Source organism: Pipra filicauda, unplaced genomic scaffold, assembly GCF_003945595.2.
Source record: "Pipra filicauda isolate LSUMZ 115617 unplaced genomic scaffold, ASM394559v2 scaffold906_size54733_pilon, whole genome shotgun sequence".
Lineage (NCBI taxonomy): Eukaryota > Metazoa > Chordata > Aves > Passeriformes > Pipridae > Pipra > Pipra filicauda.
In genome coordinates this window covers 1-54,733 of record NW_024105094.1, presented here as the reverse complement: position 1 = coordinate 54,733, position 54,733 = coordinate 1, and the positions used below count along the sequence as shown (strand labels likewise).

The window sequence follows — 54,733 nt, the reverse complement described above, 5'->3', positions numbered from 1 at the left end:
GCGCCCGCGTCCAAGTCCCGAGCCACAACGCGCAACACCAGCGCGCCCACCGCGTTGTTCTCCCGCACGTACGCGCTGTACGACGCCTCCTCGAACACCGGCGCGTTGTCGTTCACGTCCGACACCTCCAGCAACAGCTCCGCGCTGCTCCACATAGCCGGGCTGCCCCGGTCCCGGGCCACCACCGTCACGCGGTGCTCGGACGCCTGCTCGCGGTCCAGCGCGCTCGCCGTCACCACTTTGTAAGAGCCGCCCGACGACGCCACGATCGACAGCGGCGCCTCTCCCGACAGCTCGCACGACACCTCACCGTTCTCCCCGGAGTCCCGGTCCCGCACTTTCAGCAGGGCAACCACGGTGCCCACTGGCGCGTCCTCGGGCACTGGGCTCGACAGTGACAAAACGGTGATCTCTGGCGCATTGTCGTTCTCGTCTGTGATGTCTATCTGAACTTCGCAGTGATCAGTGAACCCTCCGCCGTCCGTCGCCTCCAGGCTGAAGCTGTACTTACTCTTCTCCTCGAAGTCGAGGGGACCCACTGTCCTGATCTCGCCGCTCTCGCTGTCGACAGAGAATAAAGCGCTGACGGAGTCCGGGACGTCGCCGAAGGAATAGAAGACCCGCCCATTGGACCCCGCGTCCGCATCCGTGGCCCGCACCTGCAGCACCAGTGACCCTGCCGGCAGATTCTCCGCCACTCGAGCCTCGTACACTGTTTTGCTGAACACGGGTGGGTTGTCGTTGGCATCAGACACGTTGACACGAATCTGGACAGTCCCAGACCTTGCTGGGTCCCCGCCATCCACTGCGGTCAGCACCAACTCAAAGGAGCTCTGCTTCTCCCGGTCCAACGCTCGCTCCAGCACTAATTCCGGCTGCTTCTTTCCGGCTTGCCTCTCCTTCATGGCCAGACTGAAGGACGGGTTGCTGGTGAGCTCGTAAGTCAGCAGCGAATTGCTGCCCACATCTGCATCTCGTGCCATCTCCAGGGGAAAACGAGTCCCGGGAGCAATCCATTCACCGATCTCGAGTTCCAAAACAGCCTTTCTGAAGGACGGGGAGTTGTCGTTCACGTCCTGGATGTCCACCTGGACGTGGAAAACATTAAGTGGGTTGTGCAGCAGCGCCTCGAAGCTGACCGAGCAGGACGCCGACTCGCCGCACAGCTCCTCCCGGTCCAGCCTCTCGCTCACGTACAGGTTCCCGTTCCCCTCGCTCACCGTGAAGTATTGCTTGTCCGCGCTGAGCCGCAGCTTGCGCGCCGGCAGCTCGTCGGCGCTGAGCCCCAGGTCCCGGGCCAGCGGCCCCACCAGCGAGCCTCTGGGCAGCTCCTCGGCCATGGAGTAGCGGAGCCGCTCCGCCGCCGCCCGCCAGCACAGCCACAGCAGCACAGCGCCCAGCACCGCCGCTCGCCCGCCGCCCGGCCCGCCGCTCGGCCTCCGCCCGCCCGACATCGCCCACAGCGCTCGCTCGCCGAGCTCGCCAGGCTCCTGCCGCCGCCCCGCCCCCCTCGCAGCCGCTCGGCGCAGCCACAGCAGCGCCCGACAAAGCAAACCCGGACCGCCGCCGCCTCCCACTCGCACGCCTCTGCTGCCCGCGCCGCCTCTCGCCTCTGCTGCCCGTGCCGCTGCCGCTCTGGCCCGCACTGCCCGCCCGAGCCAGCAGCCTGCGGGGACAGCACGCACAGGCGGCGGCGGCGGCGGCTCCAGCAACGCTCGCCGGCGGCCCAACAGCGGCACCCGGAGGCGCCGACACAACACTGCAGCCGCCTCACGCCCGCGCTCGGCGGGGAACAACTTTGGCCCGGGATGGGGCTGCAACGGCCCTGGGGTCTCCAAAAGAATTTGCAACTGAGATTCTCTGTTGAATGCTTTTAGGTCACCTCCTTGAGTTATACTGAATAGTCACAAGCAAAGATTCGTGGCACAGCAATACTTAAGGGAATTCAACTGCTCTTAATGAAATCATTGTACAACTATAAGATCAAGAAACTATATTAGGTATTGTAGATTTTAAGAGGCTTTTTGCACTCCGTCAGTTATCTGGAATTCTTGCATTCCTTCCACGGGGCAAATGAACGTGAAAAATAGATCAGCAATTGTTATATCTCTGTGCTAAAATAGCAGAATAACACCCATTGTTTTGTTTCCTATTCATGAAAGGTCCTTTTGGGCCTCCATGTTTGAGAACACAAGAATAGGAAAGTGCAAAGCCATTTCTGAGTCTTTCATAGAATCAAAGAAAAGATGTTTCACACAGGAATTACAACCCATTCTACCCATCTAACATGGCTCGTTATTGCTGCATGAGTGTCACTGAATTTCAGGAAAATGAAAGCAGGATCGCAGGTTAAAGACCGCACAGGCCTTGACACCAGACCTGTAATCCAACCACTGCCGAAATAAAACCACTTGGACACGCTTTTTTTCTTGGTTCAAATCCAGTCTCTCACCTTCCTCACCATTCTGTGTCTTTGGTGGCAACAAAGGAAACTGTTTTGCAACAGGTACACAGGAGGGTCACAGAGCACCTCAAACCAGAGACACCAGCCACAGCCATTTATCTGAACAGTGAAGAAACCAAATTGCTTGGAACCACTGGTGAGGGCCTCATCTAACTGCTAGGACAAATGGAGCTTGACACATTTCTTCTATCCATTTCAAACTATTCCACTGTGAACTCCTCCCCTGGCTCTGTCTCTGGATAGACAGATGTCTTCCCTCTGTCATCACATAACAGGAAAGCAAATTTGGCAGACAGACACCGCTAAAAGAAAAGTTGCAGTGCCACCTTTCAGATCCCAAGGATCACAACACAGATTTTTCTGCTCAATGCACTAATTGGAACTATTGTGAAATGTTATAAAGGCTATAAAACTTTGGCAGCTTATTCAGTGATCCAGTCATCAAAGTACCACTCAAAGGCAACATCCTCCTTCTCCAGCACAGGAATTTCTTGGAAGGTGTGTGACTCTTGATGCAAAGTTTCCATCTGTGCTGACAACTGCCATTCACAGCAAACATCGTGAAATGGAAAACCAAACTGGTGAACCCACAGCCTGCTCATTGGAGGGTAAATGATGGAACACCAAAACACAAAGACACCTTCACACAATTTTCAGAAGGCCATGAAGAAACCCTGGCAATAAGCAAAGTGCTTCTCACACACAGCACCCCCAAGTCTCTCCTCAAACCCTTCACAAGTCACAGAATTATTACATATCTTCAAAATTGGCAGAGAAACTCCACAAAAAGAAACGTTCCTCAGACAGCTTCCCATTATCGTGGGTAATATTTGACTTCTGCACCTGTATATGTGACGAGCAAGAGAATTTCTTCCAGTAACATTTTAACAAAACACTTCTATTAAGAGGAAAAAAGTAAGAATTTTACATCTGCAAAAATGAAAGGAATCAACATACCCTCTTCCAGATGATGCACTAACTGTAGGCACATAATTCAGGTACTTAGTAGGCAATGAATACAGAGTTGGCTCCTCCCAAAACTCCCTTTATTATGGCACTTGCCACAGGTACCTAATTGAACCATTCCTTAAAAATAACACAATAACCTGCAAACACACAGGAGGAACTTCCCAGGGCTCTCCATACAGCTGGAGTAAGATCTGTTAGGCCAAACTTACTCGAGAAAAAGAAAATCACATCCCATGATACCACAGCTGGGCACCGAACAGGGCAAAGAGCAAACCACAACTCTTGTGACCTTCAACAGACCTTCCCACACAGGTCACAGGACTCTTCTCTCCAGCCCTGCACAACTTGCACGCTGTTCTCTGACCCGCATCATTTGTAAGAATGTCTAATCAAAACTGCAGTTGCCCAGGCCAAATATCTTTAATATCCACCGTGAGCAGGCCACCCACAGTTACCAGAAAGGGGAGTTGCATTTCTCTGCAAGGGTCAATAGCTTGTCATTTCAGATTAGCTCAACGGTAGTAGGTACACGAGAAGGGCATCTAGGTGGTAAAATGCCCACAGAACACTCACCCAGGAGCTCACACCACAGCCCACAGCCACAGCTCCTCAATGTAATTTCTTTGTAAAGTAAAAATAGGGAAAATGCCCAGAACCACGATTGTGAGGATCAATGTAATTACTAGGATAACCTGAACTACTAGGCTATCATTACATCTTTTGGACTTTTGAAATAAAACCACAGCAAACTTTTTCGTCTGCCCTGTCTCTGCACAGACAGAATTTTTCACCCTGCCCAAAAGTTATGCCACAGGAAAGCAACCTTTGCAGTCAGACACTGCAAAGGGTCTGAAAGAAAAACAGCACACACAACTTCTCCTTATCTGAGAACGATCACAGCACAGCTGCCTGTAAGAAATGTATGATTCCAAGAAAAGTAAACTACTCTCAAGTGCATAAGCCATGTACAGCTGTGATAAGGGACCACTCATCACAATATCAGCTCAAATATCATTCTACTTCAGCACATGGGGAATTTGGAAGAAACTTGGGTCTCAAAATTTAAACTGACATTTACCTGAATGCTCAATAACTGCCATTCACAGCAAATACCTTGCAACAGGAAAGCAGACTGATGAACCCACAAATTAGTTGGATCCTGAGCAGTGGGATGTCAAAGATAAGACATCCGTAGGTGCATTTTCAGAAGGTCATTAATAAAAGCTGTGCATCAACAAAACACATGACTTGTCTCTACCAGTATCTCCTCACACACAGCACCCCCAAGACCCTCCTCAAACTCTTCACAGCTCACATAATTCTCACTCATCCCCACCATTTGCACCCAGACCCCACCCATGGGAAAGTTGCAGAGACAACTTCTCTTTAACGTGGACAGTATTTGCTTTCACACCACATGCATGTGACACATAAGAGCATTTCTGCCAGTGACATCTTAAGGAAACACCTCTCTGAAAGTCCTTCTCTTTACAGCTGTAAAAACGAAAGGCGTGTGCGGGACAGTCAGACAAGGGTGACAGATCTGATCTGCCACGCATTATCTGATACAAAGGCCCACCTTCAGCCATGACAGCGAGCAAGGCAAGAAGGTAACACCTGCAGAAAGGAAGGGATCACAACGTCCTCTTCTGGATTATGGCACTTATGGAAGGCACCTAATTCCAGTCTTAAGTAAGGAAAGAATAGACAGGAAGGGGATCTCAAAGGTTACATTGTGGCACTTGTGATAAGTCTGTAATTAAGCTATTGGTGAAATTCATCACAACCTGCACATACACAAGGAAGAACCTCCCCATGCTCCCAAATCAGACTGATTACTATGTTGCCTACACAAAAGTCTTTGAGAAGAATAAAGTCACATTCTTGCCGTTTTTCTTCACTGGGGACCACCATCGGACCATGGACTTCAGACAACTCTGCCATTTCCTCCACCATCCCTTTACATTACATGCTTTCCCAAACAGCCACAACATTCACGAGTTTCATTCCTCTTCATAGCAAGCAGACAAACATCACCAAGGGACTGCTAATTAACCAGCCTATTCCTCCACCAGGAGCACAAAGATAATGGCAAGGACGAGTTAAGAAACATTTCGTTGGTCTCTGCATTACCGTGGAGACACAGGAAGGCTGAGAAGAATAAAACAGATGTCGAGTGATGTTGCACACGGGGCCACTAAGTTCGATTTCAAGAGAATCCCAACCTGTTCATTCACATGTGCTGTTAGAAAGACACCTGACCCTGCGAGCATCGTAAATTCAATTTCCCTGTAATGCAACACATCGGTGGAGAATACTTAAGGCTGACAGGAATTCCACTTGTCAGGGTACAAAAGGAGAAAAGAAATGATGCTTTCGGAAAACACAAAGCCTGGCAAAAAAAGAACCTCCAGCCAAGAGCAGCCTCCCTTCTACTACCTCGCCCACCAACTCTGAGGCTGAGCACCGATCCCACGTCCCTCTCACCGCAGCGAGAGGCACCAGCCCACAGTGTAGCAAAGAACGGTGCCTCTCCTTACTTGTTAGCAAATTTCCCTGTGCAGGACACAGGCCACGGGGGAAAAAGGACAGAGGAACAACAGAGGGAAGACTCGCAGACAGAGTTCGGCATGAGGAACTCACCGGGGGAGGGGCGGGGTCAGCAGGTTGGGACCCGGCAGGTTCCTCGTCGGCGAGCAGCGGCGCGGGCTCGTCGGGCGGCGGCCGGGCCGGCAGGGTGTCGCAGCAGCTGTCGGCCGAGAAGCGGAGGTGGCTCTTGCGCGAGTCGGCCGTGAGAGACACGTCGTGCGAGTAGGAGTGCAGGAAGGCGCGCACGCCGTCGATGCCCACGAAGTGCGTGGCCGGCACGCCGCGCAAGGCGCCGCTGCCCGCCGCCAGCAGCTGCTGCTGCGAGCGCCGCCAGCGCCGCAGGCGCAGCGCCAGCAGCAGCAGCAGGAAGGCGAGGAACAGGCACGACACGGCGGCCACGGCCAGCACCAGCCAGCGCGTCAGGCTGCCGCCCGCCTCGCCCGCCCCCGCCTCCGCCTCCGCCCGCGCCGCGCTGCCCAGCTCGGCCAGCAGCTCGGCCACGCTCTCGGCCAGCACCACGCTCAGCGTGGCCGTGGCCGACAGCGCCGGCCGCCCGTGGTCCTTCACCAGCACCACCAGGCTCTGCCGCGCCGCGTCGCGGGCCAGTGGCGAGCGCGCCGTGCGCACCTCGCCGCTGTGCAGCCCCACGCGGAACAGCCCCGGATCCGTCGCCTTGGCCAGCTCGTACGACAGCCACGCGTTCTGACCCGCGTCCGCGTCCACCGCCACCACCTTGGCCACCAGCGCGCCGGCCTCGCTCGACCGCGCCGCCAGCTCCACGCCCGACCACACCGAGCCCGACACAGCCGCCCCCGACGCCGGCGGGTACAGCACCTGCGGCGCGTTGTCGTTCTCGTCCACGATCACCAGCCGCACCGACACGTTGCTGCTCAGCGCCGGCGAGCCGCCGTCCTCCGCCCAAACCCACAGCCCCACCTCGCGCACCTCCTCGTAATCGAACGAGCGCAGCGCGTACAGCGCGCCCGTCTCCGCCTGCACCGACACGTACGACGACAGCGGCCAGCCCCGCACACCACCCTCCCCCAGACGGTACCGCACGCGCGCGTTCTCCCCCCAGTCCGAGTCCGTCGCCCGCACCCGCAGCACCAGCGCGCCCGCCACGTTGTTCTCCGACAGCCGAGCGCTGTAGCGCTCCTGCGAGAACACCGGCGCGTTGTCGTTCACGTCCAGCACCCGCAGACACAGCACCTTGCTGCTCTGCAGAGATGGACGACCGCCGTCGGCCGCCCGCACCGTCACGTTGTACTCCGACTCCTGCTCCCGGTCCAGCTCTTTCGCTGTCACCACTCGGTAGTAGCTGTCCTGAGAGCTCTCCAGGCGGAACGGGACGCCCTCATCGAGCGAGCAGCGCACTTCGCCGTTGGCCCCCGAGTCCTGGTCCTGTACGTGCAGCAGGGCTACAACAGTCCCCGAAGGGGCGTCCTCAGAGACCTCACTAAGCTGAGAAGTCACTGTTAGTTCAGGCGCATTGTCATTGACGTCGGTTACGGTGATCCCGACCTTTGCCGTATCGTAAAGTTGTCCTCCGTCCCGTGCTTGCACCTCCAGCTCGTAGGCTTTGCCTTCCTCAAAGTCCAGGCTTCGCAATAGCGTGATCTCTCCGGTTTCAGCATCCACATTGACAATATCCAATGCCATGTCCGCCTCTTTCTGCAATGAGTATCTGACGTTCCCGTTCAAGCCTTCATCTGCATCTGTGGCCGTGACGGTGACGAGGACGGAGCCCACGGGCACGTCCTCCGGCACACGCACCGTGTACTCCGCCTGGCTGAACACGGGCGCGTTGTCGTTCGCGTCCAGCACCGTCACGCGGATCCGCGCCGTGCCCGTCCGGGACGGCTCGCCGCCGTCGCTCGCCCTCAGCACCAGCTCGTGGAACGCCGCCTCCTCCCGGTCCAGCGCCTTCGCCAGCACCAGCTCGGGACGCTGATCCCCGCCGGGGCCCGTCTGCACGGCCAGCGAGAAGTGCTCGTCGCCGCTCAGCTCGTAGCTCTGCAGGGAATTCTGTCCCGAGTCGGGGTCGTGAGCCCTGGGAAGTGCAAACCGCGACCCTGAGGCTGTCATCTCGCTTATTTTCTCTTCCACTTCAATGTCCTTGAAGGTGGGGGAGTTGTCGTTAATGTCCGTGATTTCCACATCAATTTTGTAAACCTTCATTTCCCCCTCCACTATCAGCTCACAGCGCAGCACGCATTGCTCCACCAGCCGGCACAGCTGCTCTCTGTCGATCCTCTCGGCCGTCACTAAATGTCCTGTCTTCCCGTGTAGAGCAAAGTACTGTGTCCTACCTCTGTCTATGATGCGGACGCCACGGTCTGAGAGCGCCGGCATCTGCAGCCCCAGGTCCTTGGCCACGTCGCCCACGAACGAGCCCTTGGGCATCTCCTCGGGCACCGAGTAGCGCAGCTGCCCCCACGCCGCCTCCCAGGCCGCCAGCAGGACGCCCCACAGCAGCACTCGCTGCCGCCGGCCCCAGCGCCTCCCCGCCGCGCACATCTCCCCCGCCGCACCGCCGGCACCGCAACACCGCCGGCAGATCCCCGCCGCCGATCGCCGATCCGGCTCCCGCTCCGGCTACGACTTGCCGTTCCCGGCCTTCGCCGCCCGCCCCTACGCCTCGCTGTATCTCGAATCCGCACCGCGGGGAAGATCGGAAAGCGACCTCTTTCCGAGCCAGCGATCCAGCGATCGAGCCGGGCCGCAGCGGGCGGGGCTGCAGCGCTCCGACCTTCCTCTCGCTCCTCTCGGTCAACAGCGGCGCCCGCAGCCTCCTCCCGGCACTGCACGCACCGAGCGCTGACGAGACGTGCCCGCCCTGCCTCGTCCACGGGAAGCTCAAAAAGACGGAACATTCACTGCGAAAATATCGGGTCCTGTACAGCGGAGACCTGGCGTTATGTTCTTTCTACCGCACATGAAAATACTGATGGGATTCTGATAATCTATAGATACAAAGTTCTCTTAACATGGCGTGCAAAGTATTCTGAATCTACTCTTCTGTGGTAGGAAAGCACAGCATCTTCCCTGCAACTGCACAGCTTTTTGTGTCAGTCGTTCTCTAGTGTTTTCTCACTGAGCATCCACACTCGAACACCTCCAGCCAGAGTAGATTCCCTGAGCAATTGCACACAGAAATGATGAAGATCCCTTCTCAAAAGCAGCCATTCTAGGGACTGCCTTTCCCTCTCTGCTTTTTTACTTTTCACTTGCACATCCGAGGCTGCTCTGAATCAACCTGCGTTGCTTCCCTTCTTCAACCACTGCGTCAGAATTTTTAATTACAGCCTTACACAACAGACCGTGCATATACCACTTACTGCTCCATTCTTGATCACAGCCTTAGCGAAAGACACTATCAATCAAAGAATACATAAATTTTGCGGGAAAAAAATATTAAAATGAAATACAAGTTAAAAACAAAATCAAACTAACCAACTAATGAACAAACAACAACAACAACAAACCAAAAAAACCGACATGAATTCATTTCTTAAAACTCATTCAATGACTCCGTAGAAAAGCCATTTCAGGACCGGTAAACTACCACACATGATGGAACTCTTAATGATAAATAACTGCAGAAAAAGAACAAAGAAAGCGCTGGTAAAGTCGGAGACGGGTCAGAGATCGATAAATTGATCTCATTACTGCTGTCATTTCTGCAGCTCCCTTACACTACAAGATGGGAAGGCACAGAGTGGAAGGTAGGCATATTCGTTACGGAAGAAAAATTTTTCTTTCATCTAGGCACGTTTCTTTAAAACACAGTAACAATAAAAAAAGAAAAAAAAATTTTTCTTCAGACAACAAATCAGTCGCAATGCATCTATTCGGCAAACCATGGTCAGGAAGGAAAAATCACATCACTGAAAGTCAATCATATTCCAAACTCTGCCATACAGAATTAGTAGATCTCCTTCTAAAAGTAAGGATCTGCCTTCACCGTTACTAACTCGTATTACTTTACACAACACAAGCGTTGCAGAAAACCGTGAACCTGAACATTTGAAAAACAGAGGGGTGGTGTCAATACGTTATCACTCTGACAGGAGAAAAGCAAAACTGAAAGCAGGCCTTTTCAAGTCCACTAAGGTTTTTTGCAGCATAAGCTGAAAGACAAGAACTTCCAACTGAGCCGACATCTGTGACACCTCATGAGGCAGAGTGCCCGCTCCCAAAGCCTGCTGCCTAAACGGGGCAGTTATGACAGGCGCTAATTGGAAAGGGAGACCGGCGCTAACTGCACCTGAAAAGAAACAAAGCCAAAGAGCCCACTGCCGCCACCCCGTCGTTACGAAAAGCTCAGAGAGAAGGAGTGAAAGTGCTTACAGACCTGCGGTGCGTCGGGATCGGCGGGCAGCTCTCCCGCGACGGCGCTGCTGCTCGGGCTCGGCTTCTCGCAGGGCTCCCCGGCCACAAGCTCCTCCGCGGGCACGATGGGCAGCGGCGGCGGCGGCCAAGCGGCCTCGAGGTTGGCGCGGGGCGGCGCCGCCACGCACAGGTTGTAGGAGTAGGGCAAGGTGCCCTCGCAGAAGTCGGCCGGGAAGGCGGCGCCGGCCAGCGACAAGCGCTGCGCGCCCAGGCAGCGCAGCACGCCGGGCGGCCCGGCCCGCCGCAGCCGCGCCAGCACGGCCAGCGCCACGCTCAGCACCAACAGCGCCGACAGCAGCGCCAGCGCCAGCACCAGATAGAACTGCAGCTCGCCCGCCGCCTCGGCGCCCGCCGCCCGCTCGCTCAGCTCCGGCAGCGCCTCCTGCAAGCTCTCGGCCAGCACCACGTGCAGCGTGGCCGTGGCCGACAGCGCCGGCTCGCCGTGGTCCTTCACCACGGCCACCACGCGCTGCTTGGCCGCGTCCCTCTCCGACACGGCCCGCGCCGTGCGCACCTCGCCGCTCTGCAGCCCCACGCGGAACAGCGCCGGCTCCGACGCCTGCACCAGCTCGTACGACAGCCACGCGTTGCGCCCCGCGTCCGCGTCCACCGCCACCACCTTGCCCACCAGGTACCCGGACGACGCCGAACGCGGCACCACCTCGAAAGCCGAACCCACCGAGCCCGACGCCGCCGGCGGGGGCGGGTAGAGCACCCGCGGCGCGTTGTCGTTCTGGTCGAGCACGAAGACGCGCACCGTGGCCGTCGAGCTGCGCGCCGGCGACCCGCCGTCCTGCGCTCGCACGGCCACCAAGAACTCGCGGCACTGCTCGTAGTCCAACGAGCGCTGCGCGTACACCGCGCCGCTCCGCGCCTCCACCGACACCAGCGGCGCCGCGCCCGCCGCGCCCGCGCTGCCGCCCGACAGCCAGTAGCTCACGCGCCCGTTCGCGCCCGCGTCCAAGTCCCGAGCCACAACGCGCAACACCAGCGCGCCCACCGCGTTGTTCTCCCGCACGTACGCGCTGTACGACGCCTCCTCGAACACCGGCGCGTTGTCGTTCACGTCCGACACCTCCAGCAACAGCTCCGCCACGCTCGATAGCGCCGGGCTGCCCCGGTCCCGGGCCACCACCGTCACGCGGTGCTCGGACGCCTGCTCGCGGTCCAGCGCGCTCGCCGTCACCACTTTGTAAGAGCCGCCCGACGACGCCACGATCGACAGCGGCGCCTCTCCCGACAGCTCGCACGACACCTCACCGTTCTCGCCGGAGTCGGGATCGTTCACGTTTAGCAGGGCAACCACGGTGCCGGCTGGAGCGTCCTCGGGCACGGGGGTCGACAGCGACAGAATGGTGATTTCGGGGGCGTTGTCGTTCTCGTCTGTGATGTCTATTCGCACTTCGCAGTGATCAGTGAACCCGCCGCCGTCCGTCGCCTCCAGGCTGAAGCTGTACTTACTCTTCTCCTCGAAGTCCAGAGGACCAGAAGTTCTGATCTCGCCACTCTCGCTGTCGACAGAGAATAAAGCGCTGATGGAGTCCGAGACGTCCCCGAAGGAGTAGGAGACCCGCCCATTGGACCCCGCGTCCGCATCAGTGGCCCTCACTCGCAGCACCAGCGACCCCGCCGGCAGATTCTCCGCCACTCGAGTCTCGTACACTGTTTTGCTGAATACAGGCGGGTTGTCATTGGCATCAGATACGTTGACACGAACCTGAACAGTCCCGGACCTCGCTGGGTCTCCGCCATCCACTGCCGTCAGCACCAGCTCAAAGGAGCTCTGCTTCTCTCTGTCCAACGCTTTCTCCAGCACTAATTCAGGCTGCTTCTTTCCACCTGGTCTCTCCTTCATGGACAGAGAGAAGGACGGGTTGCTGCTGAGCTCATAAGTCAGCAGTGAGTTGCTGCCCACGTCCGCATCTCGGGCCATCTCCAGAGGAAAACGAGTGCCGGGAGGGATCCATTCACCGATCTCGAGTTCCAAAACAGCCTTCCTGAAGACCGGGGAGTTGTCATTCACGTCCTCAATGGACACCTCGACATGGAAGACGTTTAGCGGGTTGTGCACCAGCGCCTCGAAGCTGATCGAGCAGGACAACGACTCGCCGCACAGCTCCTCCCGGTCCAGCCTCTCGCTCACGTACAGGTTCCCGTTCTCCTCGCTCACCGTTAAGTATTTCAGCTGCTTTTTGCCGGCAGACGCCACCCGCAGCTTGCGCGCCGGCAGCTCGTCGGCGCTGAGCCCCAGGTCCCGGGCCAGCGGCCCCACCAGCGAGCCTCTGGGCAGCTCCTCGGCCATGGAGTAGCGGAGCCGCTCCGCCGCCGCCCGCCAGCACAGCCACAGCAGCACAGCGCCCAGCACCGCCGCTCGCCCGCCGCCCGGCCCGCCGCTCGGCCTCCGCCCGCCCGACATCGCCCACAGCGCTCGCTCGCCGAGCTCGCCAGGCTCCTGCCGCCGCCCCGCCTCCCTCGCAGCCGCTCGGCGCAGCCACAGCAGCGCCCGACAAAGCAAACCCGGACCGCCGCCGCCTCCCACTCGCACGCCTCTGCTGCCCGCGCCGCCTCTCGCCTCTGCTGCCCGTGCCGCTGCCGCTCTGGCCCGCACTGCCCGCCCGAGCCAGCAGCCTGCGGGGACAGCACGCACAGGCGGCGGCGGCGGCGGCTCCAGCAACGCTCGCCGGCGGCCCAACAGCGGCACCCGGAGGCGCCGACACAACACTGCAGCCGCCTCACGCCCGCGCTCGGCGGGGAACAACTTTGGCCCGGGATGGGGCTGCAACGGCCCTGGGGTCTCTCCTCCATTCCAATCAGCAATCAAAGCAGGACCTGCTTAATGTGCTTCCTAAGGCCTTTGGAACCGAGATGCGCCCTCGGGTGCTTTTAGGTCATTATCGCAGTCAGAAGCAAATATTCATAAATATTCATAGCAGAGTGATAAAGGAAGGAACTCAGCTGCTCTTAATAAAACCAGGCTCAACTATAGGACCAATACACGATAATATAGGGAAGACTTCAAGAGCATTTTTGAACTGTGTTAGATCTTTTGAAATCTTCTGCATTTATTACCTGGGATAAATTAACCTGAGAAATGGATCAGCCTAAAGCAATGGAAGCAATATCTATGCTAAGGGAGCAGAGTTAAGTTACTCTTTTGTCTGTGATCCTTGAAACATCCTTCTTTTCCTCTCCATACTTGAGAGGCTGACAGTAGGAAACTGCAAAACCACACCAAGTCCTTCATAGATTCAAACAATGGTTTTAGTTGGAAGGGTTCTTTCAAGGTCATTGAAAGCATGCATTGCTCTAGCTGGTGTCTCACAAAAAGAGCTTAGAGGGAGTGAACCACCCCTATCACCCTGTTTGCCTTATTACCTCTTATACTGTGCAGGATACAACTTTCTAAGCAGCAAGTGCATTTTGCCAAATCATGTCCCATTTTACCACCCACCAGTAACCCCATGTACTTCTCTGCAAAGCTCTTCCCAATTCCCTACTGCCTACTGGAACTGCAGATTGCCCTGACCCAGGTGCAGAACCTTTCCCTTGGCCTTGTTGAACTTCAGGATGTTTTCACGGGTCCACTTCTCCAACCTATCAAGGTCCCTCTTCCCTCTCATGAATCAACTGAGCTTGGTGTCAGCTGCACATTTGCTGAGGGTGTGCTCAATCCCAGTGTCTATGAAGATACTAAACAGTACTGCTCCCAGGAAGGACTCTGCAAGGACAAGTTGCAGGTTTGCATTTGGACATTCAGCTGTTCTATGTAAGTCTTTGGAGGTGACTATCCAGCCAGTTCCTCATCCATGTAACAGTCTCCAGATGAGTGTCCAGCATGTTCTGGGCAACTGTGTGAGAGACACTCTGCACATATTCTCCCACCGGCCCCTGGTCAGTTCATAGAAGCCTTGGCTTCACTGGGTGACCACTGCATTTGGAGGATTGCAGTAGAGGTGGTTTGGCACTGTTACACTACAGATAAGTGTGCCTGGGTGAGCACATCGGCCTGTGAAAGCTTCCCCTTCACAGCTGTAAACATCACAGGTGTGTGCAGGAACTGCACCTGCACTGGGACAGCTGGAAGAGAAATGACCTTCCACATAAGAGAGACAGCCTGAGGTTGAGCTCATGACACCAAGAAAGGCAAGAGTTGGGAACACACAGAAAGGAACAGATCAGGTGTAACAATATTTCATAGGCCTCACTTACTGTGCCAAAGCAGCTCAGATTGCATGGTACCCCAGCAGGTACATGTAGGTGTTACCTGTGACATTTGATGAGCAAGGGAATGACCATGTCCTTCTACAACCTCACACACAGAGCTCTCCTGTCTTCTCTTTCCTGCTACACAACTGGCAGCTTTGCTTGTGACCCTCTCATTGCTGGCAAAATTTACCATGAGATGATAATGCACTACAAGAACACCAAGAAGGGAGGGACATTTGCCTGCTCACCACCATTCTGAGAAGAAATGGAAGGATTCTAAACACTGAAAATTATAAACCCCCAAAATAAAAGAGGAGTGGTCATCCAACAGAGAATGGCTCATCAAAGGAATGACTAAGAGTGAATTTTCTGCCTTCTTTTACCACACACACTGTTCCACAGACTTACAGCTTCTGCTAAGGTAATGTTTACATTTATTTGTCCTGACAGTAACAAAACTCAAGACTACCTTCATGTCTCTGGCCTTTCATAGCTGCTGTAGCATGAACAAGAGGCACTAACACACCGTGCATTGCTGAATGAAGCAATGCTGATAAATACAAGGAAACCTGCAGATATGTGAAACTAAGAAACAAAACCCAAAAATGTAAATCAGAGAAGCAAGGCCGAGAAGCATGAGGAGACAAGGGGTGATCAGAGAACCTCACTGGGAAATCTTCGGGCTCTTCACTGGAATTCATCTCTGAAAGCACTTGGAGGTCACTGAGCTCTCAAGTTGCAAGTGCAGCCCTAACATCTTACACTGGACTACCTAATTATGGGATTCATTTTAAGAAAGAGTCATCAGATCTCAGCAATTCTACTGGGTGGCCTGCTCACCTCCCACAGATATCAAGCAGTTTCACAAGCTCAACCTTCAAAGAAATTACAACAGATTCCCTTTTTGCTTTTTCTCCATATTCCTCACACACAAAATTCTGCTTGAGGTGGCTGAAGGAAGTCTTTGCTGCCAAACCACAGACACAGTTTCAAAGGCAGAAGCACTGACCAGAAATGCATAAAAACCCCACGACCTTACAAGAAAGCAAGTCCTGAAAGAAAGTCTGATTGCAACTAAGAAGAAACTCTACATCACTCTACTCTGCAGAGATACAAATGGATAATCAAAGTTTCACATAGGAAAGGTAATTTATTCTACACATCCATCATGGTTCTACAAGCACAGTTTTTCAGGAAATCCTTCATTGCTGGAGGACTGTCAATGTATTTCAGGACAGGGATACCAGGACAAAAGGAAACACAGCACAGACCTTGGCCTCAGACTTGAAATCAAACTATTGACCAGTCAAACCCACACTGACCCAACCATTTTCCTCATTCAAATTCAGCCTCTCCATTTCCTGGCTCTGCATTCACAGCCTTGGGTTGCACCATGGGCAATACCCAACTTCTGACTACATGGCAGCCTCAGCAAAAAGAGCATTTCATTCAGTCCCATGTTAGAGAAACAGATATTCATCAAAGTGTTTGTCTTAGTTGAGGTCCACCTTCAGGGTATGGAGAAGAACTTCTCTCCCACCCTGACAATCACAAGATGTCTTTTGGTGTTTCACACTGAATCATGGAATCAAAGGTTGGGAGAGACCCTCAAGATCATCTGGTCCAACCCTCAGCCCAGCACTACCATAATCACCCCTAAACCATATCCCCAAGTGCCACACCCAGAGGCCTCTCCAACACTTCCAGAGAGGGTGACTCCACCACCTCCCTGGTCAAGTTATTCCAATGTCTGATCACTCTTTCAGAGAAACAAACAAAAAAAGAAAATCAAATATGTAATCTGGATCTCCCATGGTACAGCTTAAGACCATTTTCTGTTCTTCTTTCCCTTAAGACACGGAAGGAGACCAACCTCCACCTCACTACAACTGCTTTTCAAGTAGTTTGGTTGGAAAGGTTCTTTCAAGGTCATTCAATCCCCAGCTCTACCATGGGCAGGAACCCTTTCCACTGGACTAAAACACTCAAAACCTCATCCAAACTCATCGAAACCTCACCCAACCAGAGAAATGAGGTGCCCCCTAAGCTTTCTCTTCTCCACAATAAGTAACCCCTCTTATCTCAAGAGAACTGAGATATCTGAGCTGCTCCTCAGAAGCTTCAACAGCTTTGGTTTGTTCACAGCATTGCCAGGCACAGGGAGGACCAGCTTTACTCCTTGACACAAAGCAAAAAAATAAACAAAACACAGCAAGAGTGAGAAACCATCAGAAGTGTTTGAATCACAGATTCACATTTCAGATTGTGTCAGCTCTGGTAGGAACACAAAGGAAACTGGTTGGTAGGAAGTACACAGGAGGCTCACACAGGAGATCACAGCATAGACCCCAGACACACTCATGTCTTTGGCAGTGAAAAAACAAACAAGTTTGGAATCACAGCTGTGGCCTCATCCAACAACTGGATCAAACTGGACCTTTACACCTCTCTTTTAGCCACCTCACACTGTGCCAGAGTGAACTCCTGCACCAGCCTTTTCTCTGGACAAACAGAACTCTTTTCCCCATCCAAAAACCACACCACAGGAAAGTTAAATCTGCAGATGGACAACATTACAAGAAAAGTTGCACACACAACTTCTTAGATCCCAAGCATCACTAAAAGATTATTCTGATCATTCCAATAATTTGAATAACTTTAAAATGTTATACAGAGCAAAAGCAATCAGCAGCTCAGTTAAAAACCCAATCATCAAATATCAGCTCAAAGGGAACATCACACATGGGCTCTCTGAAAGCTCTACCACTCATAATGTAAGATGTGCTGAACCCAAAACTTGGCCATTTGAGTCCAAACCACGCAATATTAAAAATTAAGACTCTTTCTGACTTATTTTCATAAGGTATAGTTTCAACCCTGGGAGTCAACAAAACACAGGCCATGTCTCCACCAGCACCTCCTCACACACAACACTCTCCTCAAACTCTTCACAGCTCTCATGGTTATCAGAGATCTTCAAGATTGACAGAAAGACCTCCCCAAAAAAGAAATATTTGTCAGACAACGTCTCCTTAGTGTGGATATTATTTGACTTTTCACCCTTGGCATGTCACAAGCAAGAGCATTTCTTACAGTGACAGTTGAAAGAAACATGTCTTGAAAGCCTTTCTCTTTCCAGCTGTAAACAGGAAAGGTAACAAATGTAACAGGCAGGCAAATAGGACAGATCTGATTTTACACACTGTATCGGAGGTAAAGGCCCATCTTGAGATCCTCAAAACAGAAAGGTGGATAGTTAACTCCTGCAGAAATTAAGACTAAAACACTCTTTTAGATCATGTAACTAAGAGTAGGAGACTAATTCAGTTGTTTATGAGGAAGTGAACACACAGCTTGCTCTTCCCAAAGCTCCCACATGACCTTTGTCATAATTACATAATTAAGTTTTGCAGTTACACAATTATGACAACATAAAAACACAAACAAAAAACCCCCCAGGGCTCTCCATGCATCAGGAATACGTCTTCCCGTCAAACACTTTGGGAAGGAAATCCTCACATTGCAAGGTACTACAGGTGGGTAATGAACCCAAAACCAAGAAAAGCATTCCCTTGTGTCCTTCAACAGACCCTCCTGCGCTTGCAGGACTCAAATCCCCGACCCATCACATTATCCAGGATGCTCTTTGAACCATCTAATTTACAAGTACTTGGCACATAAAGCCCAGTTTATCAGACCATTTCTCTTCAATCCACCCACTTCACAGAGATATCTTTACATTTCTGCATAAAGATACATTTGTCTGCTCACTCATTTTCTGTGAAGAAACCTCAAAGTTCTAAAAGGAAAAGAGGAGCAGTGCTCCAGTCAATGTATGCAGACATTCACAGTGGGTCAGTGAAGGTCTGTATAGGGGCAATCACCCTCTCCTTACATCTCCCTCTACACCTTGAGTCTCTCCCCTCACACTCACGCAAGGCTCTTGCCATGACATGTCTTTTATAGCCAAGGCACATCCAGTCTCATTGCACAAGGCTCAACCTCAAAAGACAAGAAATCAGCAAAACACCTCTGCAGTTTCCTCCTGCATTTCATTTTCCATAGGCAGCCACCCAAAACTGGTTTTGACCAGTCACTGCTTTCAACCCAATCCTTCATCTTCATAACAGACAGACAGACATCATCAAGGCACCAGTTGTTGTCCAGCCCATTTCTCTACTGGAAACACAAGGAGCAAAGTATGGATGAATGCAAAGACATTTCCTACTGACCTCCATTATGTATCATCAAGACACATGAAGACTACAAGAGTACAAATTCTGAGCAGCAGAGTTACATACAGCAAAGTCAATATTGCAGTCTAGAGAACCTCACCCAAATCAAGGGTATGTGCCGTTGGGAAGACACCTGAACCTGCAAAGAACACAAACTACAATTTGCTAGTGAGGCAACACACCTGTACAGAAGACCGAGGACTGAAAGGAACACAGGGCTGTTACATGTCAGGGCACAGAAAGCACTTGGTGCATGACGAAAACACAAAGCCTCACTCAAACTTCCAGCCACCATCAGCCTCACTACACCTGCCTCCCCAGCAACCTGGAGCACCGACTAAGGACCCAACGTCCACCTCCCACCAACCAACAGTGTCAATGCAGGAACCTCTGCCAGCTTTGTCAGCAAACTTCCGTACACAGAGAACGAAGTACGGCAGGGAAACAGCAGTAGAGCCGAAGGAGAAGCTTCGCAGAAACACTTTGGTCAGAGGAACTCACCGGGAGAGGGGCGGGGTCCGCCTGCTGGGCACCGGCAGGATCCTCCTCTCCGAGCAGCGGCGCGGGCTCGTCGGGCGGCGGCCGGGCCGGCAGGGTGTCGCAGCAGCTGTCGGCCGAGAAGCGGAGGTGGCTCTTGCGCGAGTCGGCCGTGAGAGACACGTCGTGCGAGTAGGAGTGCAGGAAGGCGCGCACGCCGTCGATGCCCACGAAGTGCGTGGCCGGCACGCCGCGCAAGGCGCCGCTGCCCGCCGCCAGCAGCTGCTGCTGCGAGCGCCGCCAGCGCCGCAGGCGCAGCGCCAGCAGCAGCAGCAGGAAGGCGACGAAGAGGCACGACACGGCGGCCACGGCCAGCACCAGCCAGCGCGTCAGGCTGCCGCCCGCCTCGCCCGCCCCCGCCTCCGCCTCCGCCCGCGCCGCGCTGCCCAGCTCGGCCAGCAGCTCGGCCACGCTCTCGGCCAGCACCACGCTCAGCGTGGCCGTGGCCGACAGCGCCGGCCGCCCGTGGTCCTTCACCCGCACCACCAGGCTCTGCCGCGCCGCGTCGCGGGCCAGTGGCGAGCGCGCCGTGCGCACCTCGCCGCTGTGCAGCCCCACGCGGAACAGCCCCGGCTCCGTCGCCTTGGCCAGCTCGTACGACAGCCACGCGTTCTGACCCGCGTCCGCGTCCACCGCCACCACCTTGGCCACCAGCGCGCCGGCCTCGCTCGACCGCGCCGCCAGCTCCACGCCCGACCACACCGAGCCCGACAAAGCCGCCCCCGCCGCCGGCGGGTACAGCACCTGCGGCGCGTTGTCGTTCTCGTCCACGATCACCAGCCGCACCGACACGTTGCTGCTCAGCGCCGGCGAGCCGCCGTCCTCCGCCCAAACCCACAGCCCCACCTCCTCGTAATCGAACGAGCGCAGCGCGTACAGCGCGCCCGTCTCCGCCTGCACCGACACGTACGACGACAGCGGCCAGCCCCGCACACCACCCTCCCCCAGACGGTACCGCACGCGCGCGTTCTCCCCCCAGTCCGAGTCCGTCGCCCGCACCCGCAGCACCAGCGCGCCCGCCACGTTGTTCTCCGACAGCCGAGCGCTGTAGCGCTCCTGCGAGAACACCGGCGCGTTGTCGTTCACGTCCAGCACCCGCAGACACAGCACCCTGCTGCTCTGCAGCGACGGACCACCGCCGTCGGCCGCCCGCACCGTCACGTTGTACTCCGACTCCTGCTCCCGGTCCAGCTCTCTCGCTGTCACCACACGGTAGTAGCTGCCCTGTGAGCTCTCCAGCCGGAACGGGAGGCTCCCATCCAGGGAGCAGCGCACCTCGCCGTTGGCCCCCGAGTCCTGGTCCTGCACGTGCAGAAGAGCTACAGCAGTCCCCGAAGGGGCGTCCTCAGAAATCTCACTCAGCGCCCACCGCACGGAAATCTCGGGCACGTTATCGTTTATGTCTGTCACGGTGATCGCGACTTTTGTTGTATCAAAAAGACCACCCCCATCACGTGCCTGTAGCTCCAGTTCGTAGTAGTCGCCGTCCTCAAAGTCCAGGCTCTGCACGAGCGTGATCACTCCTGTCTCGGAGTCCAGATGGAAAATATCCGATGCCATGTCCGTCGCTTTCTTCACCGAATATTTCACGTGACCGTTCAAGCCCTCGTCTGCATCTGTGGCCGTGACGGTGACGAGATCGGAGCCCACGGGCACGTCCTCCGGCACACGCACCGTGTACTCCGCCTGGCTGAACACGGGCGCGTTGTCGTTCGCGTCCAGCACCGTCACGCGGATCCGCGCCGTGCCCGTCCGGGACGGCTCGCCGCCGTCGCTCGCCCTCAGCACCAGCTCGTGAAACGCCGCCTCCTCCCGGTCCAGCGCCTTCGCCAGCACCAGCTCGGGACGCTGATCCCCGCCGGGGCCCGTCTGCACGGCCAGCGAGAAGTGCTCGTCGCCGCTCAGCTCGTAGCTCTGCAGGGAATTCTGTCCAGAGTCGGAGTCGTGAGCGTCTGGGAGGGGAAACCGCGATCCTGTGGCTGTCATCTCGCTTATCCTCTCCTGCAGTTCGATTTCTTTGAAGCTCGGGGCATTGTCGTTAATGTCCGTGATTTCTACTTCGATTTCATAAACTTTCGTTTCCCCCTCCACAATCAGCTCAGAGCGCAGCACGCATTGCTCCACCAGCCGGCACAGCTGCTCTCTGTCGACCCTCTCGGCCGTCACTAAATGTCCCGTCTTCCCATTCAAAGCAAAATACTGCGTCCTACCTCCGGTGACAACGCGGGCGCCACGATCTCGGAGCGCCGGCAGCTGCAGCCCCAGGTCCCTGGCCACGTCACCCACGAACGAGCCCTTGGGCATCTCCTCGGGCACCGAGTAGCGCAGCTGCCCCCACGCCGCCTCCCAGGCCGCCAGCAGGACGCCCCACAGCAGCACTCGCTGCCGCCGGCCCCAGCGCCTCCCCGCCGCGCACATCTCCGCCGCCGCACCGCCGGCACCGCAACACCGCCGGCAGATCCCGGCCACCGATCGCCGATCCGGCTGCCACTCCGGCTACGACTTGCCGTTCCTGGGAAGTGCCTCCCGCCCCTCCGCCTCGCTGTATCTAGGCTCCGCACCGCGGAGACGATCGGAAACAGTCCGCTTTCCGACCCAGGAATCCAGCGATCCAGCGATCGAGCCGGGCCGCAGCGGGCGGGGCTGCAGCGCTCCGACCTTCCTCTCGCTCCTCTCGGTCAACAGCGGCGCCCGCAGCCTCCTCCCGGCACTGCACGCACCGAGCGCCAACGAGACATGCCCGCCCTGCCTTGAGCACGGGAAGCTCAAAAAGACGGAACATTCCCTGCGGAAATGTCGGGTCAAGTCCAGCGGAGACCTGGCGTTATGTTCTTTCTACCGCACAGGAAAATATTGATGGGATTGTGATAATCTATAGATACAAAGTTCTCTTAATATGGCGTGCAGAGTATTCCGAATCTACTCTTTTATGGTAGGAATGCATAATATCTTCCCTGCAACTGCAGAACTTTTTGTGCCAGTCGTTCTCTTTGTGTTTTCTCACTGAGCGTCAACACTGGAACGCCTCCACTCACAGTAGATTCCCAGACCCTGAGCAATTGCACATGGCAGTGATGAAGATTCCTCCTTAGAGAAGACAATCTACGGGCTGCCCTTCTCTCTCTCTTTTTTCTTTTCACTTGCACATCCGAGGCTGCTCTGAATCAGCCTGCATTGCTCTCCTCCAATCAGTACTTCCCAATTTTTTCATTGCACCCTAAATGTAACGCTGTGCTTTTGTATACAGCTTAGTGCTCCATAACTGATCACAGCCTTAGCGAGAGATACTATCAAGCATTTCTTAGATCACATTTAATCTATCTGTAGAAAACCATCTGAGGAACGATAAATAAAGCACCAAACTCTGAATGATAAATAATCGCAGAAACAGAAAAAAAGAAATAAAGCTCTGATAAAATAAACTGATCTCACTACAGCTCCCCTTTTCGGTAGCCCACTTACACCAAAAAATGGGACGGCACAGGGTGGAAGGTAGGTATTTTCCTTAGGGAAGAACAACTCCCCACTCCTCTAGCAAGTTTCCTTAACATTCCCAAATAACAAACAAACAGGTCGCAGTGCATCTACAGGGTAAAGAAGGATCAGGAAGGCAAAATCTCATTACCGAGCGTCAATCGCATTGCCAACTCCACCATGGGGAATTAGCAGATCTCTTTCTAAGATATAAGTATCCACCTTCACCGTTAGTAACCTATATTATTTCACACAACACAAGGTTTGTAGATAAACGTGAGCAATTGAACAAAGAGGTGCTGTCGCTACGTTACTGCTCTGAGAGGAAAATTTAAAAAAGCAGAACGCAGAAGCAGATCTTTACAAGTCCTCTACAGTTTTAGGCAGCATAAGTTGAACGACAAAAACCTCCCAACTGAGCCGACATCTGTGACAGCTCATGAGGCAGGAAGTGCCGGTTGGCAACGCCTGCTGCATAAAACGGGACGGAGTTATTACTCGCGCCTGTGAAAACAGCGACACGCACTAACTGCACTAGAACTGAAACTAACCTCAAGAGCACACTGCCACCTGCACACCCTTAAGAAAAGCTCAGAAGGAGGGAGTAAGGGGCTTACAGACCTGTCGTGCGTCGGGGTCGGCGGGCGGCTCTCCCGGGACGGCGCTGCTGCTCAGACTCGGCTTCTCGCAGGGCTCCCCGGCCACAAGCTCCTCCGCGGGCACGATGGGCAGCGGCGGCGGCGGCCAAGAGGCCTCGGCGGCCAAGCGGGGCGGCGCCGCCACGCACAGGTTGTAGGAGTAGGGCAAGGTGCCCTCGCAGAAGTCGGCCGGGAAGGCGGCGCCGGCCAGCGACAAGCGCTGCGCGCCCAGGCAGCGCAGCACGCCGGGCGGCCCGGCCCGCCGCAGCCGCGCCAGCACGGCCAGCGCCACGCCCAGCACCAACAGCGCCGACAGCAGCGCCAGCGCCAGCACCAGATAGAACTGCAGCTCGCCCGCCGCCTCGGCGCCCGCCGCCCGCTCGCTCAGCTCCGGCAGCGCCTCCTGCAAGCTCTCGGCCAGCACCACGTGCAGCGTGGCCGTGGCCGACAGCGCCGGCTCGCCGTGGTCCTTCACCACGGCCACCACGCGCTGCTTGGCCGCGTCCCTCTCCGACACGGCCCGCGCCGTGCGCACCTCGCCGCTCTGCAGCCCCACGCGGAACAGCGCCGGCTCCGACGCCTGCACCAGCTCGTACGACAGCCACGCGTTGCGCCCCGCGTCCGCGTCCACCGCCACCACCTTGCCCACCAGGTACCCGGACGACGCCGAACGCGGCACCACCTCGAAAGCCGAACCCACCGAGCCCGGGGCCGACGCCGCTCCCGGGGCCGCCGGCGGGGGCGGGTAGAGCACCCGCGGCGCGTTGTCGTTCTGGTCGAGCACGAAGACGCGCACCGTGGCCGTCGAGCTGCGCGCCGGCGACCCGCCGTCCTGCGCCCGCACGGCCACCAAGAACTCGCGGCACTGCTCGTAGTCCAACGAGCGCTGCGCGTACACCGCGCCGCTCCGCGCCTCCACCGACACCAGCGGCGCCGCGCCCGCCGCGCCCGCGCTGCCGCCCGACAGCCAGTAGCTCACGCGCCCGTTCGCGCCCGCGTCCAAGTCCCGAGCCACAACGCGCAACACCAGCGCGCCCACCGCGTTGTTCTCCCGCACGTACGCGCTGTACGACGCCTCCTCGAACACCGGCGCGTTGTCGTTCACGTCCGACACCTCCAGCAACAGCTCCGCGCTGCTCCACAGCGCCGGGCTGCCCCGGTCCCGGGCCACCACCGTCACGCGGTGCTCGGACGCCTGCTCGCGGTCCAGCGCGCTCGCCGTCACCACTTTGTAAGAGCCGCCCGACGACGCCACGATCGACAGCGGCGCCTCTCCCGACAGCTCGCACGACACCTCACCGTTCTCGCCGGAGTCCGGGTCATGGACGTTCAGCAGGGCCACCACAGTGCCGACCGGTGCGTCTTCAGGTACGGGGCTCGACAGTGACAGAATGGTGATTTCGGGTGTGTTGTCGTTCTCGTCTGTGACGTCTATCTGAACTTCACAGTAACCAATGAGTCCGCCCCCGTCCCTCGCTTCTAGAGCGAACCTGTATATATTCGTCTCCTCGAAATCGAGGGGCCTCTCGGTGCTGATCTCACCGCTCTCTTTGTCGATAGAGAACAACTCGCGGATCCCGGCCGGGACGTTGACAAAGGAGTAGGAGACCCGCCCATTGGACCCCGCATCTGCATCTGTGGCCCGCACCTGCAGCACCAGCGAACCTGCCGGCAAATTCTCAGCCACTCGAGCCTCGTAGACGTTTTTGCTGAACACGGGCGGGTTGTCATTTAAGTCCGTCACGTTGACCCGAACCTGGACAGTCCCGGACCTCGCTGGGTCCCCCCCATCCACTGCCGTCAGCACCAGCTCAAAGGAGCTCTGCTTCTCTCTGTCCAACGCTCTCTCCAGCATTAATTCCGGCTGCATTTTTCCACTCGTGATCTCTTTCAAGGCCAGACTGAAGGACGGGTTGCTGGTGAGTTGATAAGTAATCAGGGAATTACTTCCCACGTCCGCATCTTGGGCCATCTCCAGAGGAAAACGAGCACCTGGAACCGTCCATTCACCGATCTCGAGGTCCAGGGCATCCTTGCTGAAGACCGGGGAGTTGTCATTCACGTCCTCAATGGCCACTTCGACACGGAAGACGTTGAGCGGGTTGTGCACCAGCGCCTCAAAGCTGACCGAGCAGGACGCCAACTTGCCGCACAGCTCCTCCCGGTCCAGCCTCTCGCTCACGTACAGGTTCCCGTTCTCCTCGCTCACCGAGAAGTATTTCAGCTGCTTTTTGCCGGCAGACGCCACCCGCAGCTTGCGCGCCGGCAGCTCGTCGGCGCTGAGCCCCAGGTCCCGGGCCAGCGGCCCCACCAGCGAGCCTCTGGGCAGCTCCTCGGCCATGGAGTAGCGGAGCCGCTCCGCCGCCGCCCGCCAGCACAGCCACAGCAGCACAGCGCCCAGCACCGCCGCTCGCCCGCCGCCCGGCCCGCCGCTCGGCCTCCGCCCGCCCGACATCGCCCACAGCGCTCGCTCGCCGCGCTCGCCAGGCTCCTGCCGCCGCCCCGCCTCCCTCGCAGCCGCTCGGCGCAGCCACAGCAGCGCCCGACAAAGCAAACCCGGACCGCCGCCGCCTCCCACTCGCACGCCTCTGCTGCCCGCGCCGCCTCTCGCCTCTGCTGCCCGTGCCGCTGCCGCTCTGGCCCGCACTGCCCGCCCGAGCCAGCAGCCTGCGGGGACAGCACGCACAGGCGGCGGCGGCGGCGGCTCCAGCAACGCTCGCCGGCGGCCCAACAGCGGCACCCGGAGGCGCCGACACAACACTGCAGCCGCCTCACGCCCGCGCTCGGCGGGGAACAACTTTGGCCCGGCCCTGGGGTCTCTCTTCTGGTATTATCAGCAAGCGCCAAAGTACTCGCTTAATGCTAAGTAGGAACCCTAATGATTACAGCAGCTACTGCAGTCTAATACCGATTTTTTTTCTGTTGGTTTCTTTTGTAGCTGTAATAGACATATCAACCACTATTGCACCTTACCAAAGACTTTGGCATCTTGTGGTGTGCATTGGCACGAAACTTAAGAAGGAAATATTTCTTGCAGGGCAATTATGTGTTTCCAGATTGTTTCCCTCATGCACAGCCAGAGAACTGAAGCCAAAAGTAGATTGCTCACATGCTTTAGAAATCATGTGTTTCACTGGTACCTGAGATACCATTTCTCTAGCTTCTCTGAGTAGAGGGTGTAAGGCAAAAGCAGATTTATACAATGCTAAGACTTGAAGAGAAATGTGAAGCCTAAAGCAGTGGAACTGCACCCATGACACTGTACATACCTGGCACAGGAAAAGAAAGTACAAAGCAGTGTAAGCTCTTTGCCCTCTGTCCATACTTACACTCTGAATCTTCTTCCACCCATAAAACCTCCTGTGCTTTTGATGGAAACTCAAAAATCAGGCTTGTTTTAAGAACAGATTTCCCATTTCCATTGTTTTGATTTTGTGAACCTCCAGGCAAAAGTCCCATCACCTGGCCAGTCCATTGTAGGACCACAAAATCAGCCAAAAGATTTTCAGTGAATTCTGATTGTTCATACACAGATCCCAAACCTCCATCTGACCTCATCGGGGCAGATACTACAGTCCTGTGTTTTTCAGTTGCTTTACCAGAACTCTGCCTTAGAAACTCATCCCCATAGCACCTGAAAACTCATGGAGGCCTCAAGATGTAAGCTAAGCAAGCTGCAGTGATTTCAAAGGGCTAGTAGGTCTCTCCTGACTGGATTGAATGACTTTACTAAGCGTCAGAATAACAGAAATCCCTGGCACTTGCTAAATCAAATACCCTCCACTGCCACACATGGCACTGTTCATTCCCTACTGTGACACATCCAGGCTTGTGCCCTGTAGGAAATCATATAGAGAGGCACCTAAATGTGTGCCCCTCAGAGACTTAAGGATCCCCAAGTAAGTGGGCTTGGCCAGCAGCACTTCACAGTTACCCTCTTGGATTAAACAATGGGAAGGGCTGTGTGCAGGTTCTTCACAAGGTCCTCTCGCTCAATTCTGAGCATTTCTAATAAACAAAACCAAAAGCTCCAACTGAATCAAACCAGGTAAATACTGGACACCTGCAATGTACAGGTGCTTTGCCACATCTCTGCCTTCTAGATTCACTTCACTGAAGTCTGAATGTACAAGTGAGGCCCTCAAATCTTACACTTGTACAGTAGTGGGTTTCCTTTCTGCAAATTTAGCTGTTCTTGTCAATTTTCTACTTCATGGTATGTTAATCTCCTGGGAATAAGAAGCTGCAAGGGCCTTATCAAAGGCCTTTGAGCTGAATAGAAGTACTTAGGAGAGACCCTGTAATAACTTCTGCTTCAGATTCCTCACACACAACACTGTCTTCATTTGGGTCTCAACCAAAGTCACTGTTTGCTGCAAAAGAGCCCTCACAAGTGGGAAACATGAACCATGATCTTCCAGGAAACAAAGCCTGAAGTAAGATCCAAGGTGGAAAATGCAAACACCACTTTTATGAACTTCTTATCAAAAAGTAACTTAGATATGTAGATGGAGAAAGGACTTCTCACAGAAGGAATTCCACCCCTCTGTTGTTTTTCTCCTCACTCTCCAACCCTACACAACTTGCAGCTTTGATTTTGACATTCAGAATTTCCCAAAACCTCTTCTAGAGGATAATGCATCACAACCATACAAAGAAGGGAAATACACTTCCATCATTCTGAGAAGAAACATCATTTTTCAAATGCAGAGGAATGACAAATGGACAAATTAAAAGAGGAATGGCCATTGGACAGAGACTGCTTCATCAAACTATGCACTTGGGGGGAATCTCTGCAACTCTTTGATCACATTCCCTGATCCACAAAGATGTGACTTCTTCTTAGGTCATCTTTGCATCTGCTAACCCATGACAAAATTAGAACACAGATGTACCCTCTCCTATCTCCTGCTTCCTCACTAGCTGTAACATGACAAGGAGAAAAAGTCAGACAAGCCATGAAAGGAAGCATAAACTCACTAGGCAGGCATGGAAAGTCATCCCTGAGAGCAGCAGGAACCCATTGAGGACTCAAGCTGTAAATGTCACCCCCTGAAGTCTTACTCCAGACAACAAAGATGATTTCATTTTATATAAATAAGTTAACTATTTAATATAGTCAACAGCTCTCATCAGTTTTCCTACCGTGTGGCCTGCTCACCTCTCACAAACATGAAGCCCTATATTTAAAGGTCTTATTGTGGGCCTCTTTCTCACCCTGTCTTCAGAGAAAGCATAACAGATTCTCTTTAAGATTCTATTTCTACTTCTTCACATATAAAAAATTAACTTGGGTGGTTGAAATAAGTATTTGCTGCTAAACAACACCCACAGTTTCAAATGAAAAAGTACTGATCAGAAATGGGGGAAAGGAACCACGACCTTCCAGGAAAGAAAGGTCTGAGCCAAAGTGTAGTTACAACTATGAAGAAACTCTACATCACAAAGTCACAAGGAAGATGTAATTTTGAATGAAGAGGTTTCACAGAGCAGCAGAGTGACATAGTGAGCATCAACTCAGGCCTTTCCCACTGTGTGTAAATTTGACTGTGAGCCAACCACTTCATCCCATAAATAATGAGCTGTCCTTGAGCTCTTCATGCGAGGCATCAAGACTGTATGGCAATGATCTCCCATTGAAGTGGGATGGCTCACAAGGTTGCTCCTCAAGGCTGAAAGCCCTTTTACCAATGACAGAGTCCAATTTCACCTCTCCCTGAAGTTTAGCTGGACTGCCTGCCAGGTGACTCTCTCCTTCAGCAGGCACATCTCTCGGGGTTAGAAAGTCCTTAGGTGAGACTAAGACATCTATCCTTACCCAAGGCACTGACAATCCTTACCCAAGGCACTGACAATCCTCACCTGCAACAGATCTTTACTAAGTGGATGGAAACTAAACACAAATTAAATGCATGCAGCTAATTCCATTAAATACAAACCATTGTCCAAGTCTAAAACTAAGATTGGACCTGACTGTACCCAAGTTACATCAGCAGGTTAGGTAGCAGGAATGTCCACTCTGAAACTTGTGACTCAGCATGAGGAACTCCCTCACTCGTTTCAATCTCCAGTCTCTGTGTAAATAATTCCAGGTTGATTCTGAGTCAATTCTCCTTAGTACTAAATAATAGATATTGCACCCACCCACACCTAAGATCCATCAGGAGTTAAGGAAACAAGGGGATCCATACGATAATAATCCTTTTTATATTTCAACACTGAAAGTAACAGATAGAACCTTGCTATCAAACTTTGCTATGATGCATTTCTACAACATATTAAAGCCACTTTTGTTAATACCCCTGACAGGGAAGCATTAAGGAATCTAGCCATACATCTAGCCATACATCAGGCCTCTAAATGCAGAGTTCTTGGACAAATGCTTGATTATCAGAGGACTACAGTTGCCTTTCAGGACAGGGAAACTCAAATCACAGACAAAAATGACACAGACCTTGACACCAGGCAAGAAATCAAAACATTGATCAGCCAAAACCACATTGACTCACATGTTTTCCTGGTACAAAGTCAGCCTCTCACCCTCCTTGCTCTGCATTCACAGCCTCTTTCACACCATGGACAAATCCAACTTCTGACCACAGGTCAACCACAAGTGACAGAGCAGATGGTTCATTCAGCAAGATTTTAGGGAAAGAGAAATCTTTGTCTTGGCAGCTGAACACCTTCAAGGTATGGAAGAGAACTCCTCCTGCAGCCTGAGAGTTTGAACAGATCTCTCTGGTTTTAAGAACTATCAGCCAAACTGAGGCCCACTTTTAGAACATGAGAAGAAACAAGAACAAAAAAAGTAAAAACGGGAAACTCGCAATAATGTAGGAATCTTACCTTAACATTTCCAAATATAACTGTAGCAAGAAGAGGACTGATTATCGAGAGGTACAGTTCTCCAACTCATTTCTTTGGAAAGCAGGGAAAACACACAGAAGCACAATTATTGGATCCATACAACAGCCAGGGGAAATGGAACACTCTACCAACCTTTTAGACATTCCGAAATACACCACAGCAAACGCTTCCACCTGCCCTGTGTCTGTGCAGACAGAATGTTTCAGCATGTCCAAACATCATGCAACAAGGCAAGCTGCCCTTTATTGACAGACATCATTGGAAGAAAATTTTCCCTTTTTCTCCTTCTGGAGAACAAGGATCACAACACAGATCCATGCATAAGCCATTCTCTGCTCATCACACTCATTTCAAGAAACCTGAAATGTTCTAAGGGGCATAACCAAGATGCAGCTCAGTTAAAGACTGAGTCACCAGAATCGACTCAAACACACCATCATTCTTCCCCAGCACACGGACCTTTTGGAAGAATCTGCCACCTTTAATGCAAAGATGGAGTGTTCTTATCCCAGAACTTACACCACTCACGTGAACCGTGCCTTGTCCATTGCAGCGGCTTTTAAAATAAGTGGCTTCCTGGCACATACTTCAAATAACAAGCCCCAGACTCAGAAACTCCTGACAAACAAACCCTCCCATCCATATGTTCCCACCAATTTTAATACCAACAAAACATCACTAGTGACTTCCTATAAGCAAGAGCCACTTAATAACATCTGAAAGGTTGGTCAAGACTGCAGAAAGATTAGTCCAACCACAATGAAACTCTACACCACAACCTTACAAGGGTCTAGAGCTAGAAAAAGTCACATTTCACACAGCAGTTTAACACACAGAACCCCTGAAGCATGGTTGCCCTTCCATGGTTATTGCTTGCAGCCAAATTCATCAGAGGATTGTCACCCCCTTTCTGGACACAGGAAAGGGGCACTTCATGTCAGTGACACAAGGCCTTGGCACTAGGCATGACATGAAAGAATCCCCAGGGTGGCTTTGGGGTCAGTCTCTCTCTCCTTGATCTTGCACTGACTTCTCACCATGAGTAGGTGAAAAACAAGATCAGTGATTCTATGGACATTTTCAGATAAAGTTTTGAACACACACAGGCCCACCTTTACCTCATCAAGACAAACAAGGCCACAGTTTAATTACTCTTTACAGGGAGTAGCAAGAGCAGTAGGAAAGGAAACTGATGAACTCACAACTTGTCACTGTTTGGAATCTGAGCCTATTCATTTTATGTAGTCCAGCAATGGACCCTGGGAATTGAAAACCCACAAGCTTCCGCTCCATCAGTATCTCCTCACACACAGCACCTACAGGAATCTCCTTAAACTCATTACAGCTGGCATGGTTCTCACTTATCTTCATTATTTGCAGATATACTGTTCTGAAAAAAAAAATTGCACAGACAAAACTTCTCCTGCCCATGGCTGATATTTGACTTTCCACCATGTGTGTGTGAGAACTAAGACAATTTCTCCCATTAACATTTTAAGGAAACATATCTATGAAAGTCTTTTCCTTTAGAGATGTAGCAATGAAAAGCATGTATGGGACAGTCAAGGAGATATAACAATGTGATCAGATATTAGCGAATATCTGAGGCCCAGCTTGACATCAGTACAAAGAAGAAGACAAGAAAATAACATCTGCAGACATGAAGTGACCACATCATGCTCTTCTAAGTTATGGCACTTAGAGAAGATACAAAATTCAACTATTAATCAGGTATGGAATCAGCTTCCTTCTCTCAAAGCTCCTACTTTGGCATTTATCATTAGTATGTATTAAGCAATTAGTTAAATACAAAGCATTAACTTGTAAACAGGGAGCAGGAACATCCCACAGCTCTCAACACAGCTGGAGTAATGTCTGTTAGGCCTCATTTACTTGGGAAGGAGAAAACCACATTATATTATAGTACAGAGAGGTACCGAAATCTTGTTTCCTTTGACAGTCCCTCACCCACAGGTACCAGGATCCTCCTACCACTCTAAACTTGCATGTTGTTTTTTGACCATTATATTTTGCAGGCACTTTGAATCAAATGGCCAGTTATTCAGACCATTTCTCGTCAACATGCACCAGGAAAACCCATGGGCTTCACATAGGTATTTTTACAGCTCTGTACTATGGGGGAAGAAATATTTGTTTGCCAGCTACATCTCAGTGAAGAAATATCAACACTCTAAATGTAAAAGAGGAACTGACCTTCAGGAGATTCTGGGTCACTGGTGACTATGTGATACAGTAACAATGTCAAAAACCACAATCCTCTAGCCAAGAGCAGTTTCCCTTCTCCTGCCTCCCCTACAAACTGAAAGGCTAAGACACGACCCCACGTCCACCACTGCAACGCAAGAAGCACCCCCGACCAGCACGTCGTTGAATGAAGTTTTGCCTTCCTTGTCAGCAAAGCCCGCTACAGAAAAGACAAATCACGGGGGATAAAGTTCAAAAGAAGCGGAAGAAACCGTCATGAACACGGTCTAGTACGAGAAACTCACCGGGAGAGGGGCGGAGTCGGCGGGGCGGGCACCGGCAGGTTCCTCGTCTCCGAGCAGCGGCGCGGGCTCGTCGGGCGGCGGCCGGGCCGGCAGGGTGTCGCAGCAGCTGTCGGCCGAGAAGCGGAGGTGGCTCTTGCGCGAGTCGGCCGTGAGAGACACGTCGTGCGAGTAGGAGTGCAGGAAGGCGCGCACGCCGTCGATGCCCACGAAGTGCGTGGCCGGCACGCCGCGCAAGGCGCCGCTGCCCGCCGCCAGCAGCTGCTGCTGCGAGCGCCGCCAGCGCCGCAGGCGCAGCGCCAGCAGCAGCAGCAGGAAGGCGACGAAGAGGCACGACACGGCGGCCACGGCCAGCACCAGCCAGCGCGTCAGGCTGCCGCCCGCCTCGCCCGCCCCCGCCTCCGCCTCCGCCCGCGCCGCGCTGCCCAGCTCGGCCAGCAGCTCGGCCACGCTCTCGGCCAGCACCACGCTCAGCGTGGCCGTGGCCGACAGCGCCGGCCGCCCGTGGTCCTTCACCAGCACCACCAGGCTCTGCCGCGACGCGTCGCGGGCCAGTGGCGAGCGCGCCGTGCGCACCTCGCCGCTGTGCAGCCCCACGCGGAACAGCCCCGGCTCCGTCGCCTTCGCCAGCTCGTACGACAGCCACGCGTTCTGACCCGCGTCCGCGTCCACCGCCACCACCTTGGCCACCAGCGCGCCGGCCTCGCTCGACCGCGCCGCCAGCTCCACGCCCGACCACACCGAGCCCGACAAAGCCGCCCCCGCCGCCGGCGGGTACAGCACCTGCGGCGCGTTGTCGTTCTCGTCCACGATCACCAGCCGCACCGACACGTTGCTGCTCAGCGCCGGCGAGCCGCCGTCCTCCGCCCAAACCCACAGCCCCACCTCGCGCACCTCCTCGTAGTCCAACGAGCGCAGCGCGTACAGCGCGCCCGTCTCCGCCTGCACCGACACGTACGACGACAGCGGCCAGCCCCGCACACCACCCTCCCCCAGACGGTACCGCACGCGCGCGTTCTCCCCCCAGTCCGAGTCCGTCGCCCGCACCCGCAGCACCAGCGCGCCCGCCACGTTGTTCTCCGACAGCCGAGCGCTGTAGCGCTCCTGCGAGAACACCGGCGCGTTGTCGTTCACGTCCAGCACCCGCAGACACAGCACCCTGCTGCTCTGCAGCGACGGACCACCGCCGTCGGCCGCCCGCACCGTCACGTTGTACTCCGACTCCTGCTCCCGGTCCAGCTCTCTCGCTGTCACCATGCGGTAGTAGTCCTCAAAGGATTTCTCCAGTCGGAACGGGTGGCTCCCGTCGAGCGAGCAACGCACCTCGCCATTGGCCCCCGAGTCTCGGTCGTGCACGTGCAGCAGGGCCACCACCGTCCCCGTCGGGGCATCCTCCGAGATCTCACTCAGCGCCGACGAAACTATAAGTTCAGGAGCGTTGTCGTTCACATCTGTCACGGTGACTACGACTTTAGCTGTGTCGAAGAGAGCTCCACCATCATGTGCCTGCACCTCCAGTTCGTAGTAATCGCCTTCCTCGAAGTCCAGGCTTCGCAACAGTGTGATCGCTCCTGTCTCAGCATCTAGCTGGAAAATCTGCGACTCTTTTTCTTTTATTTTCTTAAACGAATATTTCACGTGCCCGTTCAGACCCTCGTCGGCATCGGTGGCCGTCACGGTGACGAGGGTGGAGCCCACGGGCACGTCCTCCGGCACACGCACCGTGTACTCCGCCTGGCTGAACACGGGCGCGTTGTCGTTCGCGTCCAGCACCGTCACGCGGATCCGCGCCGTGCCCGTCCGGGACGGCTCGCCGCCGTCGCTCGCCCTCAGCACCAGCTCGTGGAACGCCGCCTCCTCCCGGTCCAGCGCCTTCGCCAGCACCAGCTCGGGACGCTGATCCCCGCCGGGGCCCGTCTGCACGGCCAGCGAGAAGTGCTCGTCGCCGCTCAGCTCGTAGCTCTGCAGGGAATTCCGCCCCGAATCCGGGTCGTGAGCGTCTGGGAGGGGAAAACGCGACGCCGGGGCTGTCGTCTCGCTCATTCTCAGCTCCATTTCTGTCTCTCGGAAGCTGGGGGTGTTGTCGTTAATGTCCGTGATTTCCACTTGGATTCCGTAAACCTTCATTTCCCCCTCCACTATCAGCTCACAGCGCAGCACGCATTGCTCCACACTCTCGCACAGCTGCTCTCTGTCGATCCTCTCGGCCGTCACTAAATGTCCCGTCTTGCTGTGCACAGCAAAATACTGCGTCCTGCCTTTGTCCAAGAGGCGCACACCGCCATCTCGCAGAGTCGGCATCTGCAGCCCCAGGTCCTCGGCCACGTCGCCCACGAACGAGCCCTTGGGCATCTCCTCGGGCACCGAGTAGCGCAGCTGCCCCCACGCCGCCTCCCAGGCCGCCAGCAGGACGCCCCACAGCAGCACTCGCTGCCGCCGGCCCCAGCGCCTCCCCGCCGCGCACATCTCCGCCGCCGCACCGCCGGCACCGCAACACCGCCGGCAGATCCCCGCCGCCGTCACCCGATCCGGCTTTCTCTCTGGCTCCGACTTGCCGCTCCCGGCCTCCGCCGCCCGCCCCTCCGCCTCGCTGGAGCTCGGATCCTCACCGCGGAGAATATCGAAAACGAACCGCTTTCCGATCCAGGAATCCAGCGATCCAGCGATCGAGCCGGGCCGCAGCGGGCGGGGCTGCAGCGCTCCGACCTTCCTCTCGCTCCTCTCGGTCAACAGCGGCGCCCGCAGCCTCCTCCCGGCACTGCACGCACCGAGCGCCAACGAGACATGCCCGCCCTGCCTTGAGCACGGGAAGCTCAAAAAGACAGGACATTCGCCACGAAAATGTCGGGTCCGGTACAGTGGAGACCTGGCGTTATGTTCTTTCTACCGCACGGGAAAATATTCATGTGATAATCTATAGATACAAAGGTCTCTTAATATGACGTGCAGTGTATTATCAATCTGCTATTCCATAGTAGGAAAGGTCAACATCTTCCCCACAATTGCAGAGCTTTTTGTTTCATTCGTTCTCTAGTTTTTCCTCTCTGAGTATCAACACTCGAACACCTCTAGCCACAGTAGATTCCCAGACCCAGAGCAATTGCAAATATAAGTGATGAAGTTCCCTTCTCAAAAGGAGGGATTTTAGGGACTGCCTTTCTCTCTCCGCTTTGTTACTCTCCACCTGAACATTCGAGACTGCTCTGAATCAGCCTCTGTTGCTTCACTTCTCCAACCACTTCTTTCGAATTTTTCATTACAGCCTTATGCAACAGGCCGTGATTATACAACTTAGTGCTCCGTTATTGATCACAGCCTTAGCGATAGACCCTATTAACTAAGGAATATATAAATTTTTGGGAAAAAAAGATAAAAATGAAACGCAGGTTAAAAGCAAAACCAGACTAACCAATCAACCAACAAACATACAAACAAACAATAAACAAAAAACCCACGCGATTTCTCTCTTAAAACTCATTCAGTGTCTCTGTAGAAAAGCCGGCTGAGGACTGGTAAACAAGAGGGAACTACCACACATGATGAAACCATTGACGATAAATACCACAGAAAGAGAAGAAATAAACAAAGTTCTGATAAAGTCGGAGACCAATCAGAGATCAATAAAGTGATCTCACTATTGTAGCCATTTATGCAGCCTTCTTACAACAAAAGATGGAGGGCACATCCACAAAAGTGGAAGGCAGGCATAGCTGTGAGGGCAGGAAATTTTTCCTTCATCAAGGCACGTTTCCTTAAAACAGAGAAATAATATAAAAGGTCGCAGTGCAACTATTTGGCAAACCAAGATCAGGAAGGAAAAATCTCATCACTGAGAGTCAATCAAACTCCAAACTCTACCACAGAGAATTAGTGGATCTCCTCCGAAAAGTAAGGATCTGCCTTCACCGTTACTAACCCATATTACTTCACACAACACTAGGTTTGCAGAAAACCATGAACCTGAACATTTGATGAACGAAGGGACGCTGTCACTACATTTCTACTCTGAGAGGAAAATTAATAAAAGCAAAACTGAAAGCAGAAAATTCCAAGTCATCTACTGTTTTATGCAGCATAAGTTGAATGACAAGAAGCTCCCAACTGAGCGGAAATCTGTGACAGCTCATGAGGCAGGAAATACCGGTTGGCAACGCCTGATGCATAAACGGGGCAGAGTTATTAATCCGCGCTTATGGAAACAGCGACTGGCACTAATTGCACCAGAACAGACACAAACCCCAAGAGCCCACTGCCACATGCACACGGCTAGGAAAACCTCAGAGAGGAGAGTGAGACTATACAGACCTGTGGTGCGTCGGGGTCAGCGGGCGGCTCTCCCGGGAGGGCGCTGCTGCTCGGGCTCGGCTTCTCGCAGGGCTCCCCGGCCACAAGCTCCTCCGCGGGCACGATGGGCAGCGGCGGCGGCGGCCAAGCGGCCTCGGCGGCCAAGCGGGGCGGCGCCGCCACGCACAGGTTGTAGGAGTAGGGCAAGGTGCCCTCGCAGAAGTCGGCCGGGAAGGCGGCGCCGGCCAGCGACAAGCGCTGCGCGCCCAGGCAGCGCAGCACGCCGGGCGGCCCGGCCCGCCGCAGCCGCGCCAGCACGGCCAGCGCCACGCTCAGCACCAACAGCGCCGACAGCAGCGCCAGCGCCAGCACCAGATAGAACTGCAGCTCGCCCGCCGCCTCGGCGCCCGCCGCCCGCTCGCTCAGCTCCGGCAGCGCCTCCTGCAAGCTCTCGGCCAGCACCACGTGCAGCGTGGCCGTGGCCGACAGCGCCGGCTCGCCGTGGTCCTTCACCACGGCCACCACGCGCTGCTTGGCCGCGTCCCTCTCCGACACGGCCCGCGCCGTGCGCACCTCGCCGCTCTGCAGCCCCACGCGGAACAGCGCCGGCTCCGACGCCTGCACCAGCTCGTACGACAGCCACGCGTTGCGCCCCGCGTCCGCGTCCACCGCCACCACCTTGCCCACCAGGTACCCGGACGACGCCGAACGCGGCACCACCTCGAAAGCCGAACCCACCGAGCCCGGGGCCGACGCCGCTCCCGGGGCCGCCGGCGGGGGCGGGTAGAGCACCCGCGGCGCGTTGTCGTTCTGGTCGAGCACGAAGACGCGCACCGTGGCCGTCGAGCTGCGCGCCGGCGACCCGCCGTCCTGCGCCCGCACGGCCACCAAGAACTCGCGGCACTGCTCGTAGTCCAACGAGCGCTGCGCTTACACCGCGCCGCTCCGCGCCTCCACCGACACCAGCGGCGCCGCGCCCGCCGCGCCCGCGCTGCCGCCCGACAGCCAGTAGCTCACGCGCCCGTTCGCGCCCGCGTCCAAGTCCCGAGCCACAACGCGCAACACCAGCGCGCCCACCGCGTTGTTCTCCCGCACGTACGCGCTGTACGACGCCTCCTCGAACACCGGCGCGTTGTCGTTCACGTCCGACACCTCCAGCACCAGCTCCCTGCTGCTCCACAGCGCCGGGCTGCCCCGGTCCCGGGCCACCACCGTCACGCGGTGCTCGGACGCCTGCTCGCGGTCCAGCGCGCTCGCCGTCACCACCTTGTAAGAGCCGCCCGACGACGCCACGATCGACAGCGGCGCCTCTCCTGACAGCTCGCATGACACCTCACCGTTCTCGCCGGAGTCCGGGTCGTTCACGTTCAGCAGGGCCACCACGGTGCCGACCGGCGAGTCCTCGGGCACGGGGCTCGACAGTGATAGAATGGTGATCTCGGGCGCGTTGTCGTTCTCGTCTATGACGTCAATGTGCACCTCACAGTGACCAGTGAGTCCACCCCCGTCCCTCGCTTCCAGATCGAAGCTGTATTTATTCTTCTCCTCGAAATCGAGGGGTCCCGCGGTCCTGATCTCGCCGCTCTCGCTGTCGACAGAGAACAACAAGGGGACGCCATCTGGAACATTGCCGAAGGTATAAGAGACCCGCCCATTGGACCCCGCGTCCGCATCCGTGGCCCGCACCTGCAGCACCAGCGAACCTGCCGGCAGATTCTCCACCACTCGCGCGTCATAGACGGTTTTGCTGAACACGGGCGGGTTGTCGTTTAAATCCGTCACGTTCACCCGAACCTGAACAGTCCCGGACCTCGCTGGGTCCCCGCCGTCCACTGCCTTTAGCAGAAGTTCAAAAGAGCTCTGCTTCTCCCGGTCCAACGCTTTCTCCAGCACTAATTCAGGCTGCTTCTTTCCACTCGTGATCTCCTTCACGGCCAGACTGAAGGACGGATTGCTGCTGAGTTGATAAGTAAGCAGGGAATTACTTCCCACGTCCGCATCACGGGCCATTTCCAGAGGAAAACGAGCACCTGGAATCGTCCATTCACCTATTTCGAGGTCCAGGGCATCCTTCCTGAAGACCGGGGAGTTGTCATTCACGTCCTCAATGGCCACTTCGACACGGAAGACGTTGAGCGGGTTGTGCACCAGCGCCTCGAAGCTGACCGAGCAGGACAACGACTCGCCGCACAGCTCCTCCCGGTCCAGCCTCTCGCTCACGTACAGGTTCCCGTTCTCCTCGCTCACCGTGAAGTATTTCAGCTGCTTTTTGCCGGCAGACGCCACCCGCAGCTTGCGCGCCGGCAGCTCGTCGGCGCTGAGCCCCAGGTCCCGGGCCAGCGGCCCCACCAGCGAGCCTCTGGGCAGCTCCTCGGCCATGGAGTAGCGGAGCCGCTCCGCCGCCGCCCGCCAGCACAGCCACAGCAGCACAGCGCCCAGCACCGCCGCTCGCCCGCCGCCCGGCCCGCCGCTCGGCCTCCGCCCGCCCGACATCGCCCACAGCGCTCGCTCGCCGAGCTCGCCAGGCTCCTGCCGCCGCCCCGCCTCCCTCGCAGCCGCTCGGCGCAGCCACAGCAGCGCTCGACAAAGCAAACCCGGACCGCCGCCGCCTCCCACTCGCACGCCTCTGCTGCCCGCGCCGCCTCTCGCCTCTGCTGCCCGTGCCGCTGCCGCTCTGGCCCGCACTGCCCGCCCGAGCCAGCAGCCTGCGGGGACAGCACGCACAGGCGGCGGCGGCGGCGGCTCCAGCAACGCTCGCCGGCGGCCCAACAGCGGCACCCGGAGGCGCCGACACAACACTGCAGCCGCCTCACGCCCGCGCTCGGCGGGGACCAACTTTGGCCCGGGATGGGGATGCAACGGCCCTGGGGTGTCTCCTTGATTCCAATCAGTAAGCGCATAAGCTCTTGATTAATGCTTAGCAGGAATTATAATGATTAGAGGAAGAACAGTGCTCTCATACCCATACTGAAAAATTTGTAGCTACAATAAATTTTTTAAATAGTATGACTCTGTAATAAGGACTTTTACATCTGCTGGTCTTATCTGACACAAAAACTAACTAGGAAATATATATGCTACAGCAATAAAGAGATTTCTTACTCCACAGTCAGGGCACAGAAAAATCAAATCTGAAAAGAAAGTTGCTCAGATGCTTTATAGGTTATATGTGTCATTCATATCTGAGATAAGGTTGCAAGAAATAACAATCAGGAAGTTTAATTTTGTCCATAGCCACTTGTGGAAGTTCACTTCTGTTGTGTATAAGGCTACCCAATATGGGGAAGACCCATTGTCAAGTTGTAAGAGAGAGACAGTCAGAAAGGAAAACCTCGAAGATTCAGTCACAGCTCTTTCCCAGTCCCACTCACTCAGGTCATGCCAAACCTGCCAATCTTTTCACCCTTTGCTGATATTTCATCTTCCTACCCACACATGTCTCTGAAGCCCATGCAAAAGACTTCACATTGCTCCAAAATGCTCAGGTCTGATAATGATTTAGAACAACAATTAATACTGATGGGGAAATGTGAATCTCTCGGGTAGTGGACCTGCACTCAGACCCAAGTCACTGGACTCCCTGGCAGAGGAAAAGAAATCAGAGCAGTGCAGGCTCTGCACTGTGCACATTCTGACACCCACTACTCTTCAATGGGCAGAAACTCTCAGTGCTCTTGGTGGACACTCCAAACTCCAAGGGCTGCCATAACAATTGTTTGGACATTTTTACCACTTGGAGTTTGGGAGCTTCCAGGTAAAAGTCCTATCATCTGGTCAGCACATCAAATGACAGCATGACCAGCTGAAAGCTGTACAGCAATTTCTGATGAGTCCTACACAAATCCAAAACCTCCTGCTGACCTCATTGGAACAGGTATATCAGCTCTGGGATTTTCAGTTGCTTTGACACAACTCTGCTTTCAAAAGTCATGCCCAGAGCACCTGGAAAGCCACTGAGGCCTTGAGAGACAAGGTAGGCAAACTGCACTGATTTCTAAGGGTGACTAGGTCTCCCTTAACTGGACTAGGTGACTTTATGACACTTCAGAACAACAATGCTCCCAGGCACTTAATAAACCAAAGAAGCCAAACCAAATACCTCCCACTGTCCCACATGGCGCTGATTATTCTTTACTGTGATAAATCCAGGTCTGCACAGTGTAGGAAATCACACACAGGAGTATGTAGTCCTGTAGTGCCCAAAGAGATAATGACAATCCCCAGACTGGTGGGATTGGCCAGCAGTACTGTACAAGCTCTATTATGTTGCAGAACTTGCCACAGAGGGATCAGAGGTGACTTCTGCTATGCAATAATGCTCTTTGATCTTGTTTAATCCATGTTACCCACTTGGAGTCAGCAGTGGATGTGGCTGCATCCAAGTGTTCTCCAGAAGGTCCATATTGCAGAGCAGAAACTCAAATCTCCAACCCATTTCTGATTATCACTGAACAAACCCCAAAGCTCTAAGTGGCCCCTTGGAGGGAAATACTGGACTCCTTGAATGTACAGGTGCTTTGCCACAACTCTGCCTTAAAAAAAACCACTTCACAGAGCACCTGGAAGTCATAGAAGTCTGAATCCACACACAAGGCCCCAAAGTCTTGCTTTGCATCATATAGTAGGGGGGTTTATTTTCAGAAATACATCTGTCCTTGTAAAATTTTCTACTTTGTGTCCTGTTCAGGAATTGTAAGCTGTAGGTGTAAATGCCTTATCAAAGGCCTTGTTCTAAATAGAACGACTTAGGAGGGGCCCAGTTTTAGCTTCTGCCTAATTTTCCTCACATGTAACATTCTGTCTTCCTGTGGTTCTCAAGGAAAGTCAGTCTTTGTTGCAAAACAACTCTCACAGTTACCAATGGGATAGAACAATCTGCAAATGGAAAATGGGAAGCATAATATAGCAGGAAACAAAGCCTGAAGGAAGCTCAAGGGTGGGAAAATGGAATATTGACTTGGATTATACTCTCCATTTAAAAGTGAGAGGAAAATCTAGATAGAGAAAGGAGGTTTCACATAGGAATTAAAAATTATCCTACAAATATGTCATCATTCTGACCCCTCTAAAGCCCTATTCAACTCTGCAAAAATATCACAGGAGAAGGTAGCGAATAATGATCATATAGAGGAAAGAAACACATTTGTTTGCTCACCACCATTCTGAGAAGATATATAATTGCATAAATAGTACAGGACTGATAAAGAGACAAACTACAAGAGGAGCAGTCCTCCACCAGAGACTGGGTTATTGAACTCTGCACTTGGGGAAATATCTTCCCTTCTTCTATCACACACACTGGTCCACAAAAATGTGACTTTGCTGAAGTCCCATTGACAGCTGTTGACTCACAGCAGAACTGGAATGCAAAGCTGTGCCACTCACATCTCCTGCCTTCCACACCAGCTATAACATGACAAAAGAGGCACTGAAGAACAAGGCCTTGCTAAATATACTTATAATTAAATGTACGTAAGGGGAGGGGAAAGAAAAAATGAGATGAGCAACACAAGGAAGCATTAAGAGTGTTCTCAGAGAAACTCACCAGGAGGACATCTCAGTCAATACCAATGAAATCCAGGTAGCTAATTCTATTAGAGATACACCAGAGTCCACACCTAAGACTAAGATAGGACCTGGATGCATCCAAGCTGCAACAGGGCTTTAGGAAGTCAGAGGATTAGTTCAAAAAGGTCCTTTATAAGCTTCAGCCACATAGTAAGTAGTACGGTGAACCTTGACATCAAACATCGTTAAAGACAAACTTCAACAGCTTCCTATTAAACCACTTTTGATAATACCTCTGAACAGGACTCCTTAAGTAATCTAAATCATTCATTAATGACATCTAACCATGTGTCATCCTTCTACATGCAGAGTGAGTGGACAAAAGCTCTGTTTTCAGAGCTCTACCATTGCCTTTGAAAACAGGGAAATCAGGATCACAGAAAAAATGGCACAGGCCTTGACACACCATGAAATCAAACTATTGTTCAGACAAAAACTCAGGAATTCAGCTAATTGCCTAGTTTGAATTCAGCCTCTCACCCTCTTTGCTCTACATTCACAGCCTTTAGTCACACCATGGACAAATCCAACTCCTGGCCATATGTCAAGCACAAGTGAAAAAGCAAGTGACATTCAGGTGAAATTCAGCAATATCTTAGGGAACCAGAAGTCTTTGTCTTGGCAGCTAAACCCCTTCAAGACAGGAGTACAAACTGTTAATTTAAGCAGGCCAGTTTTCAAGGACTATCATCCAAACTGAGGCCCAGCTTTAGAACAAGGAAAGAATGACAAACGCAGGGAAGTGAAGGAATCATAACCTAATATGTCAGGCTCTGTCAAATGGAGCAGGTACACAGGAGGAGGATCTGGTATTCAGAGGCACAGTTCTCCAGGGGATTCCTTTGGAGAAAAAAAATGGGAAAACTACCTTTCCAGACAGACATGACTGAAAGACTCTCCTTAGGGAGAACAAGGATCATAACACAGACACATGCATAGGAACCTAAAATGTTCCAGTGGACATAAACTAAACATGGCTGAGTTGGAGTGTCAGTCTTCAGAATCAACTCAGACACCATCATTCTTCCTCAGCACATGGGCATTTTGGAAGATATGTGACTCTGCAAAGGTTAATGCAAAGTTTATGTCTGCCTCCCCAAACCAGCATTCTCAGGAAGAGCTCTATCAGACAAGGCAGGATTCAATGAGTAAGTTGCTCACAACTACTTCAAACAAATAAATTCATGACCAAAATACCCTCCCACCCCCTTCATTCCCACCAGTCTTCAACATCATATTAAACCCACTCTTGATAACACCTCTGAAGGGGATTCTTTAAGCAATGTAAATCCCTCATTCACAACCCCTATCCATGAATCATCTCTCTAAATGCAGAGCTATTGCAAAAATGCTCTATTATCAGAGGACTACCCTTGCCTTTCAGGACAGGGAAACCAGGGGCACAGAAAAGATGGCACAGGCCTTGGCACCAGGCACAACATCAGACCACTGCTCAGCCAAAAACACATTCATCCTCCAGTTTTCCCAGCAGGAAGCCAGCCTCTCATCCTCATTGCTCTGCAGCCACAGCCTTTACTCACACATTACAGGACATAACCTCAGCAGTTACTTTATACAAGCAAGAGCCATTAATAACATCTGCAGGTTGGTCAAGGCTGGGAAAAGCTTAGTACAACCACCATGGAACACTGCATCACAGTCATACAGGGAAATATAGATGGAGAAATGATGTTTCATGCAGCAGCTCTTAGACACAGAATATCTGAAGCATGTTTGCACTTCCATGGGTATTTCTTGCAGACGAAGTCATCACAGGATTGTCCTCTCCTTCCCAGATGCAGGCTCCTGGTGTGAGTGGCACAGGCCTTGGCACTTGCCAACATGATAGCACACCCACACAGGTGGACCATACAACTCCCTCTTTCCCTGCTGTAGGTCAGTCTCTGGCTGATCTTGCACTGACTTTACATCCTGAGTATGTGGCAAGCAAGAGCACTGATTCGAGTGACATTTTCAGACACACACGGGCCCACCTTTACCTCATCACAACAAGCAAAGCAGAATTTAACCAGCAGCCTCTGGGAACAGTGTGTAATAGGAAAGCAAACTGATGAACCCACAACTTGGCCACAACTTTTTCACCTTGTCCAAACAGTACACAGCCAAAAAGCTGTGTTTGCAAACAGGCATCACGGAGACAAAAGTCGCACACACAGTTTCTCCTTAGAGAAGAATGAAGGTCAAAACATTAACGCATGAAAGAGATTTCTTTGCTCATCACTACTCTAAGAAATGTAATACCTTCTCAAGTCCATAAGTGTTATAACACCCCTGTCATCAAAGTATCAGCTCAAAGACACCACCAGCCTTCTTCACCCCCAGGGCAACTCGGCAACAACCTCAACAGAGCTGATGAGATACTATCAGATGTAAAGGCCCACAATTCAATCCTCACAATGAGCAAGGCAAATGTTAACACCTGTAGAAATGAACCAGTCAGAACATACTCTTCAAGGTTCCAGCACAGGTATTGAGTAGGGAACTTAAGGTGTTGTTTTAGCACAAACCCCACTCAGACACGAATGCCAGAGCAGAATTGAGGTTTCTTTCAAAACACTTCGGTTTAAATACGGCGCTTAAACATGTCACATGATCTTTCAACCAATGACAATCAAATATTGATTGAGCATGCGTGAGAACCCAGAAAACTACAACTCCCATGATTCCTTGTCACATTTTTCCTGCCACAGGAACCAACAACGCTTTTGCTCCTCCCAAAGGTGTCACTGTCACATTTATAAGCAGTACATCTTTAAGCTATTAGTAAAATACATCATATCGACCTGCAGACTAAGAGAAGTACAATATCAAGGCTCCCAATACTTAATTTCCCCAGTAAGAAACTCATATTGTGTAACAATGCAAATGGACAGAATACCCCTAAAAATGCACACTTTTTTTTTACCCTCATAATATGCAAACAGGTTTACCATCTGCACTTCAAAGAAGAAATATCAAGATTCTAAAGGCAAAGGGTAAGCTGTTCCCCAGGAAAAATTGTGCCAGTGAACAACCTGAAGCACAGTAATGACATAATTAAAATTATAGATGAACCTCCAGTAAAAAGCAGATTCCCTGCTTCTGCCTTCTCCACGTGTAAACCTGGGTAAGGAAAAGACGTCTAGATCCTCCCTACGAGTAACACAGATCACGGGGTGAAAGAGCAAGAGAGTAGCAGAAGGAAACGTCGCCGAAACACTCGGCTTCAAAGAACTCACCGGGAGAGGGGCGGGGTCCGCCTGCTGGGCACCGGCAGGTTCCTCGTCTCCGAGCAGCGGCGCGGGCTCGTCGGGCGGCGGCCGGGCCGGCAGGGTGTCGCAGCAGCTGTCGGCCGAGAAGCGGAGGTGGCTCTTGCGCGAGTCGGCCGTGAGAGACACGTCGTGCGAGTAGGAGTGCAGGAAGGCGCGCACGCCGTCGATGCCCACGAAGTGCGTGGCCGGCACGCCGCGCAAGGCGCCGCTGCCCGCCGCCAGCAGCTGCTGCTGCGAGCGCCGCCAGCGCCGCAGGCGCAGCGCCAGCAGCAGCAGCAGGAAGGCGAGGAACAGGCACGACACGGCGGCCACGGCCAGCACCAGCCAGCGCGTCAGGCTGCCGCCCGCCTCGCCCGCCCCCGCCTCCGCCTCCGCCCGCGCCGCGCTGCCCAGCTCGGCCAGCAGCTCGGCCACGCTCTCGGCCAGCACCACGCTCAGCGTGGCCGTGGCCGACAGCGCCGGCCGCCCGTGGTCCTTCACCAGCACCACCAGGCTCTGCCGCGACGCGTCGCGGGCCAGTGGCGAGCGCGCCGTGCGCACCTCGCCGCTGTGCAGCCCCACGCGGAACAGCCCCGGCTCCGTCGCCTTCGCCAGCTCGTACGACAGCCACGCGTTCTGACCCGCGTCCGCGTCCACCGCCACCACCTTGGCCACCAGCGCGCCGGCCTCGCTCGACCGCGCCGCCAGCTCCACGCCCGACCACACCGAGCCCGACAAAGCCGCCGGCGGGTACAGCACCTGCGGCGCGTTGTCGTTCTCGTCCACGATCACCAGCCGCACCGACACGTTGCTGCTCAGCGCCGGCGAGCCGCCGTCCTCCGCCCAAACCCACAGCCCCACCTCGCGCACCTCCTCGTAATCGAACGAGCGCAGCGCGTACAGCGCGCCCGTCTCCGCCTGCACCGACACGTACGACGACAGCGGCCAGCCCCGCACACCACCCTCCCCCAGACGGTACCGCACGCGCGCGTTCTCCCCCCAGTCCGAGTCCGTCGCCCGCACCCGCAGCACCCGCGCGCCCGCCACGTTGTTCTCCGACAGCCGAGCGCTGTAGCGCTCCTGCGAGAACACCGGCGCGTTGTCGTTCACGTCCAGCACCCGCAGACACAGCACCCTGCTGCTCTGCAGCGACGGACCACCGCCGTCGGCCGCCCGCACCGTCACGTTGTACTCCGACTCCCGCTCCCGGTCCAGCTCTCTCGCTGTCACCACGCGGTAGTAGTCCTCATAGGGTTTCTCCAGGAGGAACGGGACGCCCCCGTCAAGAGAGCAACGCACCTCGCCGTTGGCCCCCGAGTCCCGGTCGTGCACGTGCACTAAGGCCACCACCGTTCCTGTCGGGGTGTCCTCCGAGATCTCGCTCACAGCCGACGACACTGTCAGTTCGGGCGCGTTGTCGTTGATGTCTGTCACAGTGATCATGACTTTTGATTTGTGGGAAAGGTCACCGCCATCCCGTGCCTGCACCTGTAATTCATGTGAGGAGATTTCCTCGAAATCCAAATTGTCTTTAAGCGTTATTTCTCCTGTCTCAGAGTCCAGGTGAAAAAGTTCTGACTCCCGGTCTGTAATTTTGTGGAAACTGTATTTCACGTGCCCGTTCAGCCCCTCGTCGGCATCGGTGGCTGTGACAGTGACGAGGACGGAGCCCACGGGCACGTCCTCCGGCACACGCACCGTGTACTCCGCCTGGCTGAACACGGGCGCGTTGTCGTTCGCGTCCAGCACCGTCACGCGGATCCGCGCCGTGCCCGTCCGGGACGGCTCGCCGCCGTCGCTCGCCCTCAGCACCAGCTCGTGGAACGCCGCCTCCTCCCGGTCCAGCGCCTTCGCCAGCACCAGCTCAGGATGCAGATCCCCGTCGGGGCCCGTCTGCACGGCCAGCGAGAAGTGCTCGTCGCCGCTCAGCTCGTAGCTCTGCAGGGAATTCTGTCCCAAGTCCGGGTCATGAGCCTCGGGCAGGGGAAACCGCGACCCCGGGGCTGTCATCTCGCTTATTCTCTGTTCCAGCTCATTATCCTTGAAAGAGGGCGCGTTGTCGTTAATGTCCCTGATTTCCACTTCAATTCGGTAAATCTTCATTTCCGCCTCCATTATCAGCTCACAGCGCAGCACGCATTTCTCCACCAGCCGGCACAGCTGCTCTCTGTCGATCCTCTCGGCCGTCACTAAATGTCCCGTCTTCCCGTGCAGAGCAAAATACTGCGTCCTACCTCTGTCTATGATGCGGACGCCACGGTCTGTGAGCGCCGGCATCTGCAGCCCCAGGTCCTTGGCCACGTCGCCCACGAACGAGCCCTTGGGCATCTCCTCGGGCACCGAGTAGCGCAGCTGCCCCCACGCCGCCTCCCAGGCCGCCAGCAGGACGCCCCACAGCAGCACTCGCTGCCGCCGGCCCCAGCGCCTCCCCGCCGCGCACATCTCCGCCGCCGCACCGCCGGCACCGCAACACCGCCGGCAGATCCCCACCGGCCGATCCCCGCCGCCGTCACCCGATCTGGCTCCCGCTCCTACTCCGGGTCGCCTCTTCCGGCTCCTCCGTCTCAATTTAGCACGGTTCCGCACCGCGGGGAAGATCGCAGACCGCCTGGACGCCGATCCAGGAATCCAGCGATCCAGCGATCGAGCCGGGCCGCAGCGGGCGGGGCTGCAGCGCTCCGACCTTCCTCTCGCTCCTCTCGGTCAACAGCGGCGCCCGCAGCCTCCTCCCGGCACTGCACGCACCGAGCGCCGCCCGAACTGCCTTGTCCACAGGCAGCTCGCCGGGAGAGCACCAAATTCACATTACATGTAGCCGGGCTTTCCTGCCTTTTCTTTTCTCCAGCCCATCTCTTCTTTGATCACTACCGATGCGAAGGCAGAGTACTCCCGTGTGTTTAGTGTTTCTACCGCACAGGGAAAATATCTTGCTAATGGTTATCTATATGTAAAGTAAAATAATTTCTTCCTATTATTTACCGTATAGAATATGGTTAGTTCTCCAACACTTTAGGGTTTTCTTCTGCTGTCGTGCTTGAATGTCTGGTACAAGGATAAGAAAGGAAAACAAGCACTGGGTAGGAAATGAGCTAACGATACACACAGCCCCGCATTCCTGAAAACAAGAGATACCAGGCTCATTAACCCAACCGGGTGGAACTTTGCTTTAAATACTTCAATTCACACGACACACGCTCTAAATAAACTACACCATGATCATTGACTGAGACTAGACATTTAAAGTCGGGCAACGGCGGAGTCAATCATTCCACTGCCCTTGATCATGGGCACCTTGCCGGGACGGCACAGTCGCCACGGAAACTTGGGGTCCCGTGCAGCGGGGACCTCCTGCCTCGGCTTTTCTTCAGCCGATCACTGGCACGGGGGGAGCAAAAGAATAGAGGCTCTGAGATACAACATGGGATGATCACACGCACCTGCCACCGGAGAAGCAGAGCATTCTCTCTCATGAACTGAAGTGGTGGGATCTTTGCTTTAAAGTTTTCAGTTAATAATCAACACGTTAAATTAACTACCCCCCCCAGCAGTGACCGAGAACAGACATTTAAAGGCAGATGAAAGTAGGGTCGCTGCACCGAAAGTGACAGCCCTAAGCACCCCAACCCCTTATATCTCCCGAGTAACTGGGCTGCTGGGGAACCTGCCACGCGCTCTGCTCTCTCTCCCTAGAAGACCTTCCTGTTAGCAACGTCCCGGATGAGGCTTCCCTACTGCTCAAAATCCATTCTCTCTCACACTGACAGGTTTTAGGTCACCTGGTCACTCCTCACTGAGTGTACAACTGACCACGAGGCGGGAAACACCTGCAGTGAACCTGGCCAGAATCATCTCCTTGTCTCCCCGCACACTACATGGAAAATGCTTGTGAGTAACGAAAGAAGGAAAAAGGTACATCTGCCTTGGCTCCTGTCCCTGTTCTCCGACCCAGCTTTTGTTTGCTACAAATTTTTCTAGTGCATCTGTGTTCCTGATAGTCATCTATTCTCAACAGTGTTTTTGAACTGGATGAGAGCAAAGCAGGGCTACATCATTAAGCCGTTGAAACACCTACAGAGGCAGGAATACTGAGAAAAGTTTCCAGACTTTACCGGGAAATTTCCATCCATGAGAAGACAAATAATTCTCTGTTTCCTATAGTTTATACACATTTACACTGAAACAATTATTTTGATAGGCTGAACGACCAGGGAAAGGCTTTCCTTATCTCAGAAACCACAGGGTAAAAGATTGATGCTTGGTAGTACAGTATTCATCTGACCTTTGAGTCTTCATTTTGACACGACACCTTTTAAGCATAATATAAATACAAGACAAGTACAGCTACCCCCAGATACAACAACTATTGCAAGAAGTGCCCGAGGTCCACAGAAAAAAAACGCGGATATTTTGTTTGTTTTTCCCCCTGTTGTTTTGGGTTATTTTGTTATTCTGTGTCTTTCTGAGGTCCCTTTCTACACATTCCCCTGTATATGAAAGACACATAAGGAAAGGTAGGGAAAAAAATAGTTGGAGCTCTTACCCAGAATGTAATGCATAACACGTCCCGATTGGGAAGAAACACACCCCAAAATATGGTGGACAGTCTCTCCCCTCAGAAAAAAAACAGCTTGTAACTTCATCGTTCATGGTGAAAGGATCAGTGTTCACCTCTACACTTATACAAAGAACTCGGGAAAATAATGCCTGAATAAAATTTATCTCTCCCACTAATGCTGCCATTTTTGCAGCAGCCCTCGCCAAAAGGATGGAAGGGCACACAGCAAAGAAAGGAACATTGACGAGGGAGAAACAAGCTGTAACTTCTCATTTCACATATATCGGTTTGAGAAAATAAGTGATGAGGAAAGAAAAATCGCCAGCGTCAAATGACTATCACTTTTCTTCAACATGCTCCGTCACTAGTTTACCGTGTACAGCGCTACTAGCTCAAATGAGAATTGAAGTCAAAACTTCTAAGCACAACATGAAACTGTTACTACCGGAAAAAAAAAAAACCAAACCAACAAGAAAAAGCAATGCTAACTGTCCGCATTTAGACGAAGGAGTGAGATAGTTAATTCATTCACCCATGGATACCTGGAGTAGCATTCGTGACAAACATCATACAGGAAAACCTAGGGAACGGAGGACGACATTTCGGAATAGATCAAGGAGAACTATGGGAGCACACGGGCTTACATACCTGCTGTGCGTCGGGGTCGGCGGGAGGCTGTTCCACGACGGCGCTGCTGCTCGGACTCGGCTTCTCGCAGGGCTCCCCGGCCACAAGCTCCTCCGCGGGCACGATGGGCAGCGGCGGCGGCGGCGGCCAAGCGGCCTCGGCGGCCAAGCGGGGCGGCGCCGCCACGCACAGGTTGTAGGAGTAGGGCAAGGTGCCCTCGCAGAAGTCGGCCGGGAAGGCGGCGCCGGCCAGCGACAAGCGCTGCGCACCCAGGCAGCGCAGCACGCCGGGCGGCCCGGCCCGCCGCAGCCGCGCCAGCACGGCCAGCGCCACGCTCAGCACCAACAGCGCCGACAGCAGCGCCAGCGCCAGCACCAGATAGAACTGCAGCTCGCCCGCCGCCTCGGCGCCCGCCGCCCGCTCGCTCAGCTCCGGCAGCGCCTCCTGCAAGCTCTCGGCCAGCACCACGTGCAGCGTGGCCGTGGCCGACAGCGCCGGCTCGCCGTGGTCCTTCACCACGGCCACCACGCGCTGCTTGGCCGCGTCCCTCTCCGACACGGCCCGCGCCGTGCGCACCTCGCCGCTCTGCAGCCCCACGCGGAACAGCGCCGGCTCCGACGCCTGCACCAGCTCGTACGACAGCCACGCGTTGCGCCCCGCGTCCGCGTCCACCGCCACCACCTTGCCCACCAGGTACCCGGACGACGCCGAACGCGGCACCACCTCGAAAGCCGAACCCACCGAGCCCGACGCCGCCGGCGGGGGCGGGTAGAGTACCCGCGGCGCGTTGTCGTTCTGGTCGAGCACGAAGACGCGCACCGTGGCCGTCGAGCTGCGCGCCGGCGACCCGCCGTCCTGCGCCCGCACGGCCACCAAGAACTCGCGGCACTGCTCGTAGTCCAACGAGCGCTGCGCGTACACCGCGCCGCTCCGCGCCTCCACCGACACCAGCGGCGCCGCGCCCGCCGCGCCCGCGCTGCCGCCCGACAGCCAGTAGCTCACGCGCCCGTTCGCGCCCGCGTCCAAGTCCCGAGCCACAACGCGCAACACCAGCGCGCCCACCGCGTTGTTCTCCCGCACGTACGCGCTGTACGACGCCTCCTCGAACACCGGCGCGTTGTCGTTCACGTCCGACACCTCCAGCAACAGCTCCGCCACGCTCGATAGCGCCGGGCTGCCCCGGTCCCGGGCCACCACCGTCACGCAGTGCTCGGACGCCTGCTCGCGGTCCAGCGCGCTCGCCGTCACCACCTTGAACGAGCCGCCCGACGACGCCACGATCGACAGCGGCGCCTCTCCCGACAGCTCGCATGACACCTCACCGTTCTCGCCGGAGTCTCGGTCCCGCACTTTCAGCAGGGCAACCACGGTCCCGGCCGGTGAGTCTTCAGGCACCGGGCTCGATAGCGACAGAATCGTGATCTCGGGGGCATTGTCGTTCTCGTCCGTGATGTCTATCTGCACTTGACAATGACCGGTCAGACCACCACCGTCCCTCGCCTCAAGGGCGAAGCTGTATTCACTTTTCTCCTCGAAGTCGAGGGGACCCGCTGTCCTGATCTCACCATTCTCGCTGTCAACAGCAAACAATTCACGGATCCCCGCCGGGACGTTGCCGAAAGAATAGGAGACCCGCCCATTGGACCCCGCGTCCGCATCCGTGGCCCGCACCTGCATCACCAGCGACCCCGCCAGCAGATTCTCAGCCACTCGAGCCTCGTAGATGCTTTTACTGAACACGGGTGGGTTGTCGTTTGCGTCCAGCACGTTGACGCGAACCTGAACAGTCCCGGACCTCGCGGGGTTCCCACCATCCAGTGCACTAAGAACGAGCTCAAAGGAGCTCTGTTTCTCCCGATCCAGTGTTCTCTCCAGCACTAATTCCGGCTGCTTCATACCACCTGGGTTCTCTTTTATGGCCAGACTGAAAGAGGGGCTCCTTGTGAGATCATAAGTCAGTAGCGAGTTGCTTCCGGCGTCTGCGTCTTGGGCCATCTCCAGAGGAAAACGAGTGCCGGGAGGGATCCATTCATCGATCTCGAGGTCCAGAGCAGCCTTGCTAAAGGTCGGGGAGTTGTCATTCACGTCCTCAATGGACACCTCGACATGGAAAACGTTGAGCGGGTTGTGCACCAGCGCCTCGAAGCTGACCGAGCAGGACGCCGATTTGCCGCACAGCTCCTCCCGGTCCAGCCTCTCGCTCACGTACAGGTTCCCGTTCCCCTCGCTCACCGTGAAGTATTGCTTGTCCGCGCTGAGCCGCAGCTTGCGCGCCGGCAGCTCGTCGGCGCTGAGCCCCAGGTCCCGGGCCAGCGGCCCCACCAGCGAGCCTCTGGGCAGCTCCTCGGCCATGGAGTAGCGGAGCCGCTCCGCCGCCGCCCGCCAGCACAGCCACAGCAGCACAGCGCCCAGCACCGCCGCTCGCCCGCCGCCCGGCCCGCCGCTCGGCCTCCGCCCGCCCGACATCGCCCACAGCGCTCGCTCGCCGAGCTCGCCAGGCTCCTGCCGCCGCCCCGCCTCCCTCGCAGCCGCTCGGCGCAGCCACAGCAGCGCCCGACAAAGCAAACCCGGACCGCCGCCGCCTCCCACTCGCACGCCTCTGCTGCCCGCGCCGCCTCTCGCCTCTGCTGCCCGTGCCGCTGCCGCTCTGGCCCGCACTGCCCGCCCGAGCCAGCAGCCTGCGGGGACAGCACGCACAGGCGGCGGCGGCGGCGGCTCCAGCAACGCTCGCCGGCGGCCCAACAGCGGCACCCGGAGGCGCCGACACAACACTGCAGCCGCCTCACGCCCGCGCTCGGCGGGGAACAACTTTGGCCCGGGATGGGGCTGCAACGGCCCTGGGGTCTCTCTTCTGGTATTATCAGCAAGCGCAGAACCTCTTGCCTAATGCTTAGCAGGAATTCTAATGATTAGAGGAAGAACACTAGTCTCCTATCCATACTGAAAAGATTTTGTAGCTACAGTACATTTTTAAATAGTATGGCTCTATTATAAGGACTTGTACATCTAGTAGCCTTATCTGGTGCAAAAACTAACCAGGAAATACGTGTGCTACAGCAATAAAGAGATTCCCTCCTCCACAGTCAGAGCATAGAAAAAATCAAATCTAAAAAGAAAGTTGCTTACATGCTTTACAGATTATATGTGTCACTCGTACCCCAGATAAGGTTGTGAGAAATGGCAATCAGGTGGCTAAATGTTGCCCACAGCCACTTGTGGAAGTTCATTTCCACTGTGTGTAAGGTTACCCAATATGGATAAGACCCATTGTCAAGTGGTAAGAAAGAGAGACAGTCAGAAGGAAAACCTCGAAGATCCAGTCACAGCTCTTTTCCGGAGCCACTCAGTTCATGCCAAACCTGCCAATTTTTTCACCCTTTGCTGATATTTCATCTTCCTCCCCACACGTCTCTGAAGCCCATGCAAAAGAGTTCACACTGCTCCAAAATGCTCAGGTCTGATAATGATTTAGAGCAACAATTAACACTGATGGGGAAATGTGAATCTCTCGGGTAGTGGAACTGCACTCAGACCCAAATCACTGAACTCCCTGGCAGAGGAAAAGAAATC

General features: G+C 54.7%; 8 protein-coding genes across 8 annotated transcripts; all 8 read right to left on the bottom strand.

Moving 5' to 3' along the window:
- Window positions 1–5: 5 nt before the first annotated feature.
- Window positions 6–1,454, bottom strand: LOC120325266 (protocadherin gamma-B5-like; the record flags this gene model as incomplete). The annotated part of the gene is made up of 1 exon (XM_039391098.1): window positions 6–1,454. A coding segment is annotated over exon 1 (1,449 nt), but the record flags the coding sequence as incomplete, so codon positions are not given.
- Window positions 1,455–4,574: 3,120 nt separating this feature from the next.
- Window positions 4,575–8,559, bottom strand: LOC120325267 (protocadherin gamma-A10-like). The gene has a single exon (XM_039391099.1). It carries the CDS (start codon window positions 8,537–8,539, stop codon window positions 5,777–5,779), a length of 2,763 nt encoding a protein of 920 aa, XP_039247033.1. The 5' UTR covers window positions 8,540–8,559; the 3' UTR covers window positions 4,575–5,776.
- Window positions 8,560–10,279: 1,720 nt separating this feature from the next.
- LOC120325265 (protocadherin gamma-B5-like) lies at window positions 10,280–25,959 on the bottom strand. Its single transcript, XM_039391097.1, has 3 exons — window positions 23,620–25,959; window positions 10,339–10,508; window positions 10,280–10,289 (listed from the first exon to the last, which is right to left on the bottom strand). Exons 1-3 carry the CDS (start codon window positions 25,957–25,959, stop codon window positions 10,280–10,282), a joined length of 2,520 nt encoding a protein of 839 aa, XP_039247031.1.
- LOC120325264 (protocadherin gamma-A10-like) lies at window positions 19,258–22,163 on the bottom strand. The gene has a single exon (XM_039391094.1). It carries the CDS (start codon window positions 21,808–21,810, stop codon window positions 19,258–19,260), a length of 2,553 nt encoding a protein of 850 aa, XP_039247028.1. The 5' UTR covers window positions 21,811–22,163.
- Window positions 25,960–32,848: 6,889 nt separating the features above from the next.
- LOC120325268 (protocadherin gamma-A10-like) lies at window positions 32,849–35,439 on the bottom strand. The gene has a single exon (XM_039391101.1). It carries the CDS (start codon window positions 35,342–35,344, stop codon window positions 32,864–32,866), a length of 2,481 nt encoding a protein of 826 aa, XP_039247035.1. The 5' UTR covers window positions 35,345–35,439; the 3' UTR covers window positions 32,849–32,863.
- A 44-nt stretch (window positions 35,440–35,483) lies between these two features.
- Window positions 35,484–39,655, bottom strand: LOC113993337 (protocadherin gamma-B5-like). The gene is made up of 4 exons (XM_039391096.1): window positions 38,324–39,655; window positions 38,114–38,275; window positions 37,184–38,065; window positions 35,484–35,675 (listed from the first exon to the last, which is right to left on the bottom strand). Exons 1-4 carry the CDS (start codon window positions 39,653–39,655, stop codon window positions 35,484–35,486), a joined length of 2,568 nt encoding a protein of 855 aa, XP_039247030.1.
- Window positions 39,656–45,705: 6,050 nt separating this feature from the next.
- LOC113991865 (protocadherin gamma-A10-like) lies at window positions 45,706–48,605 on the bottom strand. Its single transcript, XM_039391095.1, has one exon. It carries the CDS (start codon window positions 48,421–48,423, stop codon window positions 45,706–45,708), a length of 2,718 nt encoding a protein of 905 aa, XP_039247029.1. The 5' UTR covers window positions 48,424–48,605.
- A 2,407-nt stretch (window positions 48,606–51,012) lies between these two features.
- Window positions 51,013–54,727, bottom strand: LOC113985334 (protocadherin gamma-B5-like). The gene has a single exon (XM_039391100.1). The coding sequence runs from the start codon at window positions 53,627–53,629 to the stop codon at window positions 51,149–51,151; it is 2,481 nt and encodes an 826-aa protein (XP_039247034.1). The 5' UTR covers window positions 53,630–54,727; the 3' UTR covers window positions 51,013–51,148.
- Window positions 54,728–54,733: the final 6 nt, after the last annotated feature.

Bases quoted from the DNA above. Each gene is read 5' to 3' on its own strand.
- LOC120325267 (XM_039391099.1), bottom strand. From the start codon at position 8,539: ATGTGCGCGGCGGGGAGGCGCTGGGGCCGGCGGCAGCGAGTGCTGCTG.
- LOC120325264 (XM_039391094.1), bottom strand. From the start codon at position 21,810: ATGTGCGCGGCGGGGAGGCGCTGGGGCCGGCGGCAGCGAGTGCTGCTG.
- LOC120325265 (XM_039391097.1), bottom strand. From the start codon at position 25,959: ATGTCGGGCGGGCGGAGGCCGAGCGGCGGGCCGGGCGGCGGGCGAGCG. The intron at 10,509-23,619 runs GCCTCTTGGCCG...GCCAACCTCGAG, and splicing joins CGCCCCGCTTGGCCGCCGAG to GCCGCTTGGCCGCCGCCGCC.
- LOC120325268 (XM_039391101.1), bottom strand. From the start codon at position 35,344: ATGTGCGCGGCGGGGAGGCGCTGGGGCCGGCGGCAGCGAGTGCTGCTG.
- LOC113993337 (XM_039391096.1), bottom strand. From the start codon at position 39,655: ATGTCGGGCGGGCGGAGGCCGAGCGGCGGGCCGGGCGGCGGGCGAGCG. The intron at 38,066-38,113 runs GCGCGGAGCGGC...GACTACGAGCAG, and splicing joins CGCCGCTGGTGTCGGTGGAG to TGCCGCGAGTTCTTGGTGGC. The intron at 35,676-37,183 runs GTCTGTATAGTC...CCCGTGCTCAAG, and splicing joins CTGACCCCGACGCACCACAG to GCAGGGCGGGCATGTCTCGT.
- LOC113991865 (XM_039391095.1), bottom strand. From the start codon at position 48,423: ATGTGCGCGGCGGGGAGGCGCTGGGGCCGGCGGCAGCGAGTGCTGCTG.
- LOC113985334 (XM_039391100.1), bottom strand. From the start codon at position 53,629: ATGTCGGGCGGGCGGAGGCCGAGCGGCGGGCCGGGCGGCGGGCGAGCG.